At 39.2% G+C, this 71942-nt stretch overlaps 4 protein-coding genes, 1 long non-coding RNA gene and 2 pseudogenes across 17 annotated transcripts in view; 3 read left to right on the top strand and 4 right to left on the bottom strand.

The window, feature by feature from the left end:
* Positions 1–18332: 18332 nt before the first annotated feature.
* On the bottom strand, positions 18333–23933 carry LOC148737314 (uncharacterized). Its single transcript, XR_015996253.1, has 3 exons — positions 23892–23933; positions 20479–20534; positions 18333–18849 (listed from the first exon to the last, which is right to left on the bottom strand). It is a non-coding gene; the product is annotated as an uncharacterized LOC148737314 (long non-coding RNA).
* Positions 21018–22517, top strand: LOC148737315 (uncharacterized; annotated as a pseudogene).
* A 725-nt stretch (positions 23934–24658) lies between the features above and the next one.
* LOC111338020 (uncharacterized) lies at positions 24659–60718 on the bottom strand. 12 transcript variants are annotated; one of them, XM_088747488.1, is made up of 20 exons: positions 60466–60718; positions 60273–60379; positions 59936–60118; positions 58099–58169; positions 57637–57738; positions 57030–57102; positions 56051–56198; positions 47939–48013; positions 47419–47544; positions 46767–46835; positions 44849–45514; positions 44359–44547; positions 41163–41612; positions 40621–40725; positions 35244–36666; positions 34601–34868; positions 34029–34056; positions 32409–33074; positions 31920–32108; positions 24659–25711 (listed from the first exon to the last, which is right to left on the bottom strand). In XM_088747488.1, exons 1-20 carry the CDS (start codon positions 60554–60556, stop codon positions 25575–25577), a joined length of 5166 nt encoding a protein of 1721 aa, XP_088603614.1. In that variant the 5' UTR covers positions 60557–60718; the 3' UTR covers positions 24659–25574. The 12 variants fall into 12 exon arrangements, 11 of the variants coding, with proteins under 11 accessions (XP_088603614.1, XP_088603615.1, XP_088603617.1 ...); XM_088747489.1 differs by having other exon boundaries at positions 47945–48013; XM_088747491.1 differs by lacking the exons at positions 58099–58169; positions 60273–60379; positions 60466–60718 and having other exon boundaries at positions 59936–60074.
* On the bottom strand, positions 27222–29030 carry LOC148737313 (uncharacterized). The gene is made up of 2 exons (XM_088747792.1): positions 27836–29030; positions 27222–27238 (listed from the first exon to the last, which is right to left on the bottom strand). The coding sequence occupies exons 1-2, from the start codon at positions 28899–28901 to the stop codon at positions 27222–27224; spliced, it is 1083 nt and encodes a 360-aa protein (XP_088603918.1). The 5' UTR covers positions 28902–29030.
* On the top strand, positions 29545–31662 carry LOC148737312 (uncharacterized). Its single transcript, XM_088747791.1, has 2 exons — positions 29545–29596; positions 31013–31662. Exons 1-2 carry the CDS (start codon positions 29545–29547, stop codon positions 31660–31662), a joined length of 702 nt encoding a protein of 233 aa, XP_088603917.1.
* Positions 51782–55472, top strand: LOC148737311 (uncharacterized; annotated as a pseudogene). Its single transcript, XR_015996245.1, has 3 exons — positions 51782–52131; positions 52252–52335; positions 52609–55472. The product of XR_015996245.1 is annotated as an uncharacterized LOC148737311 (transcript).
* Positions 60719–71358: 10640 nt separating the features above from the next.
* LOC111338022 (ankyrin repeat and FYVE domain-containing protein 1-like) overlaps positions 71359–71942 on the bottom strand; it is a 101797-nt gene continuing 101213 nt past the window's right edge. Inside the window, exon 13 of the mRNA XM_088747507.1 lies at positions 71359–71942. This exon is cut by the window's right edge and continues 303 nt beyond it. The gene's annotated coding sequence lies outside the window, so the exon portion shown is untranslated.

The raw sequence follows: 71942 nt of genomic DNA, 5'->3' as shown, positions 1-71942 counted from the left end.
ATTACCAACAGCAATCTCTTTGGCCACCTCTTTCTAAGCTTTTTTTTTATCCCCTCCTTTCGTGGCCGCTGTTCTTCAATCCTTCGGATATTTTTCTTCCATGGGACTAGTTCTTATTCATCACCTGGCGGGGAGGGGTGGAATCGTTAGATCTTGCTTGAGTCAGAGAAAAAATCTCCTGATACTCCCCTCCCTAAGGCTTTCTCAAATTGTAACGATCTCACTCATTGCCAGCTCCTCCCCCTTTATAGTTTGATTGCAACGAATGAGTAAACCTCCCTTCCTCCCTGAAAACCGTGTCCCTCCTCCCATCCCCCTCAGTCGATAAAATATAATTGATATAACTGTTCCCTCTCCATGTTTTATCAAACAGGGATATTTTTGTCACTCCCATATAGAAGACGATAGCAATATCCAACTCGTTTCCATTGACAGACAAGAATTTCATTCTGTAATATAAAATTTTATTGAGTGACTAATACTATAGCTTTGTTTACAAAGGCTAACCTAAAATTCATATTAAATGGAGTCACTGAGTGATATCACTTTTTTTTTATTTGCGCAGGTAATCTCACGATTTTCAGTGAAATTTAGTTTAAAAAGCCCATGTATTCTCAAAAAAAACCCAACAGAATCGCACGAGTCTAGGAAGAGTGCAATTTGTGATCTGGAAAAAAAACACAAGTGCTTACTTATTCCAAATTTTCACGAGAAAAAGTATGTCATTTCTAATTCATTTATACACGATGAAATTTTCGAGACAGCTTTACATGATAATGCAGAAACAAGGAGAGGTGAACCACGTGCAAATAAAATTTATCAAACCAAAACTGACATCATTGTGCGCTTGGTCAAAACAACGTGTTAGATGAAAGGAACATTTTTTTACGTGCTTTCTTTTTTAAGTTATTAAAAGCTTTTTACTGCGTTTTCACAGAATTAACTATTTTCTGCAGTGCATTGGTGTTATCTGAAAACTGTATTTCAACCAATCAGCATGCAGAAATTTCTTCAGGTATTCTATTTACAGGTGTCCTATACAGCTGTTCTTTACGCTATGTGTTCTAGAATAAAAAAACTGCTATGTAATTAAAAGAATAACCCACCTCCTTCTGAAATGTATACAAAACCATATCAACTTTAAAATGTTTAAATAGACAAAGTAAGAACACCGGCAATATCGCACAGACAAACAATTCTGGCTGTTATCAAAGTGGGTTAATTTTTAAAAAATCTCCAACGCCGACAGCTTCTCCTGTATCCCACAAGCCAAACGAGGACATCAATTGTGAATAACACCAAGCACACTGAGAGCTAAAAGACCAAACGATGAGTGTTTCAAGTTAATAAACAAATCTCGTGTCCGCCTGGCTTTTGAAAGAGAACGCGGACCTATTGGCTCCCGTGGTTACTGCTACTCTTAATAACTCATACTTGGAGGCTCGTCTCCCCCAGTCCTGGAAGCTCGCCAACGGCGTCCTTATTCCTAGGCTTAACCCTGTTTATGACGTTAACAAACACCTGAGACCAATTTCACTTACACCTGTCCTTTCTAAGTTGGCTGAGGACTTTGTGGCTGATCGTTATGTTAAACCAGCTGTACTCGGTAAGGTCGACCCTCGGCAGTTTGGCACTGTTCCCGGTTCAAGCACCACCGAAGCCCTAATTAGTATGACTCATGCCTTGTACAGTACTACTGACGGTAATGGGGCGTCTGTGAGGGAGATTCTCTTCGATTTTAAGAAAAGCCTTTGACCTAATTGACCACCAGATTTTGGTCAAGAAGCTGGGTACATATAACATCCCCAATGCTGTCATATCATGGATTATCGACTTTCTCACCTCGCGCAAACAGTGTGTTAAACTCGGTCACGACTGCTTCTCAGAACGGAGCGCGGTACCAGCGGGGGTTCCTCAGGGTACAAAACTGTGGCCGTGGCTGTTTATCATCATGATCAACGAGCTGGATATTCCTGGCATCGATCTCTAGAGGTATGTTGACGATACCACTATTTCGGAGACGATAAGCAAGAACCAAGACAGTCACATTCAAGCTGCTGTTGACACCCCAGCAAGCCGTGCGACCGAGGATAAGTTTCAACTAAACGAGACGAAATGCAAATAACTGCTCATAAACTTTAACACTAACAACCCTACTTCTTTCGATCCAGTTGTTGTTAATGGCAAGCCCATTGACCTAACTACTAGTGCCAAAATACTAGGCCTTAACATCTCTAATGATTTGAAATGGAATTGTCACATTAACTCCATTGTTAAGAAAGCTAAAAAGCAGTTGTATTGCTTATCTCAGCTTAAACGCTCTGGTCTTGGTACCCGTGAGTTAGTCCAGTTTTTCTGCACTTGTATTCGTCCGATTACAGAGTATGCATGTCCTGTCTTCCATGACGGCCTTCCTGTGTACCTCTCCAACGAACTTAAAGAAATACAAAAGCGGGCTACGCGCATTATTTTTCCTTATTACCCATATAATGAGGCCTTGGCTGAATCAGGCCTGACTAAACTGTCAGATCCCCGCCAGAAACTAGTTGATAAACTATTTAAGAATGTTTTACAGGATAAACAGAACAAGCTCCATGAGCCTCTTCCTACTCGCAACACATGTACCTTTAACCTAAGAAATATGCGGAAGTTTAAGCCAGTTTTTAAGACGAACAGGTTTCGTCATAGTTTTATTACCTTCAATACCCTTAAGGCTTGAACGGTTTTATACAACCGTTTTTGTTTTTTTAGAACATATATTTAGTGTTCTCATTGTTTTCATACATCTAGTCTAACGTAATTATCAATGTTTAAAACTTGTAAATAATGGTATAATTCAACTTTTTGTTGCAAATGGGTTATTAATAAACTATCTATCTATCTATCTCTTCAGGAATTTTCTGAATTCGTCTCTATTTGGACGCAGCTCTTCAATCATCCACATATCCAAAGCTAAACTTAAATAAGTATGTTCGATTTGCTAAATTATACCAAAACCTATGCCAACATAATCGTTAAAGGCTCACTTGTTTTGAAAAAGTTTTTGTATCCAATATTTTTTTTGTTTTCCCTAGGAATTGGTTACTAATTAACACCTGGGGGAGGGTTGTAGTGGTGGGGGTTGGAGGATTTTCTTTGAGTCAGAATAAGATTTACCCTATCTCCCCCCCTTTCCCCAAGGCTCTGTTGTATTCTAATAATCCACCTCAATGGCAGCCACCCCCCTTTATACTCTGTTAGCGACGGTAGAATCATTTGGAGCTGTATGTATATCAAAAAAATAGAAACTTAATGCAGTCATTAAATGACCCAACTAGCAGCAAGAGGCAAACATGAAACAAATTCTTTGACAAGTTTGATCTGAAGATCTAAGTAATCCAGAAAAAAGTCATGTGTACTCATAAAGTTCTTTGTTCATTACCTATGTTCTATATACCGTTGAAAACTAAATAATTTCCTTCTTCAATTCTTCAAGTCATTATCCACTCATCCCTTTTTTGATGAAGAAGGTGCCGATTTAGTGAATTCATGCTTTATAATGATATTTTTAGGTACAGTTTACTTACAACAAAACAAGCAATTTTAATTTAATTCCCCTGGTCCAGATTCTTTTTCTTTGTTCCCTTCTATTTGTCCACATTCGAGAGAGCTCCTCCTTCCTTAATTCTTAACACACTGATTCTCAGTACAAAGCCCACATGCTTTGATCCTCCCTCCCAATTCAACTGAGTTTGCCAATTGTCAGCAAGGGTAGAATAAACCGGGTGACTTATTCGTTGGAATGATGGAATGGCAGAATGGTGAAATACCCTAAATCGAGGAATGACAGGAGTTAGAAAAATATCTGTGTATTTTAACCTTTAAACTCCCAAAACTGACTAAGACTGAATCTCCGCTTGCAATATTGATACCATATCAAGGAGACAAGTGATGAGAATAAAGTAGAATATCAACTGGGGATAACTAGTTAATTCTGATCAATACCAAATTCTCCAACCTTACACTATAAGAACTTTCGGGCAGATAGTAAGGAGAATTTATTTATGAATGAGATTCTGAGAGTAAAAGTATTGATACTATTTTGAAAAAAACCTGGACCTAACATTTGATGTTAGAAGAGTATTTTGTATTTTGTGGGTGTGTGCGTGTGTGTGTGTGCATGAGTGTGTGTGCATGTGTGTGTGCATGTATGTGCATGTGTGTGCATGTGTGTGCATGTGTGTGTGTGCGTGTGTGTGCATGCGTATGTGAGTGCGTCTGTGTGCACGTGTGTGTGCATGTGTGTGTGTGCGTGTCTGTGTGTGTGCGTGTGTGGTGTGTGCGTGTGTGCATGTGTGTATGTGTGCGTGCGTGTGTGTACGTGTGTGTATGCATGTGCGTTTGTGCGTGTGCGTGTGTGTGAGTACATGTGTGTGTGCGTGTGTGTGAGTACATGTGTGAGTGTGTGTGGGTGTGTGCATGTGTGTGTGTGCATGTGTGTGTGTGTGTATGCGGGTGTGTGTGTGTAATGTGTGTGTATGTGTGGTCTTTCAAGCATGTTTCCAAATTGAATCGCAAATTTACCTGTAGCGAGCTCAGGTAAGGTATGGGTCGCACTTGGGCAAAGTTTTCAACTTTGCCGGTAAAAAAAACCACAGAAAATTTGAAACCGCAACCGGAAAGCAAACTTTCGGTTTCAACTATCAGGGCCGCATTAGGTGAAAAAAATGTCAGTGATGACACTTTGATAAACCAGACACACGTTTATCGACGTGCTGTGGGAAGAGAGCAGTGAGCTGAAAATTGAAAACAAACGTTAAAAAAATGCGTCCCGTTGAAGCATTGTTAATAACGATCACGGTGATGCTTATTCTTCCTATTCAGTTAGATCACGAGCACTTTTTTGTCTTTCGTATGATCTATGAAAGGTGGGTTAACGCCTGTTTAACTGTTTTGACTGCCGCTATGATGAGAGCGAGAAATCGACGTCAGCAAGATAACTTCGAGCGCCATATGCCTGGTCAGTTGCGCGACCAGTCGAGTCGTTTGCTGTTTATTGACAAGCGAAGACAATTACCGTTGTGATAGCTATTGTTTAGCCCGAGTTTTCCGAAATCTACCTGCCCCACCCAAGCACTACGGCGTCTTTGATGTTTTGGCCGGTTTTCAAAGTTTTTGCGAACTGGAAAAGTTAGGGTCGCATTAGGCAATGTGCCCCGATGACAGATTTTTACACCTAATAATATACATGAAAAAATTTCTCAGTTGTGATTGGTTAAGATGAATGCAGTTTTCAGTTAATTCAGTACAGAAGAGAGTTCATTCAGTGCAGAAGAGAGTTAATTCAGAGCAGAAGAGAGTTAATTCAGTGCAGAAGAGAGTTATTTAATTCAGTGCAGAAGATAGTTCATTCAGTGTAAAGAAAGAAACAAACCAGACATTATGATAGGTCAGAATGATTAGTCAATGTCAATGTCAAGGTCAATGTCACTTACAGGGTTTGAATAAATTATTTTTGCAGGTGATGCGCGCGCTTTTCTTCTGCGTAGTTATGAGAAGCTACCTCTTATTTTTTAATGTACATTATTAATAGATAATCACATGATTTTGTCGTGCAATTTGGAATAAATAAGCACTTGTAAATTTCTTCAAAGACCACAAATTGCACTCGCCCTACAGGCTCATGCAGTTTTGTTAGTCTTTGAAAAAATTTACTCGTGCTTATTTATTCCAAATTGGATTCGAAATCATGTGATTACCTCTACAAAGTGACCACATTCACACCAAACTTTGCCAAGTGCGACCCATGCCTAGGTTACCACAATTATTCAGTTTTATTGTGTGCCCAATTTTTTTTCCCATATTTTCTCATGCACAAAAAATTTAAGTTCCGGTAGACAAACTGTCACATGAGATTCTTGACTTAACAAATGGTAAACAACACAGCGTACACTCTTGAGTTCTGGATGAACGCGGGATGTTGTTAAGCACGAACCCAGTGACTGGGCCAACAAGGCTAATTGCATCAATAAAAGCGAATGGCAGATAGTTTTGCCAACTAATGAAGGCCTCTGAAGAAAGTTATTGGATAAGATTAAAACTAAGCTTCTTCTTGTAGTTTTAACTTTGAAAGGTTAACGCAGAGTTGTATGTTGTTCACTTATTTCAGTTCGGTAATATAGTTGCTGTATGTGCTATCATAAAAACAATTAAATGTGACTGTGGACCATTTCTGTCGTAGTTCCATGTTTGAAATCGCAAATTGTTTTCTTGGCAGAAACCTTGATGAAGTGATACTCCAAACTTTAGCCGAAAAGTGGCTACCAATGAAGGCGGAATAAATCATAAGTTACCCTGATGGCGCTTAGTTACTTTGACCAGCTTTCATTACCTGCTGGTTGCCGGTTTTTTTGCTTGATTTGAGAGGCGCCATTTGGGCTTTCTTTGTGTTACGACGGAAGCAGACAGAAAGATTCCTCTATTTTTTCTTTTTTTTAAAGGCTGATAGTTTCGAAAGAAACTGTTTGGGGCTGCGTCGGTGGGGGTAACGAGATAATTTGGATATATCAACAAAGTTGAAATGGTAAATTTCTTTCTTTGTTTTGTTAAAACGCTGCAGTATTTCTTGAAAATATGCATAGAACTGCAATTTTTCATCTGAAGAGAGTTCACCTCAGTTTCGAAAGAAACTGTTTGGGGCTGCGTCGGTGGGGGTAACGGAATAATTTGGATATATCAACAAAGTTGAAATGGTAAGTTTCTTTCTTTGTTTTGTTAAAACGCTGCAGTGTTACTTGAAAATATGCATAGAAGTGGAATTTGTCATCTGAAGAGAGTGGACCTCGAAAGAGTGGTAAGTTGCCTCATCTTGAGTTGTTTCGACACCTTGGCCATAATGGTGGAAAATCCGATGGAGGTCTGAGACTGGTTATGAATAATTTCACGAAAGCGAGGCCACCCGGGCAACACATATGGCGTCTGACGCGAATACAAACTCTCACAATTCCTCGAGCTCTTTCACCGAAAATGACATTCCTGGAGCTTCCTTGGGAGGAAGAAATCCCTCACAATTGAAGACTGAGTACTTGAGAATCTGGTTGAAGTGCAGAGGTGACACAGCGAGAGGTTTAAAGACCAAAGCAGAGCTTGTGAAATGGTTAGTTTCGAGCACAAGATGCCTACCTCGAGATGTTTTGATTGCTTGAGAAAATTGTCAATTGTGATTCCTTACACTTAAATTGACCTAGTTTCTCATACTTTAGGGTCCTTGAATACATCAAGAGCGGAAAGGATAAAATCATCATAGATCCTGATCCCAACAATCTTTATTCTAAACGAAAACAACTACGCTCGACAACCAACACAAGTTCACACTCCACCGCTAAACGACATGTTCCCGTCAAGTTCCCAGAATCTCATGATGTGGGGCTACTCACCTCAGAAGATGCCTCTGTCTACTAGAGCGGAATGAAACAATCATATAACACGTTCTGGGGGTCTAGATAATTGTAGATTTTCATTAAAACAGTGTTGTTAGGAAACGAAGTGTAGAAGGACACAGCAGAGTTGTCGGCGCGAAATCTTACAATAGAAAAAAGTCTACTTTTTAAAATTCATTCTTCTTTGAAATGCTTTCTATTTCCCTTTAGAGCTCTTCTATTCTCGTTTCATACTGTTTCACAAGCGCGACAATACTCTGATCGGTCTCAATGCATGCCTCCTTCGACACGACCAAATCGGTCTGAGTTTCGGCATCTTTTCTCTTTGCCGCATTTTCGACGTTGTTTTTATTAGATTCTACAGTTAAAGTCTGACTCTCTAGTTGTTCATTGATTTATCATTTACGCTGCTTTCTGAACACACCGTGAATAAAGCCCTGGATGATTGATGAGTAGTTGCTTGACTAATGAGTCTTTGAGGTGGAGGCGTCCTTTTTCGCGGCGAAGTACGCCACTGAAATACCGAAGGTACAACATTGTTTTGAAGGCATATTTTTCCCGCAATAGTTTTCTTCGAGTCTTCCTTTTTAAAATGGTGCGAGCAGACCATGGTCGAGTCGAAGACTTTGAAGTCTTTTCCTGCCTCACGATGGATAGCATGAAGTCATTGCTTTCTCGCGAGTTTTCTTTGGGAAACTTGAAGTAAGATATATTTGAAACATTTTCGTCGCGATATCACCTAGTAGTACATAAAGGAACACAGCAGTGGCATGGCATTGTACATATCTTGAGCCTTTGCTATACTAGTAGTCGATCCTTTAAGAAAAAAAGCTTTTTGGATCGATTAATTGCGCCAGAAAATTTTGAACAAGCGTTCACAAGTGCACAAATCCATGCCCGGGTGACCTCGTCCCCATCCACTAGTTTTAGTCTTCACTCGCCCGCCGCCATTATGGCAAAGACAGCTTCTCTTTAGGTATATCTTTCCTTGTTAGGAATTTGATACAGGAAATGACCAAAGCGCAAAACGATTTACAAAAGACATAAAAAAACTTCATTCTCTAGAATATGGTTATATCATTTGTTATATCTTAAAAATATCGGAGTAACCAAAACTGTCAGAATACTATGCATTCTAAAATTTATTCTCAGTGTATCCTTCGGTAGTTATATTTTTCCAATAGTAGCCCCCTTCTGATAATTATTTGACAGATTTTACTCTTTGTTGATCAGAAAACAAACTGTTAAGACTTACCACTCTAAGTTGTCCAGAGAGGGTCTCACACAGACGATCACAATACAAGATAATACATCATTAGATCGTTTTTAAACCTTTCGCCACATTCACTAGTTAACTCAAAACATGCATTTGTTCTTAACTCAGCTAGACCATTATGCAGGTTTTACCGGGCCCAAAGTGTGCATCAGTGACCAGAAATGAAGATCTAGAGTGGCTATCGCAAGAGATCACTGAGGGCTGGAAACCACTTGGACGTCGTCTTGGCATCAAAGAAGCAACGCTTACGGCGATTCACATGGAAAATGAGGAATACACTGAAAAAGCATACAGAATGTTAATGCACTGGAAACAGAAAGAAGGTTTAGCTGCAACATTTGGGGTCATGTATAATGCTTCGTGCCATAAATCTCTAAAACGAAAAAATAGCCGGAAGAACTTCCCAGCCAAATGGATGAGGTTATTGAGTAGCTTTTTTCGGTCTTTTAAATATACGCCATTAATTAAGAAATTCTAAGCGTGCCGTGTGCACCCATCGAGTTATGGCTGCACGCGGGAGGCTGCTAAGCACTGAATAAGCGTAAGAAGTGGAAGGGCCTCTTGAGTGGTTAGCAAACCTCCCACGTGTCGACAAATGCATCCATAACTCGATGGTTGCACGCTGCACGCTAACCATTTCTTAGATAACAATCAGAACCACGGGTAACCTCAGAACGCGCGTTTTGTAAAGCTATGTATTATGTCACTTAGTATGTAAGCTAAAACAGTGGATAATGTCAAAGGCGCACTCCGACTGGCTATTCGAACTCTGAAGTCACTTTGATATTCACCTTTGCGTATCTGACGCCCGAAAATATTGCAAACGTTTCACATTCATTCATCTTTATTTATTTGAGCAGGTTGAGTTGATGACAGCAATCTGCTGATGTGGACCAACCATCTTCTCCACCCATCCCACCTTAGGGGAGGACATCCACCACACAGTAATCTCGTGCGTGGGAAATGAACGTCTCCTACCTCTAATCCTGCAAGAGGCGGGGCTTACGGTTTATTCGTCCTTATCTGAGAACACAAGAATCTTTGTTCGTTTCTTGATATTATGGAAAGGTAGCAAATTCTTCTCAGTTACTTTAAGACCATGAGTAGTGGTCCGGCTGGGCCTTCCGCACAACACAATCCGGCGCTCTAACCAACTGAGCTAACGGGGGAAGGGGGGGGGGGACGGTGGGAATAAATGAGTAGAAATCATCTTTTTGTGCCATGTTATCTCACTGTTTTAGTATATACTAACAAAAATATTGACATAAACCTGCAGGGCAGGCGCAATTTGGGCGAGCGAGCGCTCGGTAATTTTTAGGGAAAAATGGCCGCCATCTTCTATTTTAACAGCAGCGGAGGGCTGGAGAGAGAAAGGAATTTATACCAAGGGGGTGAGTGATTGTCACGGATAAGGAGAGGGGCTGACGCAGGGAAGTGAATATTACCCTTCACCTGCCCCCTACCCCCACTGTCCACTCTGACCCCAAATCAGAAAACGCGTTCGGATAAACGATCACGAGCATATAACTTTAACTCGTCCAGGTAAGACACCTGCACTGACGGCTGCTATTCACCTTAGTGCCACAGCTGGCTAGCGGTGCATGATTACCTCGACTCTTCACGACTTAGTAAATATCCACTCCTAACACCGCCACTTCGGCGGAGTTTTACTAGTACTACAGGGACTTTTTTCGAGTACTGCACTCAAAAATGAAACATATTCTTAAGTTATATTTGGACTCAATATCTCACCGTTCAGCAAAAGAGTGAAACATTTTTGAAGTTTTATGTTTGTTCCTCAAGATCGTTTCACACTTCGGCCGCGGTATTAAGCGTCCCCGCACACCTCTGAAAGTTTCTTCGAAACCTTGACTTCTAATTGAGGTAGGGGTAAATAATAGTAAAACCTTGAATGAACTATATAGACTTAGCCAACCCTTTAAAGCGGAGCTCCATTTGATTTAATTTCCAGCCCCTTCACTTATTGAAACTCCTCTACACCAGCTGTCGAGGAGGTCATATCCATGACAACTTAGGGATCAGTCCAGCAGGGGGGAATGATGAGATCTGGAACAAAGGGACGATATTCTCATAACTTGCAAAGTCGGTCAGCGGTATTTCCAAGCTGCAGAGGACTTTCGTTGATGTTCATAATGTTTTGAGCGGATTTTTGATAATTGGAAATGTCTTTTTCTTTACATGTATTGTATGATGTCAGTATCGGTTGAGACGATATTTTAGCGAGAATGACTGTCAATTTCGGTTCGGAGAAACGAGCAAAATTGAAAGATTGAACGACGGTGAAAAAACTCGATCTAAGATGTCATCGGTCGATTGAACGGTATTCATGTGAGAACAGTTTGCTAACCGATGTTGACCGTTATTCGTATTCAGTTGAAATAAAAGTACTCATCGGTAGTTAAAAAGAAACGGAAGAATACAGTGTACTTTCAGTCTTTCGAGCTTTAGAGTAAGGTAACCTCTTTTCAAACATTGAAAGTGTCAAAACTCCTGTGCAGGACAGGCCTCGGGTTTCTGCACCATGAGGGGCTGCCAAGCTCACGGCTGGTAAACATGAAACGGTCAGCATTCTTCGAATTCCTTCGGTCGCTGAGTCTGGCACTGATCATAGTGAGGAAGCTGTGTTCATGATTTCAGCATCTATTTTCTTAGAAAAGTTGAAGGGATGAAGCACAAGCATGTCATCGATCAAAAACTCTCTCCAGTCTAGAGAGATGATCAGTAGGTTGGCGTTTATTCCACTGGAAGTGGAGGAGCCGTGGAGTTGAAAGCCTTGTCTCCCTTTCTACTTTAAACGACCTCCGGCCAAAAGAAATTTCGTAGATAACCGCTTCAAATGGCCCATGAAAGCAAAAAATACCACAAATGGGTCGATTAACATTTCCTTTAGCTTCATTGAGAGATTCGGACCGAGATGTAAATTAGATGTGCAATTTTCAGGGCTCCGTTCATAACCCTTCAAGTCTTTTTTTATATTTGCGTATGAGTTTGTTCATCTCATGTCAACAATTATGAACCAAGAAAACATAGTGTGATCTACTTCTGATGGGACAAATACGGTCCACGACCATTGTATGTCGCTGTTTTTGTGAATCTTTGCCTCTTGCGCTTAAACATTCACTGCGCTAGACGACAGTATTTTGATGCGGTTTTTTGTAGTTTGTAAGCTGCGAACATTTCATTATTCACGCAGATGCTCGAAGAAGGAAAAGACGAAGAGAAAGGGGCACAGAATAGGGAGAAATTGAGGGCTTATTAACTTTCCTTAAGCAATAATATATATTTTATGGAGTTCGAGTTGCTCTTTTTAAACTTAAGGTTCCACGCTGGTGCATAGTTTGTAAACAAATTTCCCATTCCTGCCTTTATTCCTATTCGAAAGGTTACTTGTGCCAAATTGTGGTAAAAAAGGAATCAAATATTGAATTCTTGCCACGCTGGGATGTTAATTTAGAAGTGGCTGAATGTCGCCTTTTGCTACAACATGCCCTTGTCATTAACCATGCGTGAATTTTATTTCCAGAAACTAAGGTCTGAGATAAAAAACGGCGCGAAAATGGCTGAAATTGTTTTCCGTGGTGCCTCTACACGATGGCATGAGGAGCGGAAGCTTGTTTTGACGTTTTATAACCAAAACCGAAGCAACGAAAACAGATAATCCGGAGAAAGATACGAGTTGCTCACCGTCTGGGGCTAGTGTCACCTTCATCTAAAGAGTACAAGACCTTGTTGCGTTTGTTTTAAAACATACTAGACCTAATTGCAGGTTTGCACGTCTCTGACTTTTTCGACGACGAATTGTTAAGGCCCGTGCAAACGCTCGCAACATTGTTGGGCCCAACATGTTGCGAGTGTTTGCACACCATGTTGTGTGTTGTTGCGACTTGTTGGAAGTTGTTGGATGAAGTTGGAAACTGGTCAAACTTTAAAGCCAAAAGGTGCCAACATTTCTATTGTTTCGTGGTCATCGAAATGTGGTCCAACATTGTTGCGTTCGTTTGCACAGCACATCGAACAATGTTGCGCCGGCGCACGCGCACTGCATGCCACATATCCATTGTGATTTCAAAACACAAATACCTACGAACAAGAAATGAACATGGCATTGGAGATGGAAAACGTGAATGAGGAATTAACAGCAACCAAAGGCAGAAAGAAAGCGGCTAGTGAGGGAAAAGACAGAGGAAGAGCTAGAAGGTGGACGGAGCCGGAAATCGATCAACTAATCAATCTTCTTGAGGAAAAAGATTGCTTATGGGATGTCAACAAAAAGGACTACCACGTGCGAAACAAATGCGAAAGAGCTTTCGAAGAGATGAGAGACATTCTGGACATTGACGTTGCAGAAAGTTATTTTGTATTCTCATCTAAAGACCCAACATGTTGTGACTAGTTGCGAACGTTTACACACATCCGCTAACATTACGCAACAAGAGACAACAATGTTGGCCCAACAATGTTGCGTGTTGTTACGAGTGTTTGCACGGGCCTTTAGCATCTGAAACAATTACGAATAAAATCGCGGAAATTCTCGATCGCTGCGATCACGATATAGGATCACAAAGTGAGAACAAGTTCTTGATGCATATTTTTATTCGAGCAGCTCGGATTTTTCAGAAGCTAAAAATTAGAGACTACTCTCATTTTATGGAACAAAGTTTTATTTGTGATCTTTCACTTGTTGACTGAAGTACCACATTGACTAAACATTCCGCTAATCCGAAAAAAGCCTTCTCCTCGTTTTATAACAAACTAGAGAGACTTCTTTGACATACATGCCCCCTTTAAGGCAAAAAGCAATCCTCAAAGCAATTCTCAAAACCTTGGTTAAGTAGGGGCTTCATTAAATCTATAAAAGTTAAAAATGCTTTGCTAGTCTCAGGCGATTTCCGAAAATATAAGTTTACAGAAACAAATTATCTGGTCTCGTACGACATAGTAAAAGGATATACTATTGCAAATGCTTTAATGAAACCTACCTAGGACGAAGAATACTTGGGCTGGTATTAAACAACTTTTGAATGGACAAAAGAAAACTTCCAAACCCGTAACAGTACTTAAAAGACCTGGTACCGGTGAAATTACTACTCTTGATTCTGAACTTCCAAACGTTTTGAATAAGTATTTCTCTTCTATCGGGAAAAGTTGGAAAAAAATGTTCCCTCCTCTAGGAAGCGTTTCGGCGAATATTTACATCATGGTCGTTCTATTAATTCTTTCTCAGTTTTTGATCCTATCACTCAATCTGAAATAGAGCGTGAGATTTTGTCCGGCATTGCCTCATGATAAATCACATGGATTATGTTCTTGCCCAACTCGTCTGATCAAATGCACTTATTGTATCTTAAGCCAACTTCTTGCTGATTTAATTAACATCTCTGTAAGCTGTGGTCTTCACCCACCTCAACTGAAGCATGCCAAAGTCGTCCCAGTCTGCAAGTCTGATGACGACAAAGAGCCTGGGAACTACAGGCCCATCTCTTTGCTTTCTGTATTCAACTGTATCTTTTAAAAAGTGAGCATGTGATGAGCATGTATGGCGGCCACACGTGTAGAGCAACGTTCGACAAATATCAAAATTTATCGATATTACCTCTTCACATTGGTAGTGATTTTAATCTCAATGTGGTTTGTTAAGCAACACATATCTTTTTTCCACGAAAAATCGGCTGATGTGACTTTACTACTGGTCAATTCAGACACAAGGGTTGCAAGTCGACTTTGCACCCGGTTAGGCACAAGTAGAAGAAGAAGGTTGACTACATCACGTAGACCTTACAGCGTCGCTGGTACAAGCTCCTTTCAACTACGCCTAAAGTCCGGAGACATCCATCTTAATCCAGGACCACGAAGAAACAGATCTAGTACTCCGAAACATTCCTGCGGCGAATGTCAACAAACGGTGAGAAATAACCAAGACGCCATATTGTGTTCCGAGTGCAAAACACGGTTCGACGCTAAATGCATCAACATGGAAAGCCTATTTTCCAGTATTACCTGGTGAACTATAATCTTGACTGAACATGTCTTCTCTGCTCTCTGCCGAAATGCGGAAACCCCTTTTTTGTTCAGAGCACTGAGGAGCCAATACTTGAATTGTCCTATGCAAGTACGGAAAGCGAGCAGGAATATGTTAATGCTGACTCTTTGCCTGATCCATTACAAAGAACAAAGAAGGCTCGTGAAATTCTTCTCCTTCATTTGAAGTAAACAGTCTTCAAAATAAAGTGGAAGAAGTTGGATTACTAATCAAGGAAACAAAAGCTCAAGTTTTTTTCCTCACCGAGACCAAGATCGATAGCACATATCCGGACTCGCAGTTTGTACAACATGGCTATCATATATTCAGAAACGATCGAAAAAAATGAGGAGGCGGCGTAATGGCGTATATTTCAGACAAACTACCTTCCAAACGGCTGGGATTGCCAAGCAAATTGACCACGATCGAGTCTCTGGTAATTCAGTCCAAATTTGGTGGACACGATATAGTTATTGTGGGAATATACAGACCACCCAAACTAATTGGAAACAATTACCATGTCACCCTCGAAAAAGACGTCAACGACCCGATATTATGGGCTTCAGTTGAAATATCATTGTTAGTGATAACAGGTGACCTAAACCTCAACAGATTCCGACCGCTTTCGAGGGATGGGAAGACACACACGACCTAACTTGTGTCGTAACCACACCAACAAGGATTAATAACAACAGCCAAACTCTAATAGATGGTATCTTGACCAACAAGCCTGAGCTATTTATGGATTGTGGAGTCTGTGAGGTAGGAATACGTGACCATGCACTGGTACATGGACTCTTGAAAGAACGAAACGGCTTTTATGAAAGCAAGGTCCTGACTGTAAAAAGCTACGAAGAACTGAACGAACAACAACTGCGCATGGACTTATTATACAGAGCTCCGTGGCATGTAAGTATACCATCTTCGACTCAATCGACGACCAATATTCATATTGGCACACCCTCCTGGCCAGCATTACTAATGATCATGCCCCGCTGAAAAAAATGAGAGTGCGTGCAAAGGACATACCATATATATGACGCTCGAGTGGAAAAAGGCAATTAGAAAAAAGAGGAGGTACGCGAAGAGATATGCAAGAAATCCTACCTAAGAAAACCGGGAACTAATGAAAACAGGGAGGAACACCGCTACAAGACTTTGCCGGAGAGTAATCAAAGAGTACTGGAACAAAAAGCTGATGATCTGAAAACAAATCCCAAGAATTTATATAATGTTTTCAAGCCTTTTCTTCATTCAAAGTCGAAAAAGTGTAAAAACACCTTCCTCGCCCTTGACATCGATGGTGTTATTGAACGGGATCAATGCAAGATCGCGGACCACTTCGCCAAATATTTTTCCTCAGTAGATAATGACATTGGCGATACTCGCTTACTAGGAATGTCCATGGATCAGTTGTGCTATCACGAGAGTGTACATACAATAACACAAAGCTGTAATCGTCGACTATCTGACGATACCTCACAATTTAAATTCCGCGTGCTTAAGCCAAAGGATATTTTGGTTGCGTTGTCTAATTTGGACTATAACAAGAGCACTGGCCACGACCTTATACCTACTAAGATCTTAAAGACAGCGAGTAGGGAGCTTTCTCATCCCCTGGCTGACTTATACAGCCGCTGCATTGAATCATGTGATTGGCCTCTGCACTGGAAGAAAGGGGATCGGGTCCCAGTGTTTAAGAAAGACAATAAACAGGACATTAAGAACTATAGACCTGTTATAGTACTAACAGTACTAATAGGAAAGGTCCTCGAACAGCTACTAAGTAAAAAACCGGCATCATTTCTTGACCCAAAGCTAAGCCACAACTCGACTGCATATCGAAAGGGCCAGAGCTGTGAAACTTATTGGACTGGTAGAAAGATGGAAACAGGCTGTTGATCTCAAACGCTGCCTTGGAAAGTACAAAAAAAAGTCAACAACATTTTGCTGTCAACGAGCGATACAAAAGTAGTGGGAGGGTTATGAAATAAATAAGCCCCTTTCTTGCTTGCTGGCATGTTAGCTGATAATGTTCTTGACTGAGAGATTGTCCTCGAAATTTTACACTAGCTTCTCTAGCTTCGCTTCTCGACCGAATACTAATTTTTCGAACAAATTTACTAATTAGTAATTATCTGATAAGTTTGAGTATTCCCTCAAACCTTTTGCTAAATAATGCAAAGATATCACGGTGAGAAGTCACTGTTTGATCACTTCTGGGAGTCACATGGTTAGTATTTAGTCCAATGGTTCAAATTCTTGCAGCTCAGCAGTGACATTACAATCCTTGCATAAAAATTTGGTACACACCCTTTTAACCTAGTTTTTTCCTACCACAATGAGCAAGTTGCATTCAAGATAAAGACAACCACCATCAAGTGGGGGGGGGGGGGGAGGCAGTCTAAAGCTTACATTAAGGGCCGGTTGTGAGGAAGGTTTTGCCCATTTGGTTTGACCATCTGCAGGAAAGTTAATCACATAAAGAAGTTTAAAATGTTTTGCCCGCTTGCGGCAGCCGGTCACCCTTCTGCTGTAAACATTAAAAAATGAAACCCCTGGGACGCAGAAAAATGTATGGAGTTGTTAGTTACTACCTGTGGCCACCATAAACAATTTGTTTATGGTGGCCACATGCCAAATATTATCCTCAAAAAGACTGGTTTATCGTAATACTATATTTTGGACGCAACTTACCTTAATCCTTTGTAACTTGTAGTGCCTTCAAAGCTGCTAAAGAGTCAATAAATTTTCCGATATGAGCCCTCAGCTGGTTAAAACCACTTCTGAAATTTTCTAGGAGAGAGAAATGTCATCAGAAGACATGGTTGGGTTTACAATCCAATAAAGGATCTCCGTGTAAATTAAATAGGGCAAAACCCTGTATTAAAAGGCTGGAAACTCAGTCTGTGGAATCTGGTACAATTTTTCCTCAGCCCTTTGCTTTCTATCAGTAGCTGAATTTTTGCTTAGTCTAGTCACACCATTAGTGTAAGGTTTTCGAGCTTTTCATCAATAAAACCTTCATGTTTTCAAACCAGAGTTCAAACACATGTAACAAAAACAGTTTGTTTTCCTATTTCATTCACATTCACGAAAAGCATATTTAGAACAACACACTCAGCCATTGCCAATACCTTACGTAATAGAGTGTTTTTTAAATTAATTTTGGATGGTTGTCTATTTTTATTTCTTAAACCACTGAAATATCCTTTTCCTCTACTACTGGCCTCGACTCTTTGTTTCTCCTTGTTGTAGTAGCAAGGTGTCCAACTTGTCACTAAGTTTTTTAACCTGAATTCTTGTCTGTTCAATTTCATATGTGGCTTTGTCTGCACATCATGATACATACAACATGATGTAATAATAACCTTTTTCCTTATGCTAACCTATTCCATAATAAAAGGTTCTTCTAGAGGTAATGTCCAACCTCTGCAGGGGTTCGATGTTCTGATGTCATATCTCTGGCTAGAAAAATCACGGCGTGTGTAAACTAGAGTATATTAATTAATGTACAATACCTTGAATATCTCCCATCATTTTTTCACTTTCACTTCCATAAGATGATTCATACACTTATTCTCAAGCTTACCGATAGCAGATCTATAACCAAACCCTCCCAGAACTACTTTGGCAGCACTGATATCCTGCCAGTAGATGTTGAATGTTGCATCGTCCACAGATGCTTGGTTGGCATGGCTGTACACATCATCATTGGAGTACTTTAGCCTGACTATGTCGGCATCCTTGCTAAAATCTAAGTTAAGTGGTAGACTATCCCATCCAGTCCTGGGGGGAGTCAACGCACAGACATTCCTCAGTAGCGCATGCAGTAACACAACATCAAAGTTTGCTGATGAAACAGATGATGGAACAGTTGGATACAACGTTCCCCGTTGTGTAAAACTCATGACTCTCCTCTCCTATAGAGACTGTAATGCTGAATGCTCTGTATGATGCCTCAAGACTGAGTCAAGTTCTACTGGAGGGTGTATGGTATCAAAAGTGTCTCTTAAGACGGGGGATCCAACATCGACCAGAAAGCGACAAAGTCAAGCATAGTTGATTGCCTCCGGGGTAGAAGGTAATAATGGTGCAGGTGATGATGTCATTGGCTGTAAAGGAAAATGAATTCACCCACACAGCCTTAGATGTAAAGGTCAACGTGTTCTTAATAAACTTACCCTAACCATACAAATGGTACTCTTCATATTTCAAGTAATGTAATTCTCAATCTTCTGTGATTGAGGAACGGCATGATTCAAAACAGCAGCTAGTTTACATGAATTTATACACTCTAATATACAGATGAGCCACTTTACTTCACCTTACTACAAAATTCAAGCAATCTTTTTAAATTCCATGTTTTACATTTTTGAAAAACAATCTATTTCAATAAGTAGCAGACCTGTCATCCCAAGATGGTCAATTGCTTATTGTCTCCACACGAGGCCAAGAAGAGAGGATGCTTGGCAGAGGAACATTTCCCCCGCCCCCCTCTGCCCCCTCCAATTTCCCTTACTCTAAGTTATCTATTTAGCTTCCTTTTTATCCAGGTATTTGACTCACCATGGACATCAAAAGGGAATAACACTATTAAAAGAACTCACTTATAATGAAATTTCCCAACAAAATAAGTTAGCCACCAACATGGAGACAAGACCTAGTACAGAATCAGGGGATCAGTAACCAATCTCCCGAAGAAAACAAAGGTAAATCAATACTTCAGAGAGTATAAAAGGAAAACTTTAATGGAATACATCGACGCTTTTTTGAACCCTTTCACTCCCAAGATCTCTTTTAATAATTCTTCTTACTGTCTGTCATACAATTATTACGAAGTTAGCCCAGCAAATTTGGTATTGAATCAACTAGTTATCTCCTAAGTAACATTTTTCTTGATTCTCATCACATTTTTGCTTAATATTCCTTTTTACAGTTGTGGGCTTGTTGGCCAAGCCTTTGAACAGGAGTGAGGCTAAGGGTGACCTTGTTATGATAGAGATGTTGCTGCTTTTCAAATGCAAATTTCTTTGTTATCATGCTAACTAGATACAGGTCTCTATCACAACAGGGTTACTCTTAGCCTCACTCCTGCTCAAAGGCTTGGCCACCAAGCCCACAACTGTAAAAAGGACCGGACTATACTGCGTTGAGATTGAGAGGAGAAATTGGGTCGTGGTCACTCGTGGGACTTGATGGGTTAAATCAATTGAAAAGGGGTTATATTTATACTCGTAAAAAGAAATGAAAACATTTCAAAGCATCAGTATCTGAAAGGAATCACTCTACCAATTTCTCGTGATACAGTCAATAAAAAGTGTGACAAGCACAATTAATTGTACGGAATTCACTAGCCTGGTAACAAATAGTCCACATGACTCTGGTTGACTAGTTTTTAGACAGATAAGTTATTTGTCACCTCTCCCTTACAACATCACCTTTAATGAAGGAAAAAGTGACATTTTTTCTCATCAGTCAATAAAAAGGCGAATAAACAAAGTTCGTTAAAAGAACAAATTGTAAATTATTCAATACGTTACAGGTCCTCAATTGCACTTTTATTCTCAATTTTTAATCACTTGAAAAAAATTATTGAAAAAAGACTTTCATTTACATTTTCACACCAAATGTTGTAGAACTATTTCTTCTGTGAAACAAGTCTCTTTGTCATCTGAGTGACTCATACCATCAAGTAGGTATTCACTTGTTGGAACTACAAAACATGACAGTTTTTCAAGTACCTGAACTTCAAAGTGGCCTTGGTCCCTTACATCGTAAAAGATTCGAACAGCGGTTGCTTAAAGGAGAGAAAATTTGAAAAACACTGCATCATTATGAAAGAAACTGTTAGAGAATCACAAAGTAGAGCCGTGTCCAGAACATAAGCAGTTCTCAACACTAACTTTTCAACTTAATAGCCAAGTGGCTAATGACAACCTACATGTTATGACAATTTCAGTTTGTTTACTAGCCAAACTGGCTGGTGGAATTGGGAAACCACTGGCCAAAACTGAATTTCTACCATTCTGTGGCTAGTTCGCTGCCATTAGTGTTGAGCCCTGAAAGGAGGCTCTTTTCACAGGGATAGTCTCAGGCTTTCCTCTTTCAAGTACTGTTTGATTTTAAAACATACATGTACTTGTATTCAACTAGAGTATTGATATTTCTAAAAAGGTCAGTCTGATCAGAATTCAGAGCTGGGAAATGTTTTCTTTTGAAGAGGAAATGGTTCCCAGACAAACAAAGATTTGCATGCTTTTCACAGACTAACTAAATTCTAATGCAGCAAGGAAACAGTATGTAGCTTTGGAGGGACATTTAGATAACTTAGATTCCATTCTGTCGAGCATCTGTTCAGTAACAGATCACAGATGATGTCAAAATAATTTTTATGGTAAGAATAAAAATGTGGCACATGAGGTGTAGCCAAGTGTTTCATCAAGAGCACTCTAATCTTCAACAAAGGTAGACGAGATAAAGATACACTCAGCTTGCTCCCCAGTGAAGCAACTCATGTCTCGCCGCCCAAGTTACCTGGCTCTTTGATATAATTTTTAAAACTTAGCTTATGAACATGACATGTAGCTAAGTAAATTCTAATTTAAGGAAGTCAGAAGTTGACCGTTACTTAATTCAGTGCAACCCACTTTCATCTTTAGTTTTAAAGTTTCAGAGTTACTTTAAACCAAAACCAGTTGCATTGCGGTTTAGCGGACGATTGTGAACGCGAAAAAAGAATACAGGACAACTGCTATTAACCAGTCACCAAACAAGCCGGCTTATTTGCAGATGTCACACGTTTGCTCCTTTGTTACATGTACCACTGCCGAGGCAAACAAGCCAGACTAGCCATGCACTAAAATACATAGATCAAAGACTTAATACACAGAGAGAATTTTCCTTGCTCTTCCATCCACAATCAAGCTAAAGGAGCCACTCTATTCATGTATATAGTTTATGTAATGATGACTCTGATTTCCACCACAAATCAGAGTCAATGTGCCAGTTTTTCGATAAACGTGGTTACCCAGATTCTGTCGTTCAAGCGGGTTACCACCGCGCCCAACTTATTGATCGACATTCAGCACTAAAAACGTCACAAAAGGAAGATTCCGACCGCATTCCATTCCCTCTCACGTTTCGCCCTCGTAACCACTCAGTTAAATCCATTATTCTTAAAAACTTTAAACTACTTCAAAGCGATCCGGAGACAAGCATTATCTTTTCGTAGCCTCCGCTCATTTCATTCAAACGCGACAAAAACATAGGCAATTTTTTGGTAAGAAGTTCTTTTGAGACTAATGACCAACCAGGCACTTTTAAATGCACTCGTGGACGATGCAAAACGTGTCCTTTCATTCACAATACTGATAAGATATCGGGACCTAAACGATCCATTAAGATCACCGATCACTTCACGTGCACCTCCGCCAATGTAATCTATTGCATAACTTGCACCTATTGCAAAAAGATATACATCGGCGAAACAGGCAGAAGACTAGGTGACCGATCCCGAGAACACCTTCGCGACGTGGAGAGGAATGACAAGGACACATCGAAACCAGTCGCTAGATATTTTAACTTACCTAACCATTCTAAGCAACACATGGTAATCTGCGGTCTTTCCTTACACTTAGGTAGCACGGAAAGCCAGAAAACTCTTGAACAAAAGCTCATCTTTCAAACCGGCAGTCTAAATCCCACAGGTATCAACGAACGCTTTTCAACCCACCAGTTTATTCGTGTTTTTCTCGTTGCCATGTTCCCACCAATCACGTAGCTCCTTTGTCTGCCTTTAAAAGCACACACAACCCACAATTCCCCTATTCGCCCCGACGAAGGGCTAACGCTCGAGACGTCAGATTTTATAATCGTAACGGTGGCCAATTTACCATTTCAACTTTGTTGATATATTCAAATTATCCATGTATATACACTGCAAAAGTGGCACTGTATTGTGCATTAACAAAGAACTAAGTGGTTTTTTTCTCAGTATCACCTTCTGATAAAAATTACTGGCAAGATTTCCATACAACCCCCTACATTAATTGTTATGCATAGAGTGTTGCAAAGAGACCTATATATCTAAGGAAAGATTTCCGTATAACCCCATACCAATCAAAACAAAGCCGAAGTCCCAAAGGTAATCTATTGTTTTGCTTCAGTTTACTTATATCCAATAATAGTACGCTTACTCCGGTATTCCGCGAAACTAAACGAAACGAAACGAAACGTGACTAAACGAAACTAAACGAAACATTAATCGATAAGGAAATTACCGTTCACCGAGTTAACGATACCACTAAGATTTATTCCTTCTCTTCTAAACCTGTCCTCACTAGACGCCTTGTTTTGCAAAATACCAATAACGGCCGATTGGTAATCGCCGAAACAAGGTTCGCAGACAACTTTTTTAGGCGCTCTGCTCCCGAAAATTGTCTTGCTAGATAAAGCAAAACCAGGCTTATAGACGCGACAAGAAATTCTTCCCTCTCTTCGAAAACTGTTCTCGCTAGATGCCTTGTTTCACAAAATACCAATAACGGACGATTGGTAATCGACGAAACAAGGTTCGCAGACAATTTCGTTAGGCGCTCTGCTCCCAAAAATTGACTTGCTAGATAAAGCAAAGACATGCTTGCAGACGCGACAAGAAATTATTCCCTTTCTTCGAAACTTGCGGGCCGTGCGTCTGCTTTTAGCAAAAGCCTAGGTTAAAAAAAAATTTCAAATATAGCCATTTAGTGGTTTGGGATCAGCCAGACTTTCATTTGTTTCAAAGCAATTCTTATATCCTTAAGAGCATGGTTACATGAAAGTGGCGACACCAGATACGTGACGGAAACCGGAATGGAAAGATTAGTTTCTGTTTCACAAACATGAATATATTATCCCCCAAATAACATCATACGTGGTTTTCTGTGTTAACTTTTTGGTAAATTTTTTTCAATTAAGATATGATGTCAATGAGGAAAGGCAGGGGGTACCGATGTCACCGATGGGTCAAACTTAACAGGGACAGGGGCATAGCTTTCAAAATTGATTGGGCAGAAAAATACAAGACTCTGATTATTTTCATTGCAATTCTGCAAGAGTCACGAATTTGGATGGAAAACTGAGAGTTGTTCAGCGATCTGCATAAGAATAGACTTACGTTTCAAGTTCTTTCTATTGGTCTCCATCATCTAAAGCTGAGAAGACTTCTCCACGCACATAGAAGAAAAAGAAGTTATTCCTCTTGGTTTATTGCCTTCCTTTGGAAAACTCCTTGTCACATTTTCACGGTCAATATTTTGAGAAGTTACATTTTTTGGTTGTCCTATAATTGTGGCTTCGTGATCATGAGTCTCGTGCCTGAAAACGATATTGGGAAAATTTTCCATTTTTGGTCGATGTTGCATTTAGGTTTCACAATAAATTTTGCCAAACTTTCCCAAAGTCTTTAAAGGTTTTTAGCCTCTCACGTTTGTTCTTCCTTTCAATCGGCAGTCAAGTTGATTGCAATTAATAAAGGATATATTAAACCTGTGGTCTAGCAAATAAGCCAATTAATGACCCTTACGGTGGTTTAACGCTATCTTGGCGACTCTCTTTGTACCGTGTCTTGTGTCATTATACATAGTGGCACAACACGCAATTCAAAGAAAGTTGCCAACAGTTGGGCATAAAGCTTGTTTTAAAAACTGGGAATTTAACGAATTCCTCGCTATAACACAAATGGAGAAGCCTTGACTGGGCTCTGTTGTGTTGTAAAGAACTTAGGAAGCGGATAGAGCACAAAACACTGGAGGAAGACGCTTGACTACGTCTCGTGTTTCTCCTTTCACTTTTTCATGCTCTAGCCCCTTCCTGCTTGCTTAACAACAAAAGAGAGTACAGTCGAGGATTCTCTATTTTTTAGGCGAAAATACTTCGATAAAATAAGAATCAAGAATGACATTTATTTCGAGAGCGTGGAAAAAAAAAAATGGGACGGTGTCGTCATACTATAAATCCATCATTAAGACATTCTTAAAGAGACAAAACATATAGATTCCCTACCATTACAACACCATTGAGATACTGGTCAAAGATTTACTAAAAAAAGAGGTTTTTGACAGGATATAATAGTTACAAAAGAAAATGACGCGTTTTCGTTCTGTAAAAAAGTTAGTACAAGGAACACATATAATACCAATAAAATTTTACGCCTTCAAGATACCCTTGTGAACTAATTATTAACAATAAATTCCAGCGGTAACCGGACTCGTATTTCTTTATTTACTTTACAGTGTCTTGTCTGGCAAAGTAGGTATTCAAGATCAGACACACTTTTCAAAGGTTAGACCATCCATTAAGAACAACCGATACAGAGTAGAAGTGTAGGAAGTAGACGCCTCATTGCAGAAACAGTGTTGCAAACGTCTTTAAGCCACCTTAAGTTCTTCTTATAAAATGGTATTCTGAGATTTTTAATTAGTCCTGTTCCTGCTCACAGCTTAGCTTTCTCCACCTTATTAGTTCTTGTTGAGAAAAATGACTACCAACATCTATCTAGCTAATTCCTTAAAAAAGGCTGCTCAAGCTATTGGTCTAGAAAAATGAGAGCTTTTCGAAAATCTTAAGTTCAACGTGATTCATTCATTTCTACACTTGGAAGTTAGCTTATTATCTTCATTGCCAAAATTATCAGAGATTTTAATTTCCGTTTTACAACTTCTTTGATATTCATTTTTGTTTTCTTATTATTATTATTACAACTTATTATTTCAGTACCAAAATTATCAAACATTTTAATACCATTTTACAACTTGTTTGTAAGTTGAAATGTCACAATGATCCAATACAGCAGAGCACTTTAGGAACCAATCCACCCTATATGGAGAAGGACAGAAATAAAGGCGGCTAGAAGGCCTACAACCACGGCTACCTTAATGAGTGCGTTCCATCTGGTGTTCGTCTTCACTTCTTCCAATTTTAAACGCAAAGGTTGAGCTAGACGACAAGGAGGACAAATCAACATCATAAAGGTTATTCTAGTCAAGAGTGAAAAACAATGGGAGTGGACTTGCAAGTGCAGTTTTGAGGACTGAAACTAGATTAGGACAGCAAAACACGACGTAAAATAAATTAGAGTAAAAAGCAATGGAGAATTTCATGTGATCCTGATTGGAAGGGAAGATTGATTTTTCAATGCATGTCAAGGGAACTTGAAATGCTGCCAAAGAAATTGAATTGATATAGTTCCTTACAAGATTTTTAAGTGAATTAAGTCTCAATCGATGCTGTTACTCCCATGTATCACTAAAAAAAACAATAAGGCAGAATCAGACTGAATAATCTGTTCCCACTATGTGTTGTATACATCCTTCCTGACGGCCGAAAACGCAATTAAAAAAAAATCGTATATCACATGTATATCATAAAACATCTTTAACATTTTCACCACAAAGTCTTTACACTGACTCTCCTCGCAGTAATACGCTTTCCAGAATGTCCGTAGTTGTCGAATCTCTTCAAGTCGCAATTTCCAATCTTTCAGATCTGGCAAGTGGTTTTGATTTTTTTCCCAGTCATTAGCATCCTCGAAACTCAGTAAAATTGAACAAATTTCACTTCCATTCGTGCTTCAGCGAGTCCCGAGTTTCCACCCACAAGAATGGGGAGACTAGCAGATAAGACTTCAAACGAGGCTGATTTTGTCTTCCAGTTGTTGTAAAACCAAAATAAAAGCTAGTTAACTTTAACAATTATTCTACTAAGATACAATGTATATATGAAGTTCATACATTTTGAACTGCGGTATTAGATACGTATGATGCACGATCCTCGCAGTAGAGAGCGCTATTTATGCAATAGCGAAAATCAGACCTGAAAAAAAAAATCCGGCCTATACGGGATTCGAACCACTGACCTCTGCGATACTAGTGCAGCGCTCTACCAATTGAGTTGACAAGCCAACTGGGAGCAGGCCGTTAGATGTGGTTCGAATGCCGTACAAGCCTGATTTTTTTTCAGGTCTGATATTCGCTATTGTATAAATAGCGCTCTCTACTGCGAGGATCGTGCATCATACGTATCTAATACCGCAGTTCAAAATATATGAACTTCATATATACATTGTATCTGATTTATCATCACGGGTTTATTACTAATCAACTTAACAGCCTGCTCCCAGTTGGCTTGTTAGCTCAATTGGTAGAGCGCTGCACTAGTATCGCAGAGGTCAGTGGTTCGAATCCCGTACAGGCCTGATTTTTTTTTTCAGGTCTGATTTTCGCTATTGCATAAATAGCGCTCTCTACTGCGAGGATCGTGCTTCATATGCATTCTACTAAGGTTTACTAGATATGAACTCTTAGTTAGCTCTACAAATGACCAATATTTTGACTGGTCCTCTGTTGGTTTAAAAGCAAACACGTCCTTGTTGTCTAAGATTTAAGGACAAGCGTTGTTCTAAAACCTTTCTTGTTGTCGAGGTAGGTGAAAACGGAAATCAAAGCGTTCAGGGAAAAGAAAGAACTAGAGGAAAGTTATAAATTTGGATATATCAACAAGGCGGAAAAGGTAAATTGGCCACCGTAACGATTTTAAAAGCTGACGTTTCGAGCGTTAGCCCTTCATCGGAGTGAATAGAGGAATTGTGGGCTGTGTGTTGCTTTTAAAGGCAGAAAATGGAGCTACGTTATTGGTGGGAACATGGCAACGAGAAAAACAAGAATAAATTGGTGGAATGAAAAGCGTCCGTTGATCCCTGTGGGATTTAGACTGCCGGTTTGAAAGATGAGCTTTTGTTCAAGATTTTTACGGCTTTCCGTGCTACCTAAGTGTAAGGAAAGACCGCAGATTGCCATATGTTGCTTAGAATGATTAGGTAAATTAAAATGTCTAGCGACTAGTTTCGATGTGTCCTTGTCATTCCTTTCCACGTCTCGAAGGTGTTCTCGAAATCGGTCACCTAGTCTTCTACCTGTTTCGCCGATGTATACCTTTTTGCAATAAGTGCAAGTTATGCAATAGATTACATTGGCGGAGGTGCACGTGAAGGGATCGGTGATCTTAATGGATCGTTTAGGTCCGATATTTTATCAGTGTTGTGAATAAAAGGACACGTTTTACATCGTGCACGAGCACATTTAAACGTGCCTGGTTGATCATTAGTCTGAAAAGAATTTCTGACCAAAAGATTGCCTACGTTTTTGTTGCGTTTGAATGAAATGAGCGGAGGCTGCGAAAAGATAGTGCTTGTCTCAGGATCGTTTTGAAGTAATTTAAAGTTTTTAAGAATGATGGATTTAACTGAGTGGTTGTGAGGGTGAAACGTGAGAGTGAATGGAATGTGGTCGGAATCTTCCTTATGCGACGTTTGTGGTGCTGAATGTCGATCAATAAGTTGGGCGCGGTGGTAACCCGCTTGAACGACACAAACAGGGTAACCACGTTTATCGAAAAACTGGCACATTGACTCTGATTTGTGGTGGAAATCAGAGTCATCACTACATAAACGACGAAGTCTTAGAAACTGAGAAAAAGGAATGGAATTCTTAACGTGAGATGGATGCGAAGACGAATATAACAAGTAATTATGCGAGTCTGTAGGTTTGTAATACACACTAGTGCATAAACCGTTACCTTCACTTGAAACTTTGATGTCTAGAAAGGATAAATTGTCAGAAATTTCCCAGGTATATTTCAGAGCCGGGTGAAAAGAATTGACTTCGGTTATGAATTGAGTGAGCTCCTCTCTGGTAGAGGAGGTAGGGCCGATACAGTCGTCGATGTAGCGACCGTAGAGTTCAGGTCTGGACCCGTTGTATTGGCTGAAAAATTGATGTTCGACAAAATCTACAAAAAGATTGGCATAGCTAGGTCCCATTTTGGTGCCCATGGCTACACCATTGGTTTGTTTGAAGAAGTTGTTTCCGAATGAAAAACAATTGAGTGTGAGCACTAGTTCGGCTAATCGTAATAGTGTTTCAGATTTAGGTTCCTTATCACTACGTTGATCAAAAAAATGTTTAAGGGCCAGAAGGCCTTCGCCCTCAGGTATGACAGTGTAAAGAGACGTTGTATCCATGGTGAAAAGAAGTCTGTTTTGGCCAAGGAAATTAAAGTCTCGAAAACTTTGAAGAGCGTGTTGGCTATCTTTAATATATGAAGGTAAATTTTTGACGATGGGAGCCATAATTTTGTCTAGATAGCTGGAGATAAGTTCGGTAGGGCAACTGCAAGCCGAGACAATGGGCCGACCCGGGTTCTTAGGTTTGTGAATTTTAGGTAAAAAGTAAATACGAAAGGTTCTAGGAGTGGTTTTGATGAGATTTTTTGCTGTGGCCGGCAATTCTTGTTCAGTTATGAGTTGGTTGATCGTACTCTTGAGGGAGTTTTGATTGCTGGCAGTGAGGTCTTTGTTGACCTTTTTATAAAAAAAAAAGGTGTCAGAAAGTTGCCGCAAAGCTTCTTTTTGGTAGAGGTCAGTGCGCCAAACAACAACTGAGCCGCCCTTATCGGCCGCTTTGATGACTATGTCTTTCCTTTTTCTAAGACATTTTAGAGCCGACCACTCTTCAGGAGAGATTAGAAAATTTGGTAATATGTTTGAAATTGAGTTTGTTGATATCGTGGCGGCATTTTTTGATAAAAAAGTCTAATGATGCCAATTGGCCCTCTGGGGGAGTCCATTTAGACTTTCGAGTCTGAAGTGTTCGAAAGTGTCTTTGTTCTCGGTGTTAGAATCATCCTCTGTTGTGAAAAAGGCTTTTAATTGAACGCGGCAAAAGAATTTTTCTACGTCTTGTTTAATTGAGAATTCGTCCGTTGTTTTAGAAATGGGAACGAAATTTAATCCCTTACTGAGGGCAGATTTTTCTGAATCGGAAAGTAAGAGGTTTTCTGGAATGGTAACTACAGTTTTGAGGTTTTCTGGTGATGAGTGGTTAGCGATTTGGGGAACGATAAGTTGGTCAAGTTTTTGGGCCTTAATTTGGTTAAATGATTGAAAAGTTTCGAATTACTTTCCTGAATTTTGGCGCGGAAAGATTGTAATAAAACTGCTAAGATTTGTTCGGTGAGGTGATTACGTTTTTGGCACACAGCCCTAATGGTAATTCTCATGATGTTACCTGAAAAAGAATTTTGGGCGCACTTAATTTGGTGATGGTTTTGTTTGGTGAATGAAGATGCATCAAAATTGGAGCGAAAACCATTGGGAATAACTTTAGAATGAAGGCAACGACCGATGAAGTTTATGTGGCTACAAAACCTAGTTTTGCCAGCAATCAACACTCCGTCAAGAATACGATCAACCAACTCATAACTGAAGAAGAATTGCCGGCCACAGCAAAAAATCTCATCAAAACCACTCCTAGAACCTCTCGTATTTACCTTTCACCTAAAATTCACAAACCTAACAACCCGGGTCGGCCCATTGTCTCGGCTTGCAGTTGCCCTACCGAACTTATCTCCAGCTATCTGGACAAAATTATGGCTCCCATCGTCAAAAATTTACCTTCAAATATTAAAGATAGCCAACACGCTCTTCAAAGTTTTCGAGACTTTAATTTCCTTGCCCAAAACACACTTCTTTTCACCATGGATATAACGTCTCTTTACACTGTCATACCTGAGGGCGAAGGCCTTCTGGCCCTTAAACATTTTTTTGATCAATGTAGTGATAAGGAACCTAAATCTGAAACACTATTACGATTAGCCGAACTAGTGCTCACACTCAATTGTTTTCATTCGGAAACAACTTCTTCAAACAAACCAATGGTGTAGCCATGGGCACCAAAATGGGACCTAGCTATGCCAATCTTTTTGTAGATTTTGTCGAACATCAATTTTTCAGCCAATACAACGGGTCCAGACCTGAACTCTACGGTCGCTACATCGACGACTGTATCGGCGCTACCTCCTCTACCAGAGAGGAGCTCACTCAATTCATAACCGCAGTCAATTCTTTTCACCCGGCTCTGAAATATACCTGGGAAATTTCTGACAATTCTTTATCCTTTCTAGACATAAAAGTTTCAATTGAAGGTAACGGTTTATGCACTAGTGTGTATTACAAACCTACAGACTCGCATAATTACTTGTTACATTCGTCTTCGCATCCATCTCACGTTAAGAATTCCATTCCTTTTTCTCAGTTTCTAAGACTTCGTCGTTTATGTAGTGATGACTCTGATTTCCACCACAAATCAGAGTCAATGTGCCAGTTTTTCGATAAACGTGGTTACCCTGTTTTTGTCGTTCAAGCGGGTTACCACCGCGCCCAACTTATTGATTGACATTCAGCACCACAAACGTCGCATAAGGAAGATTCCGACCACATTCCATTCACTCTCACGTTTCACCCTCACAACCACTCAGTTAAATCCATCATTCTTAAAAACTTTAAATTACTTCAAAACGATCCAGAGACAAGCACTATCTTTTCGCAGCCTCCGCTCATTTCATTCAATTGCAACAAAAACGTACGCAATCTTTTGGTCAGAAGTTCTTTTCAGACCAATGATCAACCAGGCACTTTTAAAATTGCTCGTGCACAATGTAAAACGTGTCCTTTTATTCACAACACTGATAAAATATCGGGACCTAAACGATTCATTAAGATCACCGATCACTTCACGTGCACCTCCGCCAATGTAATCTATTGCATAACTTGCACTTATTGCAAAAAGATATACATCGGCGAAACAGGTAGAAGACTAGGTGACCGATTTCGAGAACACCTTCGAGACGTGGAAAGGAATGACAAGGACACATCGAAACCAGTCGCTAGACATTTTAATTTACCTAATCATTCTAAGCAACATATGGCAATCTGCGGTCTTTCCTTGCACTTAGGTAGCACGGAAAGCCGTAAAAATTTTGAACAAAAGCTCATCTTTCAAACCGGTAGTCTAAATCCCACAGGGATCAACGAACGCTTTTCATTCCACTAATTTATTCTTGTTTTTCTCGTTGCCATGTTCCCACCAATAACGTATCTCCATTTTCTGCTTTTAAAAGGACACATAACCCACAATTCGTCTATTCACTCCGACGAAGGGCTAACGCTCAAAACTTCAGCTTTGGTAATCGTTACGGTGGCCAATTTACCATTTGAACTTTGTTCATATATTCAAATTATTTTGTTACTCCCACCGACGCAGCCCCAAACAGTTTCTTTCGAAACTATCAGCCTTTAGAGGAAAGTTACCTTCGTTATAATGGCTCCAATGTTGGAATACGCCTGGATTCCTCAAAATGTTGGACACAACAGAGGCTGCCATTACACTTGCGAATACATCCCACTCATAGCTTGACGACTGATTCTCGTTGGCATAGCATTTGATGCCTTTTACAACCACCCATTCCGTTTTCAGACTATGAGCTGCAGCAAACACTCCTAAGATAGAGAGAAGCGATAACTAGAGTAGTGTTTCGATGCTGTGCCCTTAATTCTAGCGTCTTCTCTTATTAAAGTGATACAAAAACCCGAACCTCTTCTGGAAGAACGGTTTAAGTACTTTACCCTCATTATTACGCTTTTCAAGTCGGTCAAAGACGTAACACAATGATTTCGGAAAGGGTTGTGATTCGACAAAGTTGCCTCGCTAAAAATGCAATGTTTATAGCTGCAGCTAGATTTGACGGATACCTCAGACTGCTCCACGCGTTGTTGTGTTATTTAAGATGTAACTCTTACCTTCACCTTCCACCTCCACTGCAGTTGCTTCAGAATATTTCTGAATTATGTTTTCACTGCTTGCCTGTAAGGGTGGAATACTTAAGATAGTACCGTCACATTTCACGTTTACTTTACGAGCTTGAGGGTCTTTCAAGGGTGCTCTCCAGCCATCAGCTGCATGTTTGATAAGGTTGCCAATATCCCTACTTACAGGAGTTTTGTAAGCAAGCGTTGTCAACTTTGAAGACACAACTACGTCTCCTAGCCTGATTTCCTTAGGAGTCAACCCAATGCAAGTACCAACAGAAAACACAACTTTGGGTGCCAGAGCTAAAATTACATTATTGACAACAATCAAAGAACCGTCAGGAACTGCAGAACCTCTGGTACACTTGACCAAAGCAGTTTTCAACTTCTCCTCCTGTTGATGTCCCATGAACCCGTAGTACACATACCCAGTGCTTTTGTAGTACCTCCTTGAGGGTTGATCGAGATAGTGCAAACATGCTAAGAACTCACAGTCCTCCACCGTTAACAACAGGATATCGACTGGAAGTTCAAAATCGCTCCAGCAGCTGTCTGACGTAGAAAGGTCCTTTAAATCTGGAAGCTTAAAATTGAGGTGAGGTGGATTGCCAATGGAGTCCTGTAAATCATCTTTTACACCACTCACAGTTTCTGAGCCTAGGAGAATGAATCGAAAGCTATCTATCTATCTATTTATCTATATAATCAATTGTATAGGAAAATAAAAAATAAAACTTCGCACTACAGAACTGTTTCGAAAGGGTCTGGTACTCCTCTCTGGTCAGGTGCATAAAATACTGGTTGACTAACGATCCTTTTATAAGTTGGTGGTTCAAGCATGCCTTATCAAGTATTTAGTTGAGTGCCGGCACGTACTCGCCAGTTCATTCCTTTTGTTAATTTGTTCATTCCTTTTGTTTTTTGTTTGTTCATTCCTTTTCTTTTTCTGCATATGATGAAGAAATTTCCTGTTATGCAAAGATTGCATCTGTTGTATTCAAGTACGGCCTGGCGCGAGCCATTATTTTCCAGCCATTATTTTCCATATATATTTAGTATAATTTCAGAACTGAGCAAAGAGTTTCCAGTAATCTGATTGGTCGAGCGGTTTCTTATAAGACGCTATATAAGCCGCTCCACGCGGTTTATATAAAATGATAAAATAAAATGTTAATAAATGTTACTAAAATGTTATAATTTCAGAAATTTCTCTGTTGTTCAGCTCTGAAATTATACCACCTTCGTCTCGGGGATTATTCGACGATATTCACATCGCCTTCGGCGGATAATTGTTAAATATATATAGATATATAACTGCAGACAGTACTGTTTTGGCCTTCTGGGCCTCATCAGTGCAGTGCTGATGCTAGGATGGGGGAGAACCGATATGGATCCCCAAACGATCCCACACTTGTGGTATCGTCTAAGCCATGCCAAAGTGCTCTAACTAGAAGAGCCTAGTGAGCTATGCACAATGCTAGATGCAGAATGCAGACAGTATATATATAGATCAGATAGTGCAGTTCTAGGTTTGTAAAATTAAGATAATGAATATCTACATTTCTAATCATTACAACAACCACTAAAAAAAGAAAAAAAGCAGAAACTTACCATTTCCTTTTTCGAATTCGGACAAAGCCTGCAAATTGGGGGGAAATATGCGAAATTTTAGTAGCCTAAAGGAACAATAAAAATCAGTAGTTTAAAAAAATAATAATTGGCTAACAAGGACGATGATTTAGGGGATTTAGCGATGAAAGATCAAAGCGATGTAGAAAGGGGTTTGGAAAGCTCTTAAAAATTAAAGAAATATCTAAAACTTGTGTATCATGTCCAGAAGAACTACTGTAACTACAATGTAACCGGTCATAATGCAATCAATGTAAATAATTTCCACTACGCGCACCATTTAATTGACCCTATTTTTGACAGGGTAAAATTTATGCAAGTTTATTTACCATAACTTTTTGTTCTTTAAACCTACGAAAAACCTCTGGCTATGCATGCTTTTCCCCACCAAATCACTCCTTCCCTTTCCCTAATATGTTTAATGACTGGTCCCCACCTAGTTGTGAATAAACTATTCAAAATCCTTTGGCAAAATATTAACAAAGTAAAGGGCAGTAAACTTATTAAACTGGAGCCCCACTTTGGAAGACCGGCTAAACGTTAGATTCACTGACCTGAGTCCAAGGATCCAGTTTTTTTGGACAGAAGGAAGGTGCATCATGATCTGAGTACTTACAACTTGCAGCAAAGTCTCTTAATGAAATGTAGTGACCACAGTCAGAGTGACAACAACCTTGCTTTTTGTGCCAAATACAAATGTCTGTATTGAGACACTTGTCAGGACAAGGTTTGCACAATGTGCATTGTACAGACACATTCCAAGAAACAGATATCAACCACTGACAGGTGCTACGCAATATGGTCTTGCAAAGTTCTAGATGACTGACAAAATAAAAAAAAAAAACAATACGAAAAATGTGTTAGTCATGCCACAAAGTAAAGGATGAATAAGTTGAGTAGAGAGGATGGCGGGTAGAAAAGGGAGTCAGGTGGAATTTGAATTGAGAGGATCGACGTTAAGTGATGAAAGAAGAGGGTTATATTTGAAGAGGTCTACTCGAAAGGTTGGAGTAAGGAAAGTGGATTCCTTTACCTATTGTATTAGACATTCTAAAAGATAAAATCCTGTTTCCACTCCTTTACCGACATAAAATTGTCATTATAAGCTCACTGTCATAGTTCTGGTTGTTAGATTACCAATTCTCCTTTCTCTCTGGTTAAAGGAAAAAAGAACTTCTAAGCACGCTTGTAGCCTACCTCAACAGTTGCCTACAAATTTTTTTCTCTTCCTCTTGATTGGAGTCACCATTTGTCCACAGTTTTAAGCTGATCACAGTTTTGTGAGCCTCTAAGGTAATGTGGTAGAATTTGCTGACATTGAATCGAGCAGACTTTGCAAACAGGGTGGGTTCTATGCAGATGCCACACAGCTGTGAGGTCCACTCCCAGAAAAGTGAAATCAGCCTACAAAATAGACCAGCTGGAACATAGTTGGTGTTAAAAGTGAGGTAGACTGGTAAAGGGCCATTTTCCATGTACTTGCTTCTTTTGTCCTTCATTGGGAGTGTCAGCATACAGGGTACAAAGTAAGGGAAGTCTCTCCCTTTACAGCCTCTAGAGTTGCAGATTAGATTAAACTTTTCCATCAATTCAAGTAAATTTTCCCTTGCTCTCTCCAATTTCAAGTTTTTAAATGCATGATTGAGCAATACGTTGGAAAGAAATCCTTTATTCCCGAGGGCCCGGTAATGTTTCTTGATAAAAGGTGCTGCTTTCCAAGTTGGATTCACTGTTATTATCTTAATGAGTACATTGATCAACCATTGTGGATCCAGAACTACCAAACCATCTGGATTTTCAGGGTGATCATGATAGATAACTGTTCCACGAGATCGTAAAAAGTGAAGAAGTCCTTCTACGTCATCTTGGACATCAAAATGGCAAAGGGCGTCTGCAACTTCCTTTTGAAAACGCACTTTAGGAAGATAATGCTCCTTCTTTTCTACCATTTCAAAGATTTTTTCCTCGACATAGTGCCACTGCAAAGGAATTTTGTTCTTTGTGTGTGGCATCTTTTCAGCCAGTTCCAAGATTCTCTGACGCATAGAAACTATCTTTCGGTCCTCTTGCTGAACTGGATTACCAGCTTTTGTGTTATCAATGACAAAACTGTCATGGATATGATCTACGATTTCACGTGGGGCCATATCAGAAATCTTGTCAAGCACTGCGTCCATTACTTTGGTAGGATCACGCCCCGAATTCCTTATAATATCAGCATGTGTACCCACAAGTATCACTGGAGGAAAAGCACCTTCTGTTGTCCGTCCGAGTTTCTTTGCAGTTGACAAGCAATGTACCAAGTCCAGCCATTTCAAAATGTGATCAAGGTTAGTATCCTCTGTGTCTGGTGATGTTACTTCTACCTCTGCATGATCACGAGGCCGTACACGACACTGTGCCGGGGTAGTCAACTCTCTTGTCAGATCCAACGCTAACACATATATGGCTTCTTGAGACAGGAAAATAGGATGAATGGCATGATATATTGCTTGGCCAGCAAAATCCCAAATTATAGGCCATATGCCGTCATCTTTGTCCGGATTCTTTCTTCCTAAGAGAGAGGCAACTTTCACTGGTATCTGCTCCTGGTTCTGTTCTTTTGTGTCACCCTCGACAGCTACAAAAAAAAAAATGACAACTTGCAAGTTCTTCCTCAAGCAACCTCTACTTCACAATTATATGTACATGACTCTCTAAAAGAGAAGAAGGTGTTAAGATTAAATTTGAGTTTTTTTTAAATTAATAATAAGTATCAGTAAAAGAAATGCGACACAACTGTTTGGCGTCACCAAAACACCATCAATGAATGTTAAAAAAATCAAGATTTTCTTTGCATGTTTTACATGATAAACGATAAGCTACTAAAATATTTAAGAATTATAATATTACTGTTTATTACATGACTCGGGAGGTCAGAGGGCCAATAACTAAAATCAACCAATCAAAATGCTCTATTGTCCGGTCAATATTCTCTCAGTATTGGACCGGGCACTGTCCTGAATGGTCCCGAATGATACCGCGCTTGTGTCCCTTTGATTTTCAGTCGTGTAATAAATCTCTTATTAGCCAAGCTTGCTCGGGACCGCACTGGAAGAATATCGGCCCGAGGTCTTTTTTGTAGGGACCTCACTGCGCTCGGTCTGTACTGTCAAGACCTCGGGCCGTATTCTCCCAGTACGGCCCTCGCGCTTGGTTAATAAGATATGTATACATGACTGTATATTTGTTGTACTTTACATGTCTGCATGTTGGTGATGTACAGTGAAAGTGTGGCAATGCTAGTTTAGGTTTCTTTTTTAATAAACAATATTTTACTGATAACAAGCCCATTTTCTGTCACATTTTGTGAGGAAAGTTGCTGAAACATGTAGTTGCCCATTGTTCAAGTACTGTACATTGCCTTTTTTCAAAATGCTATGTGTATGCTCTACATTTAATAGCCACGATAATTATAGTTTGTTTCATGACTTGAAAATGAGGTCAGAGTGACATCGAAAAGTTAAGTTGAACTTTTTTCTTGGGAAATAGAAATTTTCAAACCCTCTTCAAATCTTGCATTCAGTTAGGCACTTAGGGGAGATGCACAAAAATGCTCTTATTAAAGGCTGCAGCACTCTTGTTGCTATGGTAACAACAGCTGCTTGTTTGAAGGGACCTCGTTTTCATGCAAAAATATCTAAAGAAAAAAGAGTACAATGTTTATTTCTCTATCTCAAGCTAAATAAAACATGGCAGATTGGATTGCTATATCTTCTACCAGATGTAGCAATATAATTTGTCTTCCCTTTGATGCATTCAGTTTTCCCTGGGAGAGAATGTAAACACACCAAAATATTGTTTATCACTGTACAGTTTCGGTCATTTTTCATGTAGGGTAAAACAGGGAAAACGTTTATCTCAATTTCTCCAAAAGTACGCCGATTCTGGAATTGAAACTACGCATCTAGGTAGTCATAATATTCTAGTTTTTAAATATGTAAAAATCTCTGCGGGCCGGCCTCTACTTTTCATTGGGGCAGATCGCGAATGAAGCTCAAAAAACAAATATTGCATAATTTGGCAATGTTTACATCTAATGTCCCCAACAACAAACGTCTCAGACAAATGAAACGTGCAAGGCTTGGAAAGAATTTTATCTTATGAGCAATGTGCCGAAGAGAAATCTCACCTCTGGTTGTCGACTCTTTAAAGAAATTGGTCAGCCTTCATGGAGGGCTACCCGACGTAACTAAAAACATATCGTGTTCATATCGTGTGCATACCATCAAGATTCTGAGTGCTGCACCATCTTTCACGGGAATTAGAGCAATCTGAAATCCTCTGAAGAAACACTTATACTTGTATGTCATTTGAAAGATCTTAAAGTCAGCTGATCTACACGAAACTATCTCATCACCGGTCATTTGTCATAAATGTGTAGGTCATCACGATGGTGTGATGCTGTATTGAACAAACTATTGCAGTGCATGGCAAAGCACTTAACATTCTCGTTGGCAACTATTTCAACTAAGATAAATTGGTTATATCAGCTAAGTTGAAAATGTAAATTGGCCACCGTAAAGCGTTAGAAAGCTGACGTTTCGAGCGTTAGCTCGAAATGTCAGCTTTTTAACTCTTTATGGTGGCCAATTTACAATTTCAACTTAGTTGATATGACAAAATTACCTTGTTACCCCAATGACACCGCACCACAGTTTCATAATAGCCTCTGACCGTAAATATCGAGAATCTGCCGACAGTTGCAAAATTTCGTAATTCATTTAATTTTTTCTAAAGGACCCTTTTAATGAGCCTTTTTCGAAAATCATATCAACAAGTTATATCGCGCTTTTTATCTCCGAAAAATCGAAAAGTTCAAAATACGCCTAAATGGCCATTGTCCCCCCAGTAAAGCCATGAAAAATTATTCAACTTCGGCAACTTCGTATGCTACAACGCGATGTAATCCCGCTTTTAAATTTTGTGTGCTAATAGATGGTCCTTTTATCTCTTAGAAATTATTAATTTCTTGTTATGTTGTTACGTTTGAGTCTGAATAGTGACCCATTGAAATAAAGTACTTCGCGTCTCTTTCGCGGTGGTAAAATAAAGGTCAAATTTAGTGGGCTATAAACAGGTCTCCCTCATATACTTGAAAATCATAATGTACATCCTCTTAAAGCTTTATCCTTGTATTTTCATTCCTCCAAGTCTCTATTTTTGCCCGCCATAAGCGGCACATCCAGGTTGAAAAAAGAGTTTGGGCTATTTTGTCAAAATTGCAAAGCGAGCCGCTGAATAGCTGTCGCGACCCATTTAAAGGCCTTTAAAAAGGTCTTGTATGATATATTTACAGTCCAAAATATATGTCATCTTAAAGTGTTATCCTTTTGTAGTTTAATTCCTCCAAGTTTCTTTCTTGGCCCGCCATAGGCAGCGAGTCCAGCCTTCAAAGAGTTCCACAGGCGTCCCAAGTTCACGTCTCGAGCAAAAGCGAAGGATTATTTCTTCAAAGCGTTGTGTGACGCGGTGTTAAGTTACGCGAGCAACCGTTGAGAATTTGAATGCGTTATAAGGAATAGTGTAATAAATAAAATATGGTCCAGTTAAAACACTAGATATTCCGAAATGTGAATATTTTACACGTTAGATCAGTAAACCTTACTCATTCCTTGTGTATTCGCCGTGATTTTTGGCGATTTCTGCCGTTTTGAGCTTCCTTTGCCATTACTGTTTTTCCTGTTATCAGACGAAGTCAAGACTGCACACTACGATTTCGACCGCTGTCCACACGGAGGCGGTTTGCGCCCAGAAAATCTATCTATTCGGCAATTTTTAATTTCTATAATTTTTTTTCTTTTAATTTTTAATTTCTTTAAGAAGAGAAAACCAGGATTAAAAAAAAACCGATTAAATCAAGTGAAGTCGGTAAAATAACGACACCAGGAGCAAGCAATACACGTATGGAATAAGGTAAGCCATTTTTATTCAATATTTTCACTTTTAACAATCTCTATGGCTATCTTGTAGAAAATTTCATACAAATTCTTATAAGTCGATATGCAAATTGTGTTCCTTGTGTGGTTCTCAAAGAGAGCTTGGGCTGCCTGTGGCCGAAGTTGCATAATTTTTCATTGCTTTACGTGGGGGACAACGGCCATTTAGGCTTATTTTGAACTTTCCGATTTTTCGGAGAAAAAAGAAGCGCGATAGAACGTCTTATATAATTTTCAAAAAAGGTACATTAAAAGGGTCCTTTAGAGAAAATAAATTACGAAATTTTGCAACTGTCGGCGGATTCTCGATATTTACGGTCAGTGCATGGCTCTTAAGAAACTTACCCCCTTTATCTAAACCAAGAGTTTTTTTCTCCGAGAACCTTCATAATTTTGCATTACATGTACGAGCTTGTAGATGACCTCAGTGAAATTAATCATCGCAGTCAAGCGAAAAATTGGAGATCAGTTAAGTATCCTAATATGATTCAGTGATACTGACTTTTAAAACTTGTGCCCACTTATGCAACTCAGATAGCTGTAGGAATAAAGGGGAAAGTTATCTATCACCCTTATTCATTTTATTGTCACCTTACTTTGAATTGGTGAAGTGCTCCCTGAATTCGCTAAAGAGGAATCTTTCCTTGGCATTGGTTCTGCTTTGTGTTCATGTCCTTGGCGCTTTTCCATATCCTTGGTGCCTGCAAACAAGCATCAACAGTTATCTTACTGGACAGTTTGATTGTTAGCTGTTTTGTTTTTTTTTTTAACTGTTGTTTGATTTTGGAACTCTGTTTAATTAGACTTGCTGTTGATTATGCAAGGAAACGTTTTCCCCATGATGTCATGATCAGCTGCCCATATTCGTAAGTGCTTGCATCTCTACAGGCTGTGGTCCCGATCTTATCCACAATTATCGAACGGGAATATATCGTTTTTCTTTCGCCTCTTTGGCTCTTCCATCAATAATGGCTCCCTGGGAGGGCTGAACGGGAAAATGTTCTCACGCAGCTCTCATTCATGAAAAACAGACCAGATTAACTCTGATTGCTGTGCTTCGTTATGACGTCATTAATTAACTTTAGCCATAGAGTTCCCCATCCGGCCCTCCCATCAGCTTGTTGTAATCTCTACTTACTTTCAGTGTCAACTATAGGTGTGAGCCCATCACCCCTTGGTTCTTCTGTTCCTGACTCTTTGTTTGGGGAGTCATCTTCACCTCTGAGCTGTCGCGCAGAATGTGATTTTTCTGGAGAGCTTCTTGATAACTCCTTGTTGATCAGCTCTGCACATTTGTGATCAAATGCACTAGTGGATTCAAAAGAAGCAGGATTTTTCCATGCTTGCTTTGCTGCATTCTTAACAGCTGGCATCATTTCCACTCCACTGGTGCTTGTTTCATTTGGATCGAATTTTACACCTTGGAGATGTTTTCGAAGACTTGTTTTACCAACACGATCCTGACCAATCAATAAAATCTTTGTTCGCTTGTCATAGGTCTTGCCAAATTTTAATCCTCTTTGGTATGCTTTGAATACTGAAGGTCCTCCAACGAGAACATACCAGGGGATCCCACCTGTAACTAAATCTGTAAAATAAGTCAAACTTACACGTAGCTACCAGGTCTGCCAAAAGAGGCATTTAAAAATCTTGGCTATAACATGCTATCTTGGGTGGGAGCCCTGTAAACTATATACTTTGACTTAAAAGTGAAAAAGCCCCGTGAAGGCTTGAAATCAATTTTGTGGTATGATCGTTGGGATGACACCTACTCATAAAAAGAAATCTTTTCGGTGAAACTACTATAAACAAAGTCGAAATCCAAACATGCAGACTCACAAAAATTCCAAGAATTCAAAATGGCGGATTCATAAATCTTGTTCAAACTTGTTTTTCAAATATGGAGAATCCTCAAAAGAAAAACACTTAAAGAAAAATCACGTGTATAAAGTATGAGTATGTAGAATACCAAATCACAACATCGAAAAACACTTAGCCTGCAGTGCCGTTGTATTTTGGGCGCACGAGTGCACATTTTCGTATTAGGCCGCCATCTTAGATTTGGTAACTGTAGAGGATTGGGGCGAGGAAATATTTGCCGAGGGAGTAGGTGTTAAGTGGAAGAATGGGCAATGGGGGAGAGGGAGGGGAAGGAAAAATACGCCTGCCCGCAAAGCCTGTGATTTCACAAAACCCGTACACCAGATGGACGGGGCCTCTGATTGGTGCGGTAGGTTGAAACTGGATTGATGCCTGTCATCTAAAGTAGTTTTCTTCCGGTCGTTCCGCGATTGGGAGCAGGAGTGATTTGGAGAGAAAATGGCCGATACGCTAAGCTATGATGCTGCTCTCGCAGAACTGCTTTTATTTCTCTCTGAGCTGGGTATGTCGCTTTTATTACGTCCGGAACAAAAGGAAGCCATTTCTTCTCTTGTTCATGGAAGGGATTTACTAGCAGTTCTTCTGACGGCTTTGGTAAAAGCCTCATCTTCCAGTTCTTGATCCGCGTGAAGCAAATATTATGGTTGAAAGCTGCGTGTGTGACTGTTGTCTGTCCGCTCAAAAGCATCGTGCAAGATCAGCTGGCGGAAGCATCTTTAATGGATTGACAGCGACATCCCTTGCTGGTGCTAGTTTACAAGATGTTGAAAACGGCGAATAGTTTTGATTTTCTCCATGAAGGGCTTGCTTTCTCCGGAGTTTCCAGGGTGCATTTCGTGCTTTTAGATACTGAGTATACCGTTGGAGTCGTGCCCACTTTGACAAACTCGAACAACTGGCCAAGACTGCGAATTTTTCGACCACACGGGTTGCAAACGCGATCAGCATATGTTGCAGGATCGTGCAACAATACTAATCCGACACGACTACAAACCTCTGCTAAAACAACTCCAAGCCAGTCCTTCCTCTGCGATGGTCTAAAAAGGTTTTCCAAGGACGAGTACACTTGTTTGCCGGGAATATTTCTAAATTTCACTTTAAAAGAGCTTTTGCAAATCCTACAGCTGTATTTAGGACGTCTTTCCGACATAACTTCACTCACATACTCGCTCGCTCGATCGATTCTGTTTCGCATGAAGTTGGCAAATACACGTGTGTCAATGTTTTTGTCCGAAGTAAATTTTTGGCTTCCATCCAGTTAAAGCAAAAATCGATGTTCATTGGCTGCTTGCACATTTCCGGAAAGGCGGTCAAGCGCTACTCATTAGGGGCCGTTTTGCGAAATGAAAGGCTTTGCGGGCAGGCATATTTTTTCCTTCCCCTCCCTCTCCCCCATTGCCCATTTTTCCATTTAACACCTACTCCCTTGGCAAATATTTCCTCGCCCCAATCCTCCACTGTTACCAAATCTAAGATGGCGGCCTAATACGAAAATGTGCACTCGAGCGCCCAAAATACGCCGGCACTGCATGCTAAAAAACAGTTAAAGAAAAGTCACATAGAAAATATGGAGAAAAATATATCTACAAATAATATAGATATGAATACAACGAAATTACAGAATCTGACAAAAGACCAACTCATTGAGATAATAATGAATTTGAGACCTGTGCAAAAAATTAACCCAAAACATTGGACAGGAAAATCAAATTCGCTCCATCGTTCAATAATGTTAAACAGATGGTTCAAGCTTACGGAAAAAACATAATTGAACCACCGCTAGAGTTTCGAGATGATTATAAACTAGTGCCTAGGCCAAGAACAAAGAAGCCTGTTCCTCTACCAAGAACAATAAGTTTTATCCTGACGAAGTCTGACCTGTAGACGAAACCGGTCGATTAACAAACTCAATTCTACAAGACAAGTTGCTGTGTGCTGCCCACTAGTTCCCTTATAAAAAATTCTCCTCTCCTATAGCGCATGGCCCGTGCAATATAAATTTTGTTCTGCGTGCAGCCTGCTGGTGAGTGAAATTATTTTTTTTTTCGAGCCTGAAAAGTGTTGACAGATTCAAAATGCAGAATAATTAGTTACAGTACCTTGTATGTAAAGAAAAGAAATGAATAAAATGGAGAAAGCGCTTGACTGTAGAGAACCAGAAAAGTTGCTGTGTACTCCCTGAGTTTATTAATCGAATGGTTTCATCTACTAGTGAGACTTCATCAGGATAAAACTACCAAATACATAATAGGAACTTATCTTATACTAGACCTTGTTAGCACATGTCACGTTCCTAATTTGGGTGTGAACAACAAAACGTCAGCTTTTGTAATCGTTATGGTGGCCAATTTACCACTTCAACTTTGTTGATATATCCAAATTAATTCGTTACTCCCACCGACGCAGCCCCAAACAGTTTCTTTCGAAACTATCAGCCTTTAGAGGAAAGTTACCTTCGTTATAATGGCTCCAATGTTGGAATACGCTTGGATTCCTCAAAATGTTGGACACAACAGAGGCTGCCATTACACTTGCGAATACATCCCACTCATAGCTTGACGACTGATTCTCGCTGGCATAGCATTTGATACCTTTTACAACCACCCATTCTGTTTTCATATGATGAGCTGCAGTAAACACTCCTAAGATAGAGAGAAGCAATAACTAGAGTAGTGTTTTCGATGCTGTGCCCTTAATTCTAGCGTCTTCTCTTATTAAAGTGATACAAAAACCCGAACCTCTTCTGGAAGAAGGGTTTAAGTAATTTACCCTCATTATTACGCCTTTCAAGTCGGTCAAAGACGTAACACAATGATTTCGGAAAGGGTTGTGACTCGACAAAATTGCCTCGCTAAAAATGCAATGTTTATAGCTTCAGCTAGATTGGACGGATACCTCAGACTGCTCCACGCGTTGTTGTGTTATTTAAGATGTAACTCTTACCTTCACCTTCCACCTCCACTGCAGTTGCTTCAGAATATTTCTGAATTATGTTCTCACTGCTTGCCTGTAAGGGTGGAATACTTAAGATAGTACTCTCACATTTCACGTTTACTTTACGAGCTTGAGGGTCTTTCAAGGGTGCTCTCCAGCCATCAGCTGCATGTTTGATAAGGTTGCCAATATCCCTACTTACAGGAGTTTTGTGGGCAAGCGTTGTCAACTTTGAAGACACAACTACGTCTCCTAGCCTGGTTTCCTTAGGAGTCAACCCAATGCAAGTACCAACAGAAAACACAACTTTGGGTCCCAGAGCTCGAATTACATCATTGACAACAATCAAAGAACCGTCAGGAACTGCAGAACCTCTGGTACACTTGACCAAAGCAGTTTTCAACTTCTTCTCCTGGTGATGTCCCATGGACCCGTAGTACACATACCCAATGCTTTTGTAGTACCTCCTTGAGGGTTGATCGAGATAGTGCAAACATGCTAAGAACTCACAGTCCTCCACCGTTAACAACAGGATATCGACTGGAAGTTCAAAATCGCTCCAGCAGCTGTCTGACGTAAAAAGGTCCTTTAAATCTGGAAGCTTAAAATTGAGGTGAGGTGGATTGCCAATGGAGTCCTGTAAATCATCTTTTACGCCATTCACAGTTTCTGAGCCTAAGAGAATGAATCGAAAGTTATCTATCTATCTTTTTATGTATATAATCAATTGTATAGGAAAATAAAAATTAAAACTTCGCACAACAACTTTGTTGATATATCCAAATTATTTCGTTACCCCCACCGACGCAGCCCCAAACAGTTTCTTTCGAAACTATCAGCCTTTACTTATTGGAAGGATCAGGTTGCTTAATTGAGGAGGTTGTCTATCAAGAAAATATTAACCAAGACTGATTTACCTGAGTAAGTGAAGTTCAAAAAGTTACAAATAAAGTTGTAAAAGAAACAGGTTTTTCCTTTTGTTTTGGAAAGTGAGGGAGGAGAAATGATGATTATTCAAGGCAGAGTTTGTTTAGTTTATTGGCCTGCGGGGGGGGGGGTGAGGGGGTGGATGGGCACTGGGCACTCATTAGGGGAAGGGCAAACAGGTCCCCAAACACAAACAATAGAAAAAGCAAAAAATGTTTCTGAGAAGCTGACTTCATCAATTCCCCAATAAACATGTTTTAGTTATCTCTTAGCTATCTATAGCTATCTTTTTGGTTATTATCAACTGCCTCTCGGTTAGCTCAATGGATAGAGCCCTGGACTGTTGTGCGGCAGGTCGAGGGTTTGAGCCCCGCCTGGACCAACACTCAGGGTCTTAAAATAACTGAGAAGAATTTGCTACCTTCCTATAACATCAAGAAATGGTTAGATATTCTAGTCTTCTCGAATAGGAACTAATAAATGGAGGTCCGGTCTCCTGCAAGGTTGGGTGAGAAGACATTAATTTCCCACACACGGGATTACTGTGTGATGGATGTCCTCCCTTGGGGTAGGATGGGTGGGAGGGTGGACTAGCACGAATGGCTCGTATGTTCCTTTCTAGTCCTTCCCTACTGCAAAGATTAATGCAGTGAAAATGGAGTAAATTAAATTAAATAAAATCTCCAATACCCTTATTTTTCAGCAATGAACTAAATTAAGGCATGACATGCATTTTATATGTAAATTCACCCACCAGGTGCAAACGCTGGTGGTTATTCTAGCTACTGCATCTCATTATGTTTCAGTATATGAGCGAAACTTTAATTGTCACATCTGCAGTGTACCTGTACTCTTCACTATAATTACTTCCATAATCATCAGAATTTATATTTTTGTAGCAAAAACTTCTGTGAATAGTTTCCTCTCAAGATTTTTCTCAGACCAGTGTATCCTTCTCAGCAAATGTTACTTATTGCTCAAGAATTTGTACAAAATTTACCTGTTGCTGTCAAAACTGTCAAACTCTCCTTTCTGTGTGTTTCTTCTATTTCTTTTGACCTGCATGCAACTTTATTTGGATATAAAGAAATGAATATAACAACAAACTAATCATCAATTGTCAAATGATAATTTGAAAAAGCAATTATATGGCAATTGTTTTCAAAGTGTTATCAAAAAAAAATTCTACCAGTAGAATGATTAAAAAACTTCTTTGATTAGACCAATCAACATAGTTTTGGAGTATTGGGCAAACCTTAACACTTTCCAACTTATTGCAGTCCCCTGCTGGTAGGCACCTTGTTTGCAAGCTACTGATACAACTATGCTATCAATTCTATGTTCTCTGGCTGTATTAGAGTTACTGTTTTCCAACTGACGTTTATATTGACAAAATTCTAATTGGTTGCATTTCTTTCATAATGAGATTCCAAAGAAATACTGAATGTGGTGTTTCACGGTCTGTGAAACATAATTTCAGATTTAACCAAATTACACGCATGCCAAAACAGATTCAACTCTACACTCGACCACGTGCTTTTAATTCCCCTAATTCCTTTCGACCATACACAATTACATCATAGATACTACACTGAACATAACTAAAATTGATTTTTTCAATTCTACTGCTAATAAATGAATATTACTTTTACCACTCTCACTTTCTTCCTGCCTTTCTTGCAATTTTGCTCCCTTTGTTCGTTGAAATTTTCCAATAATGGATTGTACAAATCCACTTCTTCTCTTTGTCTCTTCTATTTTTATTGAGTTTTGTTGTGCTGTATTTTGTTTGAAGAAAATGAAACACAAATCAAATTCAATTATTAACTCAAGTTCCTGTTCAAAATACTCTGAACTCATTACAAGGCAACTGACAGCTATCCAGTCAGGCTTAAAAAAAATTGTTCACTTAAGCCCTCAAACATTCAATCAAGCAACAACTCTTGGACTGCATGAAGAGATTTCTTTTTTCAATTCAAAGAATTCTGTATCCTAATTAATGGATTAATTAAGAGATGATACAACCCTTGCTTTTAAGACTTAAATTACATGTATCTCGCCTACAATCAGAGAATACTAAGTATGCTACACAATCTCTACCATTTAAAACCCTATTTTTCAGCAATGAAACAAATTTAGAGTGTAACCTACAATCATGTAACAGTTACATACATCCACCTGGTGTAGACTCCCTCTGTTCATTTCTTTCTGTTTTTCCAACTTCTAAGCTGCTGTGTGGAACATAGTCTATGGACAGGGGAGAGAAATATCAGATAAGCTAATACTACAGCCAGAAAAAAAGAGGTTCCCACAAACACAAATAACACAAAGGAAACTGTGAATAAGTTGTGGGTACATTGTGTTTGAATGAGTTTTGAAGATAATTAAACTCCTAGAGGTGACTCCCAGATACAGTTGAAACTACTTAGTATTACTTTGAACTGCTGGGGTGATGTTGGGTGAGTGGTCAGAGTTCACATTTTAGCTATCAGTCAGTACAAAATACAGACTGCAAACTGGGTGTGAAATGCAGCCTAGGTACAAAATGCAGACTGCAGACTGCAGATTGGGTAAAGACATGATAACATATGTCATCTTACAACTTATTGAGTATCACACAATCGCCTTTTAACAGTTACTTTCATGATCATTTGCACCATTTCGGAATATTCCTTGTCTGTTCCTTCCCATATTTTGTTTTTAATTAAGTAGCCATGACTGAATTCTGTTTTCAAAACAGCAGCCACCATTGTTCTCAAATAGAATTTCAATCATGCCATCATATATTAAAAAAAAAGCTTAAACTGCATGCAGCTTTCTCTACAGGCAGAAGCAAATAAAATAAATATAACAGCACAATAATTAACAATTAGAATGGAAAAGTAGCACTTTTGATTAATATTTATTTTAACAATGTGTTATCTTTGTAAACTAAAACATTTCTTTGTAAACTAAAACATTTCTTTCACAGGTGATCTGACTATTTGCTTCTCTTGTTTTGTTTAGTTTTTAAATATAGTAAGGACAACAATAAGCACCTCTAGTTACCAAAAACAAAACGAGCTGACATTTCCTGATCACATAACACAGTTAAATGCACTTGAAGGTGAAATAAATGTTTCCATTACAGGGGCATAAATCTTTCATATATGATTCAGTCACAGCGCAAAAATTTTTTAACTGACAGATACTATGAAAATGATTTAAAAAAACACAAATTTAGTTCCATTAACCTGTGATTCCTGTCTCCTTCGGAATGGGACTGGGAGCCAATTGCACAATCATATGCTCGAACTTTTCACTTTCTTCCTTCCAGTTGTACTTCTTCCGATAATTCTCTCGCAGATGTACAGCAGAGGCACGTCTCTGATCTGGTGTTTGTTTTGATAGCTCTTGGATTCTGTTTGCCCATTCCTCTGGTGAAGCTGAGGGGATGATGACAGCCATTCCACCATCCACAGTTTGGAGGGCTTTGGCAATTCCACATTCGCTGGAGACCAGCAGAGGCACACCAGCTGATATGGCCTCCAGGGCATCCAGCCCAAAGACCTTCGTGCGGGATGGCATCACGACTGCATCCGCTTCACGGAACATCTCTTTTGTTTCTTCGTAATTACAAAAGCCTCTGATGGTGAGTTGATTACGTGTTATATTCGTTTTCTCCAGGAACCACTTTTCTATCCTCCGTTGTTCATCTTGTGCTGCACCTACAAAAGTGAGCTCGAATTTTCGTTCAAGCAAAGCCACAGCCTTTCCAATGATATCGTACCCTTTCAGTTCAAAGTCCTCAAAGCTTCCGCGACCGAACATGAATATTTGAAACTCCTCTTCTCCTGATGATTTAAATTTCTTCGATTGCCTTTCTGTTGGATTGACAAACTTTTCGAAAATCCCTGGAGTGATGACTTCTACTTCGATATCGGAAAGTTTTCTTTGATATTTTCTCTGCAGCAGAGTTCCCACAGCAACAACTAAATCAGATGCTTTGCATAGCTCTACTTCTCGTCTGTTCTTCCTCTCGTTGTCTGCAATCGCATCAGCTATAACGCTGCATTCTAACTTGTATTTGCCGAGGTCTTCGCAGAACACATGCACAAAATGTATCCACTTACACCTTGTCATTTCTCGAATGAAATAAGCCGCACCACCAAACTTTCTTCCGTGGCTGATTACGATGTCAGGATTACGAAGCTCTGATGGCGGTATTTTGATCCATTCTAGTGGATCACTGGACCCGGGAGGGCGCCGAGCTGTGATTAAATGGATTCCATTCCCGCTCGCCTCTCGTCTTTCTTCTTCTGTGCTTTGGCAGACATAGCAATGAACCCTGATTCTGGCTTTCGAATACTTCGCCAGATTCACAGCAAGTTCCCTGTTAAACGTTGATAATCCACCTTTCGAGGAGCCCCACTCGCTACAGATGAACATGACATCAATACACTCATCCACAACTGCATCTGCGCCACAAGAAGCCCCGCTCTTGAGGTCTTCACTCTTCCCTTTATCTTTCACAGAATTTTCATCAACTGCATTCGAAGATCCTCTTTCCATCGCAAAGCTTTTCTCATAGACGAATGTAACATGCGGGAAAGGACAGTCACTTTTACACCCTCTGGACAACTTCCGCCATGGAAACACAGCTTTGGTCACGTGAGACCACAGCTTAGCCTAGTTCCAGGTCCATATCGGCCGCTGTATATGTGGTACGTCACTGCCGGTGGACATAAACAGTGGATACTCCTTTTGTTCGTCCACCAGCATTTGTTCCTTTCACCATTGTTACCAGTGTCTCAAGAAATCGGTTGCAAATCAAACCACTTATAATCTAAAGGAAAAAATATGTCTTTTCCCTTCTTTGTTTGTTATTCTTGTGACATGTACTTTTATTCCACCTTGCAATGCTTGATGGAAATATCACTGCGAGTTGGAATAAGCAGGGCGGTTTTTGTTTTGTTATGGTTTTTTTTTCATTATTTTGGGGGAGGCTCTGTCGAACCTCCTGTATTGGATAGTTACAGGGTACCTGTTGAATGCAGGTTTACTGCTCTACAGAAATAGTTTTTTTTAACCCCCTGATAAACAGAACATAATGAATAAACATTTGCCTTTACTATGAGGTTGCATCGAGTCTATAGAATAACACTAGGAAATGACCGAACTCACCGTTCTTAATGAAAAGAAGAGGCCATCTTATGCAATCGTTATCAACATTTTCTTGTACGAGCTCCTCGTAAACCATGATTCGTGCAACAAATAGCTCAGTTTTGGTGTTCTTGTGTCTTTTTGGACCAAACAAAAGCGTCTTTTGGACAGGGATTCATTTCTACGATCTCATGACCTTTGATATTAATGTTTGATTTTTTTTGTTGCTTCCTTTCGCCTCTACATATATATATGTCAATTTTTTGCATAGAGTTGACACTTTTTTCTATTTTATGTATTGCAGCTGTTTCTAATTTTAAAAACTGAAGAGAAGCTGTAAATACAGTTTCGAAATGCTACTGTATGGGTTTTACTGTTGACAGGTCTCAACAAGGTCTTAACAGGAAATCGTAGATCTCGTATAGATGACCGCAATGAAAAAAAAAAAAAAAAAAAAGAAGAAAACTAGATCATTTTGTTGCATATTGACGGTACGGTTTGCCTTGCAGTCCTTTAACGAAGAGCTTTAGATTACGTCTCTTTTTCTAAGGGGGTAGGGGGAGCAAAATAGTCGACACTTTGCGGTGGGACTTAACCTAAAATTTGACTACAAAATGCAATTTTTGTTTTTGGAGAAATCTGAAACTTCAGGCATAGAAGAAAGCCATGACATGAGTTTTTAAGACTAATTTGCTTTATTTTGTTGCCTACGATAAGTTTTCTGCAAGCTAGTAAAAAAAAATATATTTTGGTTACCATGGCAACGCAACGTAGCATCTTTCAGTTTTGCTCCAATTTGAAGCCCGAAAGTCCATCCAATTCCTAGAATTTCCTCAGTATTTTCAAGAGGAAGCTATATGACCCTTTACATGAAGTATAGCTAGTCGGAGGTGGCGTGGGATTGAAAGCTGGCGTGTTTTCAACTGTGGAGATACTGTGAGAGCGAGATTCGAGTTTTATATCAGCGAAGTTTTTGTCTAAAATGCCAGGAGGGAAGAAGAATACTGTATATAGAAGAAAGCGGAAAGGAAAGCCTTTTACTGGAGTGCAGAGATACGCAAAGAAAGCGAAGAAAATGCCGCGTGCGGATAGAGAAGTCACAAACTCAGCATCGAGTTCATCGTGTGATGAGGCTCTGTCAGATGCCGAAAGTGCTTCCATCAGTGCTTCGAGACTCAAAATGAGACCAGAAGATTCACCAGATAGTTCATCAAAGATTTCGGCTAAACTTCAGAATACCCGGCCACTCAGTTACATGTCATTAAATAAGAATAGCGTCTATTGTGTTATGCCTCATTCTTCAAAGCCTCCCGAAAGATGTAAATGATGTGGACGGGTATTAAATGATTTTCAGGGAGAGGGATACAGACTTGTAGACCTCAAGAAATTATATGCCACGTTGTCTGAAGCACATGTGTGCGAGGAAGGTGAGAAAACATAAGCGAACATCTGTTTTACTTTTAACCTTTTCTTTACTGTTCATGTCTCGTAGCATATGCTAGTAACAGTGTGCAGTTTTCATTTTTTTCCCTAAGAATGTTTTTTTACTTCTCTTCAGTACTATCTTTATTGTTTTCATTGATTAAAAATTGCAGTTGTAACTGTCTGTTGTGTGGTATGTGGTGAATAAATTTTGTGACTCATATACATGTATGAGAATGCACAAAATAACTTTAGTCTATACTGTTATTATGTTCTAGGGAGTTTAACTCTGAAGGAGAATTCTTCTGGGAGAAATGGGCTAATGGCAGACCTCTCTGTGGAGTGTAGCTCCTGCCTTGAAGCTACACCATTGAAAACATCAGATACAATAACAAAGAAAGGGCAATCTTTTGACGTAAATCGTCGTGCAGTCTATCATTCTCTGGAGACAGGAGGTGGCTATGAAGGGCTAGTAACCTTTTGCAGCATCATGAACATGCCATGTCTATCACTACCTGCTTATTACAAACAAGTAGACACAATACTTGAGGCTTTAGAAGCTGAAGCCAAAGATGAAATGACACAGGCAGGGATAAGAGTTCGCGAGTACATCCTGAAGGAAAGTGGAGATGAAGTCAATGATGATGTAGTCGATGCAGCCGTTTCGTTTGATGGTACACGGGCGAAAAGGGGGTTTACCTCTCTGACTGGAGTTGTTTTTGTTATATCTGTAGACACTGGAGAGGTTCTTGACTATCATGTCCTTTCAAAAGAATGCTGGAAATGTACCATGAAAAGGTCTCAGTGTCAAACTGACGAGGAGTTCGAAGCATGGCAGATTGAGCGTCTTGCTTCCAATGAGTGTGACATTAATTTTAATGGAAGCTGAGGGTGCCATAGTTGTTTGGAGTAGATCTGTGGAACTACATAAAATAAGGTATAAATGGATGGTTTCTGACAGAGACAGTAAGGCATTCAATACTGTGGAGAATATATATGGCAATGACTGCAAGGTGGAAAAGCTGGATTGTGTTGGGCACGTGCAAAAATGCATGGGCAAGCACCTACTTAATCTTAAAGCAAGAACCAAAGGTAAACTTGCAGATGGCAAACCCATTGGAGGACGGGGCCGACTGACTGAGAGCCGCATTAAACGCCTTCAGAAGTACTATGGTCTAGCCATTAGACAAAACACCCTAACTAAAGCAAACCTAACAGAAAGAGAGGTTGATGTTGCTGTTTACACCATGAAGAAAAATATCATTGCCATCCTCCATCACAGTGTCCAGTCACAAGATGCTGCTAAACAACATCGCTTCTGCCCTGTTGGTGAGGATTCCTGGTGTAAATGGCAACAAGATTGTGCTACTGGAACAAATACTTATGAAGCAGGTGACTGTTTGCCTGAAGTGTTCTTTGAACTGCTGAAGCCAACATTCATCACACTTAGTGAAACTAAGCTGCTCCAAAGGTGTGTGCGTGGTGCCACCCAAAATCGCAATGAATGCATCAACGGACTGGTGTGGGCACGCTGCCCAAAACACAAGCATCATGGTGCCAAGGTGATTAGATGTGCAGTTGCTTCTACTGTGTGCCATTTTCATAGTGGAGCTGCCAGCAGAGCAAGAATAATGCAGAGACTGGCAATTCCAGCAGGGGAGTACACTCAGAAGGCCTCAGAAGAAAAGGACGAGAGGCGGTTGAGAAAATCGGACCTTCAGACCTCTGCTAAAGAAAAGAAGCGCCTGCAAGGAGAGCAAATGAGGCGCACACGCAGAGAAGATGCCCTACGGGAGGCTGATGGTGATACCTATGAACCTGGAGGCTTCTAAGTGACTGAAAGAAACATTTGCTATGATATTGGATAGTTCATAGCCATGCAAATTTGTGCAGACAATCTTCGTTTTAGCTTTTTAACTTTAATCGCACTTTTCTCAAAATGTGCATTTTGCGCATTCTAGAAAACATATCTCATAGAGGATTTAACCAATTGACTTGAAATTTTCAATGTTTATTGCTTTCAAAGAGTATCTGGGGATGAGCAAAGGGTTTTTCTGTAGCTTTACTTTGTCAAAAGTTACAAAGAAAATTGTGGTGGAAATTCACCCCAAAAATTTTGCTTTACTTTAACTGGAGGCTGGAGCCAAAGTTTTTTATATTTTTTAAAACTCTATGCTCATCCCCATGATTAGCCTATATACTATATAATTTGGATATATCAACAAAGTTGAAATGGTAAATTGGCCACCGTAATGATTACAAAAGCTTTTGTAATCATTACGGTGGCCAATTTACCATTTCAACTTTGTTGATATATCCAAATTATTTCGTTACTCCCACCGACGCAGCCCCAAACAGTTTCTTTCGAAACTATCAGCCTTTATTCATTTATATACTATATAGTTATAAAAACAAATCAGAGCTAGCTGCATTCCATATCAAGATTTCTTTTCTAGAGTACATGTGGGTTGTGCACAGTATGGGGTAACAATATTTTGCTGGTATCAGGTTACAAATAAACTGTGTGCAGAAATAATTGAAAAAACTGAAATCTGTGATTCATTAGCTTTTCAGTGATATATGGTTTTATATGGTTTGATTAAAAACTGTGGACGTGACAAGTCCTTGAAAAAAGGGGTCTTTTTTAGGTTAAGTCCCACCTTAAAAGAATCAGTCGTTCAACCGTATCAATTGCTGAATAATTTAGAAAGAGGTTTGTATCTTCTGCAGTGCTTAAGGAAAGTTTAATATGGGGCAGGCCTGTGTGTAGCCATGGGTTGTCGAGCAAATCTATGTTTGAAACAAATGATTTAGCTGTAAAATTGAAAATGTTTCAGAATGGAAAAGTAGAGGTCTCAAAACTGTCATGGCTCACGTTGCCTCTGTACGTGATATTTATCAAGAGAGGCGAGGTGCCAAACTTGTTTAATATAGATTAACGATGATTTTTTTTTTTCTGAAATCTGGCCAAAACGAAGTTGAAAAGAATGCCTTGTGGATTTTATCGAAGACTTTAGTTAGTTTGGTTTTCCTCAGTAATTTTCTTTCTTTCCTTCCTTCGTAGGATGATTGTAGCAGAGAAAAAGAAATTGCAGTGATCTGCAGAGGTCTAAAACAATAAATGAAAAGAATATCAAAGACTTCCCAGCCCTACCCTAGTTAGGAAGATATTGTGCTATTCTCAGGCTTTTCCTTGCTTTATACCCATGATGCAAAGCCAACTATGGAGGATCATATTTGAAGCCACTTCGTGTTTGGCTTTTCTAGCTCGTGGCTAGAGACAACTTGGATGTTATGACAATTTCAGTTGTTTACTAGCCAAACTGGTAAGTGGAAATTGAAAACCACTAGCCATAACTGAATTTCTACTAGTCTGTGGCTGAGTGGGCTACTGTTAGTATGAAGCCCTGGAACTTGCCAGATTAGTTCTTAGACTTTTAAACCCTGCGAGTGACTAACAGCTAATTTCTCCTTACAAGATCACCCCTGCATCACACATTACAGTCACAAAAACTAAGGAAATGATCACCAACTAAAGAAGCTCTCGATTGTTAAACAAATTCTCCTTATCAGCACCTTAGGAAATGTATAGAAACACTATAGAGAAGATCCCTACTGATGTCAGGAGGGTAAAGGATTAGATGGCAATTTTTCCAAAGGACAACTTTACTGCACATTTTGCAAATGGAAATAGAAACAAACTCCTCTTTAGTTATTTACCTTTTTTGATGCTTTCTACAACTGTACTCAGATGTTCAGGCTGCTGTATTTGTACTTCTTCCTTTTCAGCATGGGCACCTGCTGAATCTAACAGGTTTTTCACTTTCTCTTCTCTTGCCTTCAAGACATTTATTCTTTTCACACAGTCCTAATAAATGGATCATTATTTCATAATAAATGTTTTGATAAAAAATATCCTATTAGTATACATACATATATGAAGTACATACATACATACATATATTAACTGACCACTTTCCATGGGGACTTTTCAGGGCCAATTCCCACCCAGCAACCACCCCAGGGGAGGACATCCATCACACAGTGATCTCATGCGGGGGAAATTAACGTCTTCTACCCCTAACCCTGCAGGAGACGGGACCTCCATTTCTTCGTCCCTATCCGAGAAGACTAGAGTATCTAACTCATTTCTTGACGTTGTAGAAAGGTAGCATATTCTTCTCACTTGTAATAAGACCTTGAGTGTTGGTCCGGCCGGGGCTCGAACCCTCGACCTCCCGCACATCAGTCCAGCGCTCTATCCATTGAGCTCACTGGGAGGCACTGACTATTGTTCATTGTGGCAGAAATGTAGTGCTTTACTGCGAAGGATCGTTCTCATATACGTCTCATAACCGCAGTTCACACATATGTTTCATATGTTTGTTGTTGTTAGACAGAAAAATGTTCATCTCCCTAATTATTATAAGTACACATAAGTGCATTAATTTTGAAGGAAGTTTTTCTTACTCCCTAGATTAATAAAAATTCTGCTAGGGTCATTATCATGTGACAAAACCACACTGAAAAGTTGATCTGTATAAGTCTGCCTCATATAAAGCTGAGCTGCCTCACCCAACAATGGCAATGCTGGATTTTTCAACAATGTGAATTCTGTCTTAAACTTCGAAAAGAAAGTAACTAGATTAACACAAAATATGAAAAAATTAAATCTTTACAAGCTTTGTATGTTACTCACATCTCTCTGGGATCTTAACTGTTTCTGTTTGTTCCTCATCTGATCCACAAGCTGTTTGAGATCTAAATATTCACTGTAAAGAAACAAAAATTACATATAAAAAAAAAAAACATTTTTGAAAAAGTCCTCCTTATGGAAGGTTTTGGAATTACAAATATATGATGAAGCTGTAGGAAATCTCTCCGTGACTACAAAGATTAAACTTTTCGTTTTCAAGAGTGGCTGACTATTATTTTGTATTCAACTCTTGAAGAAGTTTAGTTCTGCTTTCTTAAAAGTAAAATGCAAATAAAAAGCAGACAAACAAGAAAAACACCAAGGCATCCTTATTTTGTAAGTAAACTAATATAAATACCTCATGAAAATAATCAGACTTTTTGATCATAGGCTGTTAATTCTTTTCTCCCAGATCTCTTTAGTAATTCTCCTGACTGACTGCTATACAATTCTTAAAATACTAGTCCTGAGAATTTGTATCAGATCGACTAATAATCCCCTTCATCACTTGTCTACTTGATATTGTACTGATATCATAATGGAAAATTCATTCGTAGTCATTCTATTTGTTCAAAGTATGATATACCCTGCCTTTATTTGGGATACTTACTTTAAACTTCTCTTTGAACGCTTGAGTGTGTCAATCTCAGGAACTATTCTCTTTTCTTCACTTAACTTGAGCTGTTGTGCCTGCATCTGGTGTTCTAGTCTCCTGAAGAGAAAGATAAATATTCAAAGGGTCAGAAAACAAGCACAGCTACAATAATTCTTATAAAAGAAACATTTTAAAGTTTGCAAAAGATTTTTCAACATCCCCCTACCCACCCCCCACCATGTAATTTTTAGTTGCAAATGGCTGTTGTACATTTGAAGTAACTCTTCTTCACAAATAGGTAATCTAGTTAGGATGTAAGAGTACCCTACAAGGATTTGTAAACTATTTGAATAAAATACAGTGAAAGCACAGAAAGGGATATGTGGTATTTTGAAGTAACTCACTGGTAAAAACCAAAACAATACTACTAAAAATAAGTGAAAAGATAATAGTGGATAAATTAATAAATAAACAAACCTCACTGCTTCATCTATTCTGGCTTCTGATTTGTACCTCACTGCTGCTTGAAGCTTTGTGCATGCATCATTCTAAAATAAATACTGAGTTCTTATTAACTGAGCGGGAGGTCTGTATGGGAGAATCTTGACCGAGGTCACCAGTACAGACCGAATGCAGTGAGGTCTGTACCAGCGACCGAGGTCAAGATTCTCCCATACAGACCGACCTAGCTCGGTTAATAAGATGTTTATCATATGGCTGTGTCTTATATACCAATTTTTTTATATTCTTTGTACCTTTTTTTTCTATACCGGTCTAGATGGGGAAATTTAAACTGCTTTCAATATTGATTTCAGCCAATCAAATTTGTGAATTTGGTAGTTCCCAGTCCTGGAGAGACACAGCCATATAATAAATAACATTATGAAAACTGAATCATTGTATAATGCAATTCACGACTTTTTATTGGCTTAGCCATTATGGTATATGAGCCAATATACCATAATCTACAAATATGGTAAGCGTACACATCTGGTTAAAATTAAAAGGGAGCTAAAAAATTTAAGATTTGGTAAGATTTGTCTAATATCTTGGGGGCGTTTCTAATAAAACAATTATTCCACTCGCACTTGTTGGATACGAGATGATTATAGCCAACTCGGCACTAAGCGCCTCGTTGGCTATCTATCATCTCATATCCAACATGCGCTCGTGGAATAATTATTAATTATTAAAAACTAGATCATTGGATAATGCAATTCAAGACTTTTTATTGGCTTAGCCATTATGGTATATCAGCCAATATACCATAATCTACAAATATGGCCATCGTAAGTGTCAGCTTAATAATAAAAGGGAGCTAAAATTTTAATAAAATTTTATACTTAATTTAACGTTTTTAATAAAACAATTATTCCACTCGCTCTTGTTGGATATGAAATGATTATAGCCAACTCAGCGCTACGCGCTTCATTGGCTATCTATCATCTCATATCCAACGCGCGCTCGTGGAATAATTGTTAATTATTATATGGCTGTGTCACACACACACAGACATACACACGCGCACACACACACACATGCACACACAAAAACACCTGAAGGGTTAAATTACTACTCACCCTCCCTCCCCCCCTCCTCAACCAACAACATTTCTCTCTACCCCAAAAAGCGGTTCAACATGACAAGTTGAACATGTATGGGAAAAATATATGGGCAGCTAAAAGAAAAAAAATTTTTTTGCCCCTACCCATCTCTACTTTTTATTTCATGTAGCCTTACTCAAGAATTTATAAAATTCCCATTCAAATCTCGAAGGCGCTATTTTGTACATTAAGACAATGGAAAACTGACGAGATTTAAGGCATACAAATACAAATTTCAGCTCGCAAAATAACTCTCATGCACTCATTAAACGTGTATTTGGTTTTGAATCGAAATACATTCTGTAATCATCCCTTAGGAAAAAAAAAAATAGACTAAACAGTTTTGTCTTTTCCGACACATTGTAACAGAAATTATATCACGGGGTTAATTGGCTATAATTTTTCTTTTTAATTTGTGATGGTCCAATTCCAAATTACATACAAACTTGAGTACTATTTCACCAATCTGACAGATAGATGATCGATACTGAGATCACATAAATAAAACAAGCACAGAAGCCAGTAAAGCTCTAATTAATTGAAACATCACATATAATTCAAAGAGATAACATTAAAATAATTCGGAAACAGCGGTAAAAACCGCTATAATTTTTTTTCCGCAGCGAACATGTCACTTACTAAAAATAGTTTTATTAGTAAACATACTGTGGCTTCGGTATTCGTGGCTTTAGGTGAAAAATGCAACCTACCTTCTTCTGAACTTGAACGTTTAACCCTTTGAGTTCGACATCGCACTGTTTTCTTTCTTCGATGACTTTCTCACGCTGAGCGCGTAGCTCCTGAAGTTCTCCGTGTAACTTCTCTCTGTCGATCGGGGCAGCCGACGTGTTACTTTGGCACCCAGACGCCACCACTTGTTTTTCAAGTGATTTCTACAAGCAAAGAATTAAGGAATTTTAATCACAAATAAGCTGGAACAAACACAATTTTACGGCCGCGATAAGAACAACGAAAACGACACGATATCTTTCAATGAAAGGGACTCATTCAAAATCGGCTTAATCAGCAAAGTGCAACAAGTGTTACCAATTTCTCTTCGGTCACTCGAATTTTCCCCAAAACTTCATCCATTTGAAGCTGAAATGTCTTGCTGTCGGGGGGTTTAAGACCTTCCGATCCATCGCCGTCAACAACTGTGCAAGGATAAACAACGATTCGTGAGTTAATCGAGACGAACAAAGCGTTTTCCACTAAAATCACGCCAACTACTAAAAAGTACCTTGGTGGTTTGTCGGAGTACTGTTGATCGAATCATTCAGGGCCGCTTCTTTCTGTCCATCCTCCACCACTCCACTATTTTCATTGTTCATTTTTCGTCCTCAGCAATGCTGGGCGACTCCTTGAAGAGTGCTACCATAAATTATCGTGTCACATTTTGGCGATTTTTGGCACCAAAATAAATTCATTCGATAGAAAAGCCAAACACGAAGTGGCTTCAAACATAATCGTCCATAGTTGGCTTTGCATCCTGGGTATAAAGCACGGAAAAGCCTGAGAATAGCACAATATCTTCCTAACTAGGGTAGGGCTGGGAAGTCTTTGATATTCTTTTCGCTTACTTATATGTTTTTTAGATTCATTTTAGATTCATTTATTGTTTTAGACCTCTGCAGATCACTGCAATTTCTTTTTCTCTGCTACAATCATCCTACGAAGGAAAGAAAGAAAATAACTGAAGAAAACCAAACTAATTAAAGTCTTCGATAAAATCCACAAGGCATTCTCTTCAACTTCGTTTTGGCCAGATTTCAGAAAAAAAAAAAATCATCGTTAATCTATATTAAACAAGTTTGGCACATCGCCTCTCTTGATAAATATCATGTACAGAGGCAACGTGTTCCGTGACAGTTTTGAGACCTCTACTTTTTCATTCTGAAACATTTTCAATTTTACAGCTAAATCATTTGTTTCAAACATAGATTTGCTCGACAACCCATGGCTACACACAGGCCTGCCCCACATTAAACTTTCCTTAAGCACTGCAGAAGACACAAACCTCTTTTTTAAATTATTCAGCAATTGTTACGGTTGAACGACTGATTTTTTTTAAGCAAAGTGTCGACTATTTTGCTCCCCCTACCCCCTTAGAAAAAGAGACGTAATCTAAAGCTCTTCGTTAAAGGACTGCAAGGCAAACCGTACCATAAATATGCAACAAAATGATCTAGTTTTTTTTTTTTTTTTTTTTTTTTTTTTCATTGCGGTTATCTATACGAGATCTACGATTTCCTGTTAAGACCTTGTTGAGACCTGTTAACAGTAAAACCCATACAGTAGCATTTCGAAACTGTATTTACAGCTTCCCTTCAGTTTTTAAAATTAGAAACAGCTGCAATGCATAAAATAGAAAAAAATGTCAACTCTATGCAAAAAATTGACATATATATATGTAGAGGCGAAAGGAAGCAACAAAAAAAAAATTAAACATTAATATCAAAGGTCATGAGATCGTAAAAATGAATCCCTGTCCAAAAGACGCTTTTGTTTGGTCCAAAAAGACACAAGAACACCAAAACTGAGCTATTTGTTACACGAATCATGGTTTACGAAGAGCTCGTGCAAGAAAATGTTGATAACGATTGCATAAGATGGCCTCTTCTTTTCATTAAGAACGTTGAGTTCGGTCATTTCCTAGTGTTATTCTCTAGACTCGATGCAACCTCATAGAAAAGGCAAATGTTTATTCATCATGTTCTGTTTATCAGGGGGTTAAAAAAAACTATTTCTGTAGAGCAGAGAACCTGCATTCAACAGGCACCCTGTAACTAGCGAATGCAGGAGGTTCGACAGAGCCTCCCCCAAAATAATGAAAAAAAAACCATAACAAAACAAAAACCGCCCTGCTTATTCCAACTCGCAGTGATATTTCCATCAAGCATTGCAAGGTGGAATAAAAGTACATGTCACAAGAATAACAAAAAAAGAAGGGAAAAGACATATTTTTTCCTTTAGATTATAAGTGGTTTGATTTGCAACCGATTTCTTGAGACACAGGTAACAATGGTGAAAGGAACAAATGCTGGTGGACGAACAAAAGGAGTATCCACTGTTTATGTCCACCGGCAGTGACGTACCACATAGACAGCGGCCGATATGGACCTGGAACTAGGCTAAGCTGTGGTCTCACGTGACGAAAGCTGTGTTTCCATGGCGGAAGTTGTCCAGAGGGTGTAAAAGTGACTGTCCTTTCCCGCATGTTACATTCGTCTATGAGAAAAGCTTTGCGATGGAAAGAGGATCTTCGAATGCAGTTGATGAAAATTCTGTGAAAGATAAAGGGAAGAGTGAAGACCTCAAGAGCGGGGCTTCTTGTGGCGCAGATGCAGTTGTGGATGAGTGTATTGATGTCATGTTCATCTGTAGCGAGTGGGGCTCCTCGAAAGGTGGATTATCAACGTTTAACAGGGAACTTGCTGTGAATCTGGCGAAGTATTCGAAAGCCAGAATCAGGGTTCATTGCTATGTCTGCCAAAGCACAGAAGAAGAAAGACGAGAGGCGAGCGGGAATGGAATCCATTTAATCACAGCTCGGCGCCCTCCCTCCTCGGCTTGGATATATGAACTTCATATGATCCATTGTATCTGATTTATCATCACGGGTTTATTACGAATCAACTTGACGACCTGCTCCCAGTTGGCTCGTTAGCTCAATTGGTAGAGCTGCACTAGTATCGCAGAGGTCAGTGGTTCGAATCTCGTACAGGCCTGATTTTTTCCAGGTCTGATTTTCGCTATTGCATAAATAGCGCTATCTAATGCGAAGGATCGTGCATCATACGTATTTAATACCGCAGTTCAAATTATATGAGCTTCATATATCCATTGAATCTGATTTATCATCACAGGTTTATTACGAATCAGCTTAATTGCCTGCTCCCAGTTGCCTTGTTAGCTCAATTGGTAGAGCGCTGCACTAGTATCGCAGAGGTCAGTGGTTCGAATCTCGTACAGGCCTGATTTTTTTCAGGTCTGATTTTCGCTATTGCATAAATAGCGCTATCTACTGCAAGGATCGGGCATCATACATATTTAATACCGCAGTTTAAAATATATGAGCTTCATATATCCATTGTATCTGATTTCTCATCACGGGTTTATTACGAATCAGCTTAATGGCCTGCTCCCAGTTGGCGTGTTAGCTCAATTGGTAGAGCGCTGCACTAGCATCGCAGAGGTCAGTGGTTTGAATCCCGTACAGGCCCGATTTTTTCTGGTCTGATTTTCGCTATTGCATTAATAGGGCTATCTACTGCGAAGGATCGTGCATCATACGGAACTAGTTTTTAATAACTAGTTTTATACTGAGTATCCTGGGAACGAGTCTGATAAAATACAAAAACTGAAAACCTCCATGCGGAAAACCATGGAAAACCTCCATGCGTGAAAACCTCCATGCGTGAAAACCTCCATGCGTGAAAACGAAAACCTCCATGCGAATGTAAACATGTTTGGTTGAGGACACAATGTTGTCTGGTCAACCCCACATGCTGCCTAAGATTACTATGTGTGATTTAAGGGTTTAAAGATTGATTATGGGAATATCTAAGTTCTCGCGGCTTCCCTGAAGACCAAAGCCAACTTAACACCATAATGGTCCAGTTTTTAGACGAAATTTCCTTGACACCGCGTCTTTCTGGGCAACACACACCACTGTAGTCTACATAGGGGATTATTTCCTGTCAGCTCAAGGCTTCATTTTCAGATTGTCGGAATAGAAAGCTCGTTTCTCGTCGGGGAATAAAAATAATGCTACCAGAGATCTTGGGGGGGGGGGAAGCTAGGGGTCATTTTGTTTGCGACTTGCAAGCACTGTTCATACATCATAGGCTTAAGAGAGTATGGAAGTGATCTTGTTTAGCTGCTTAGTTGATTATCACAGTGTGATAATGTTATGATTCTCCTTCAGAAAAAAAGGGAAAATAATTACTTACCGATAGGAATGTTGAAAGTGCTCAATTTCTTTTTAGTTTGTTTTCTTTTTGTAGTGAAGATGATCGTTTAGTTTACATCAAATAACAAATTTAAACTTATCACATATAATGTCGTTATCGCAAATGGAAGAGCCTATTATTATTATTATTTCGATAAGTTGTAATGGGCAAGAGACAGGGATTGTTTTAAAGTTAAAGTAATCATTCGTTAAAGATCGGTGAAAGTCATGCAAAGTTATTCTCTCTTGTGGTAAACTATATGAACATATGATCTTAAGCTAGCTGAGCTATTAAACCAATCGGCATTTAACGTGAAAAAAAACGGTTCTTAGATTAGAAATAAGAAGCAGTTTCTCTGTTCCACTCTTAAGTGCATAGGAAATATTCCAGCGGCAAATTGAGCTTGATACCGAAAAAAAACTGAACCTGAGTCACCGACGGTTGCATGTTCGCTTTGAAGCATCAACGGTAGAGCCGTGAAAATAATAGGCGGAAATACCGTGAGAGGTCTGGAAAGGAAAAAGCTAATTCTTCGTTACGCAGTTTCGCTGTTTATTGCATTTCAGTGTACATTAAACCGCCAGCCCTGGTTGTTTGGAGGCTAAAATAAGACTAAGGAATAAAGGGTGTAAGTTTCTAAAGAAACTGTGGCGCTGCGTCGGTGGGGTAAGTATAACAAGATGAGTTGATGTTACTTGGATGCCGTTAAGAGTTACCAAGCTGACCTTTCGAACGTTAGCCCTTCGTCAGAGCCCTTTGTGTTAACTCTGACGAAGGACTAATGCTGGAAAGCGTCAGCTTTTTAATTCTTTACGGTTACCAATTTACATTAGCAACTCAGTTGATCAAACTAAATTCTCTGGAAAAAAAAAAAAACAAAACAAAACAAAATAGCAAAAACAAAAAATACTCCTGTAGCTTGCAAACCACATGAGGACATATCAAGGCTCTTTTTTTATTTCCCTAAAAAAGAAAAAGGTGATGGAGCCAAAGCTAAGCTTAAATAAGTATGCTAAGTTTGCTAAATTATACCAAAACTTATGCTAACACGGTCGTTATTACTTATTGTGAAAATATTACTGTGTCGAATAATAGTAATAATAATAATAATAATAGTTTATTGAGAAACTAATATCGCAGTCGTTAGACTGAATTACATTGATAATGCTATGAAAGATCAAATGAAAGTTATAAATTACTAATTGAAGCCATAATGAAGGATTTCTTTGAAACGATCGGTACCATAGCGGGGCTCAATAAAGACTCTGGTATTTCTTTATGGGTATCTTGTGTCAATGTTGAAAGCTGAAAGGAAGTTGTAAAACCTGTGGTTAGGGTTGTTCACTTTGTTTACAAACAGTTTCTCGCGTAAAAGTTTACGACGGCTAGCAAGAGATGTCAATCTTCTGCTGTATGATAGACTAGGACCATAAATGATGGACAGGGCCTACTTTTGAATTTTTCTTGATTTCGTCGGTAAGACACGATGGTTAAGTGTGGTGAAATACGGATGAACCGTATTCGACGGCTCTACGTATGCATGAAGAGTAGAACCTCACCATATCGGAATTTTTTGCGCGTTTGAGTTATCTTGGAAATACATACGTTATCATTCGTTTTTTAATGATATAATCTACGTGGCAGTTCCACTTAACGGTCATTACTGATGATTATGCTTAAGACGTTAGCTTGCCTGACGAGTTCGAGCTCTTTACTATAAATCATTAGGGAGGTGCAATGCGATTCAGACCTGGAGAAAGATATACACTTTTCAAATATTGTTGTAGAATCTCAACCGCGTTTGACGAAGTTACGCTGTGATATGTGGAAGTCCGAATAATGTATAAGCTTAAAAGGACTGGGTACAAGTGATTGGCAGCTAAGTTAAGGCGGGGGTAAACTTGAAATTTGCTCCAAAATTCACTTTTTTGTTTTCTTTAGAATTTGTAGCTTTGGGTACTTAATTTTACTATGTTCAAATAATTTTCCATTTACTTTCATTATTTTCACCTTTTTAAGCGATTTTAAAATTGCCGCTCTAGCTAATGCCTTGGTTACCATGGTAACGAGAATAGCATTTTTCAAAATTTATATCAGTTGTTTATGCCTTGGTGTTCTGGCAACCAGGTCAAGCGGACAGGAGCTAACGAGATACACTTTATTTAGTCTTATTTGATCAGTTTTTCTTGGAAAAAACCATTATGGGTTAGAATTAGAGGCAGTTTTAGTCCGAGTTTCATTGGAATGTGATATTCAACGTACATAGCGCAATAAATCAAAGGAAAAGTTATCGAAAATGGCTGTAGAGAGATGTAGATCTGTCTACTGGAAGAAAAGAAAGAGATTTTTCTGGAAGACGAAAATAGGAATATGAGTTGGAAGAACGAAATCGCCCACTCAACTCCCAGGACTTCCCTGGGTGAAAATCAGCTTTCCAATAATTGGAAAAATTTTGCAACTCGGATTCTAAAGAAAACTGTTGGTTCCTTCAGAGAGAAAATGAAATATGCCGATGAGCTTCTTTCAGACAGCTCACTCTGATACCAAGGAAAGCGAGGGATATAAATTAACAGACGTGAAAACTTTATCCACGGAGGTCTCAAACGCGCACGTGTGTGAGGTAGGTGAGAAATTTTTTGAAGTCTATGTCGTTCTCTGTCCTCGATTATGACTTATTTCTCATACCATTTCAGCCCTTGGTTCCAGTTTTTCCCTGCTGAATTTCACTGATTTATCTATTAAATCTTGGATCTGGTACAAGAAAGATTTTTAGGTTTTGTGCATGTACACTGTGAACAAAAAATTATGAGGTGAAAAATCACAGATTGTATATTTGTGACTTGAGGTCTTTACTCTATTTATGATAAAATTGCCTGATTTAACTTAAAGCTTTTACTTGATTTGTCTTTTTAGGCAACTTAACTCTTTAGGAGGATAAAAGTGCTAGAGCAGGGCTGATGTCACAGTTTTCCCTTCAGTGCAATTCCTCTGAGGAATCCAGTCCACTTCCAACATCCAGTAGTGTGACCCAGTGAGGGAAATAATATGACGTGAACGACTGAGTTGTCTTCTATGCTGTAGCATGGAAGACAGTAGTAGGCTAAAAATTATGGAGATGCTATCTATCCTTGGTGGTGTATGCACCAGAGAGGCAGCACATGCAAGAGACAGTAAGCAATTGATGAAGTCTGATTTACAGGCTACGTAGAAGGAAAAGAGAGAGCATCAAGGGGAGCAACTTCTGAGGACTCGTCAGTAGGAAGCCCTTCAAGAAGCAGAAGGAATAATATATGAACCAGGAGTCATTTAAATTACTTTTAGACACTCCTGTAGACATAATGTGGACACTTGGGTCACTAGAATGGTTGTATAATTTTTAAAAAACTAAGTGTGATTGCTATTTGTAAGTGTAAAGGCTATTTTCTCATTACGCAATAATTTTGTCTTCAAGAAAGATATCTTGAGAACAATTTATCCGAATGATCTGAAATTTTCAGCAATTGTTCCTCTTGATAAGTTTTGTGTTATGAGCAGAGCAGTTTTCCACATGATTTATGTACTCAAAGTTATGAAATAAAACACTACTTCGATTTCCTGTGTCAAATTTAATGGATCACCATTTGAAATGTTCTCAACATATCAAATATCCATCTACTTATAACAATAAGCAACATGTATTCTTTGAATTGACCCTAAAAACATTTTTTTAATTAATTCCAAAAGGAGTTATCTTTTCTTAAGTAACCCTTAGTAGAACCCAGCAGGTGGCACAATAAAACGAGTGGTATCCTATTACAATTGACATGTGGAGTGTACAATATTTTTTTTCATGATCTTCAAGTCATAAGCTTTCGAGGGATATATAGTTTGCCTAAGTTTTCAATTAAATCCTAGCCTTGAAAAATGGTTGAAAAATGGGCATTTTTTCAGGTTTAATTTGCTGTCATGAGATTTTCGTCATGTTCGAAAGCCCTAATATTCAGGTAAATATCATTTCGACATCTAAGGAAAGTTCCCTATCAGCGATGGGAAAGGGGTTTATGCTAAAGAAAAAAACCAAAATTCTGCAATGAAAATAGTTGCCACGTCCACAGGATCTTAATCTTTTTGTGCATCGAGCGAGACGGGCTCTCGATGTAGTGTTTCCCTTCCAAACCTTGCTGGCGTCCTCGCTCGCCGTCCTGCATCTTAAGGTCCCTACTGAGGCCATAGAACGCAGTAATTACTTAAGGGCACGTTTATGGTGTTCCATCACATGTGAGAAGTAGCTTAGTCCAAAACCATTTTATATTGGCGTACTTAGAAGAAGTACCAAAGACGAGAAGAATTGCAAGTTATGTTCTTAGGGTACCGAATCCTTCCCCAGCCACCCCGTCCCCCCCTCCTTTCCTTGCCTATCTTTCACCTTCACTTAATATTTCCCTCCTCTCTTCATATTTTCTCTGCTTTAAAAGAACGCGCCGACGGTTAAACATTTCAAATTACATGGAAACTGACCAAACGCTCGCTCGCCCGTTGAACACTTGCACCAAGTAGACCAAGGATTAAATATTGTGTAGTATCCCTGAGTATTTTTACGAGTTTTGCGAGATTTATTATCCAAAACGCCAAATTGTTATTCAGTGCTGCGAATTTCGCCGATATTTTTCACAGTTCTCCGGAGCAAAAACCTCGCGTGATACTTGTACTCGATTCGTACGTTATTTCTTCATTTGAATGATAATACGAGCGTAACGAATAGAATCGACTGCGTTTAGATACAAGAGAAATTTACAATGTGCCTAATATGGAGAAAACCTTTGTGACTCAATATCTTACATTGTATATTCACGATACTTTAAATGCAACTGCTTACATGGCTATTTTTTCAAAGATCTTAAAATGTGTTAGGTTTCTTAAACGAAGACTTTTGTTATTGATGATGTGTGACTTACAATCATAACCCTTTTAAATGAGCCAGGAAAAACAACAGAATTTTTTATCAGTGTCGATTTATTAACTATTTTGGTTGTTTACCAAATGAATGTGTTCTTTGCATTTCATCGCTGTTAAATCCGCCACTGTGATAGTTTCGGGTTCCTGCCAAAAGAAAAAGAAAGGGGAGAAAGGATAAAGTTTTCCTTTCGAACAAGAATATATTTACCTAAAAGTTATATGTGCTTGGCAGTGCAACTTTCTGCAGAAAAAGAACACCGGTAGGTCTACACAATTTTATTAGGATCATGCCACTTTGTAAGAGTACGCGTTCTATGAAAGGAAGCAAGCAGGCTTCAGTTATTTTTTGTAGATTATCACTGCTAATTTTGAAACAAAAATTAACTCGGTGTTTTTTGCAATTTTACTCTCCTAAGCCTGTCTGCATAACTTTTGAGTAGCCTAGTTAACCCTTCAACTGCCAAGATCTGGGCCCGCCTGTTCAAAGGGTGGATAACACTATCCCACGGATAAATCACTATCCCACGGATAAATCGCTATTCCACGGATAAATCACTATCCCACGGATAAATTGCTATCCCACGGATAAATTGTTCTCCCACCGATAAATGACTATCCCACGGATAAATCGCTATCCCACGGATAAATCGCTATCCCACGGATAAATCGCTATCCCACGGATAAGTGACAGAAAAACGTATCGCGTTATCCACCGGATAAAGTTTTATCGAGTGGATAGGGCTATCCAACCTTCAAACAACCGGGGCCTGATTGTTAATTCTTCCCTCTAGCTGCTACACATTTCCTTGCAAATCAGTTCCGAGAGTTTGGAGCCAGATTAAGTAAACAATTTCTAGCTGATAAGCTTGAGTACTCTCATCACCTGTTTGCTGGAGAAGGATATTATAGGGAGAAGTCACATGTTAATCACTTCTGAGAGTTAAAGGGTTCAATATGAAAAGTCAATCCATACATTCACAGAAACCACTTTAAGTTTGACCCTCTTTCCGAGAATGAATGATAATTCGAAGAATAATCTTTTCAAAATTATTCTGCAAAACAGAAGTTAACCTATCGCGTTTCCAGTTTAAGTCAGCGAACTCGTGCACCGAGCGAAAGAGGCGACACGACAAGACACGACCTAAGAAACGCAAAGAAAACAAACCTCACACCTACGGGCTTTTCTACGATTAAGGCTGTTATCTGAGTTCTTGGCTGCATTACAGATTTAACCATTTCCATTTAGGTGAGGATACTTTTAGGATACGAATGTGAGGCTAGACGTTATAGCGGAGCTCACTGCGTGCACGAAGGGCAAGCAGCTTAGCCATATCCCTAGAGAAATTGGTAAACCATCCAGCCAAGAAAACTCTATTGGTGCATTGGCTATCTCCACATTTTCTGCGAGCAGAAATATTTTTCTCTAACTTCCCAGACGATAAAATTTCGATGTAATTCCCAACCAAACACGAGTCTTGATTAGTACACTCTCTGAGGCGGCTACAACGCAAGAGGTTTGGACTGGAAAACATTGATTTATCTAACACGCCGCTGCGCCGTTTATCGCTTTTTTAAACGCACATTAAATCTCCAGCCACGCAATATTTAAAAAATCTATCACCTGACAGCGTCTTCTAAAATTTACAGGCCACTTGAAGGCATTGAAAGATCTTTTTAACTTAAGTTAAAAAAAGTCTATAAAGGCAAAGCCTACAATGCTCGGTTTGCTAAAATAACCCTAAACTTTATCAACAATCGTCACAGGCCTCACTAATGCCTTATTGTGAAAATGGGGATAAATGGGGTGGTGGGGGGAGGGGAAGCGATTACGCTTTTACAGCAATCTCTTTGGAAATAACCTTCTGAATTCATTTAATCCTCCTTTTCGTGGGCGCTGTTCCTCAGTTCAATATTTTTTCCTCGTATGGACTGGCTACTAATCATCGCCTGCAGGGAGGGGGTGGAATCGGTGGATCTTGTTTAAACCAAAATTCAAAAAAATTCTCCTGATTTCTCCCCCACCCCCCTCTTCCTTATGCTCTATTTATTCTAATGACGCCACGTATTGGGAGTCCCTCCCCTTAGTTGAAGTCTGATAACAATGACGGATTCAACCTCCCTTCCCCCTGAAAGCCGTGTGTATCCCCCGTCGGGCGATCAATAACAATATTTATCAAACGGGGAAATGTTTTCACTCCCTTTCCGGACGATAGAAACATTAAAGTCGTTCCCATTGAAAAAAAGACTTTTATGCTGTAATATAAAATTTTATTGATTAACTAATCTTGAAACCTTACTTACAAAGGCTTCCTAAAAACTCCTTATAAATTGACTCACTCAGTGATATAATCATTTCCTTATTTGTGGAGGTAGTCTCACGATTCAAAGTGAAATTTTATATAAACTATCTCGTTTATTTTTCTTACAACCAACATAATTGCGTGAGCCTATAGGAAGAATGCAATATTGAGGTCTTTGGAGAAAAGTTAAAAGTGCCTACTTATTCCAAATTGCACGAGAAAAATCAAGTCATTTTTACTTCCTTTAAACCTGATCAAACCTTTTATACTTGGCAGCTTTTCATAGTAATGTAGAAGTAAAGAGGGGTGACCCACGTGAAAATAAATTCATTCACACCAGAACACCATCACGCCGTTTTGGTCAAAACAACGTGATTAATCAAAGTGTAAATTTTTCTGCATTCCTTTTTTTTTTTGTTTTCAGTTATCAACAAATTTTTACCGCTTTTTCACTGAGTTAATTATTTTCTGCCCTACATTGGTGTTTCCTGAAAACTGTTTTTCAACCAATTAGAATGCAGAAATTTTTT

This window comes from Stylophora pistillata, chromosome 2, assembly GCF_964205215.1.
Source record: "Stylophora pistillata chromosome 2, jaStyPist1.2, whole genome shotgun sequence".
In the NCBI taxonomy this organism is placed as follows: Eukaryota; Metazoa; Cnidaria; class Anthozoa; order Scleractinia; family Pocilloporidae; genus Stylophora; species Stylophora pistillata.
Note: the sequence above shows the minus strand (reverse complement) of the source record. Positions and strands in the feature narration are given on the sequence as shown.

Bases quoted from the DNA above. Each gene is read 5' to 3' on its own strand.
- LOC148737313 (XM_088747792.1), bottom strand. From the start codon at position 28,901: ATGGCTCCCATCGTCAAAAATTTACCTTCATATATTAAAGATAGCCAA.
- LOC148737312 (XM_088747791.1), top strand. From the start codon at position 29,545: ATGGGAACGAAATTTAATCCCTTACTGAGGGCAGATTTTTCTGAATCG. The intron at 29,597-31,012 runs GTAAGAGGTTTT...ATTGACATTCAG, and splicing joins AGATTTTTCTGAATCGGAAA to CACCACAAACGTCGCATAAG.
- LOC111338020 (XM_088747481.1), bottom strand. From the start codon at position 50,317: ATGGAAAGAGGATCTTCGAATGCAGTTGATGAAAATTCTGTGAAAGAT. The intron at 40,726-41,162 runs GTAAGTAGAGAT...GCTTGTTTGCAG, and splicing joins ACCTATAGTTGACACTGAAA to GCACCAAGGATATGGAAAAG. The intron at 34,057-34,600 runs GTCAGTGAATCT...CCCAATTTGCAG, and splicing joins AACTGGATCCTTGGACTCAG to GCTTTGTCCGAATTCGAAAA.